General features: G+C 39.4%; 1 long non-coding RNA gene across 1 annotated transcript; it reads right to left on the reverse strand.

Moving 5' to 3' along the window:
- Nucleotides 1-10,392: 10,392 nt before the first annotated feature.
- On the reverse strand, nt 10,393-50,429 carry LOC130541437 (uncharacterized). Its single transcript, XR_008955495.2, has 6 exons — nt 50,283-50,429; nt 49,169-49,299; nt 48,850-48,973; nt 41,517-41,659; nt 12,006-12,153; nt 10,393-10,738 (listed from the first exon to the last, which is right to left on the reverse strand). It is a non-coding gene; the product is annotated as an uncharacterized LOC130541437 (long non-coding RNA).
- Between the last annotated feature and the right edge of the window lie 21,660 nt (nt 50,430-72,089).

The raw sequence follows: 72,089 nt of genomic DNA on the forward strand, positions 1-72,089 counted from the left end.
TTGTCACTAAAGACTTAGAGGATTGAAGAGATGGAGAGTTAAAGGAAATAAATTAGTGATGAATCTCACAAGTGTTCTGCCTGCCAACTATTAATAAAGTATATGGAAATCCATCCTTATAAAGTTGTTTTCCTTGAGAAGATTGTTGATGTGATTCAAATATTGAAAATCAATGTTATACATGTCCATACTTTCAAAATATTTGATTCACTAGTTCATTAGCACATTTAGTACAAGATGCTTGGCAGAATGATTGCTCATTTGGAGTACACATGAATAAATAAAATTACAATAAAAAATAAGCCTTTAAACTTGCTGATAATTTTACTTTTTTGAATTCTTAAAATATTATTGTCATAGTCTCTAAGAAAAAGCCTACAGCTAACAGTGATCTGGGCTCTGACATGTAACTATCCTTTTGCTCTATAAAGAACTTCAAGAAGCTTCTAGAATAAGGCTGTGATATCAGAGAAGAGGTAAAGAAAATTTCAAGGACAGACAATTTTATGGACAAGATTTCCATGTTACAAAGGCACCCAGAAAATTGTAGAAAGCTCAATTCTAGTTCTCTCCACCCAATTCCTTGTTGGGCGTGTTATGTAGAGGAGGCACCATCCATCCCAGAGGGATAAATTTCCCCCACTAGGGCTTCTTGAGAACATTCAAGTAACCAGAAAATAGGGAAATGCTTGAAAGAATAAAGCCCAATCCCTAAAAGCTATTAGCTTCTCATATTAGCCATCTCTAAAAATTATCCCTTATCAGCACTATAAAGAGGGACATAAGCAATTCAAAATTGTTTCTAGCTAATAAAACATTTCCCCTTGCTCAGTATTCATCTCCCAATTAATGAAGTGGATAAAGGAAAAATTTATCATTACAACAAACACAACCCCACCTCTTTAGCCTCATCTCCCTGGAGGATGACGGGTGTATTACTAAATGTGCTAATCAACTGAGATGGGAATACTCTGAAAAGTATGGACACATAACATTGAGGTGCAATATATGAACCATCTCAAAACCATATTCAAATAAAATTATGGTATAAAAATGGAATTCCATATTCCAAATCAGTCAGTCTATTTAGTCTCATTATAACCTCATTGGTAATGTTCCCCATCTAAAATATTCTCCACAGTGTTCTCCATGTATGGAATCCTATTCACTCACATCAAAGTCCAACTTAAAATGTTACTTTCTCTACAAAGTTTTTCTTTACCATCTGCACCATTTCCTTCCCAATTAATGAATCATTTGTAATGATCAATTACTCCTATAAAATTCAATTTGCTATTGATTCATTCAACAAACATTTAGTTTACACTGTCATGTACAGTCACTGTGCTAAGGGTGGGAAGTCGAAATATAAATTGTGACAGCCAGATCTCAAAGTTTTGAATTTTAAAAGATTCAAGCAGGTTCTTAATTCTTAATTGTACTATAATGAGCTGAATGGACTTACAGAGAGATGTACATGCTTGCAGAGCATATTATGTAACTCATAGGTGAGGTATAACTTGGCCTTGAAGGGTGGGGTCTAGAGACTTCATTTAACTTGTAGGCTCCCTCACTTTGCATTTACGCTGTAACTTCTTAGTTATGTTTTCATAAGGGATTTCATGTTATCCAACTAGACTGAAAGATTTTTGCAGACCAAAACATGCCTTTAATTTCTGTAAGTTCCCTTAAATATCCTAAATAATATTTGACACACACAAAATACCTCCAAACTATTGATAATAGATTGATTAGTTTACATATCTAATAACTAGAAGAAATTTTCTAGAATGTTTGAAACAAGAAGTTGCAAGCTAACGGAACTTCAGGCCAGTCTTGAAGAGTATTTTGTTCGTTTATTTGCCTGCATAGAGTTTTAAAATTTTAAATCTATGCTCATTATTTCAGATTGGATACACGTCACATAAAAACCTAGATTTATGCACTGGCATGGAAAATCAGACAACTGGGTACAATTTGTACAAATTCCCTCATAGCAACAAATGACTGGATTTGAGAAGGAGCTATCATCATATTAGGGCTTTCACTGTCCAGGTTCCTAGTGTCAACTGAGATGATTTTACTCATTTGCATTACCTGTGAGACCTCTGCATTGAGTTTGCAACCTATTTTAAGCATGGAGATCTTAGTAAAGGATTTGTCATCTCCAAATTCCCATGTACCCCAGTTTAGCAAATAATTTGCATTCTGCATGGCTTGCATTCTTTACTCCACATTTGAAGGCACTATCAAGGACTTAACCATTATTTATGGGAGAATAGAAAATAAGAGGGTGGCCTATAAAGACATGTGGTATAAACTGAGGGCACGCATAGCTTAGGAAGAAAAAATTGTTTCTTACTTTATTCTCCAACTGAGAGCTGGTCTACCTATACTATGTTCTCAAAAAAATTAAAAAGGTAGGGGAAGAAGAAGAAAGAAAAACATGCTTACTACAGCCAGTGCTGCTATTACACTGAATGCATGAGTTCATTCTGGGGCTCAAATATTTTGTAGAATTTGCTGGGGTTTCTCGTGGGAGGAAAACAAAGTACATTAACTTAGCCTTTTGTTATTAACAAAAAGGGTATGAATAAATCAGACTCATCCTTGAATCCTCAAAGAATAATGTCACCCATTAGACTACATTAACAGCAAGATTTTTCTCTAATAAAGTCATGGAAATCTAATTCATCATCATCAACCACAAAAATAATCATCTTGCTGGATACCTGAACAGATAACAAATTGGCAGCTGAGAGATCCAGGAAGACACTCATTTTTTTCTGGGTTTCAACTTCTTGATCCATCAAATGAAAGGGATTAGATGATTTCTGAGATTCCTTTAGCCCTAAAACTTAATGATTTATTCAAGGTACTTCCGGGATGCTAAAGATTTGAAGAAATATAGACAATTATCTATTCTTTAGGAGTTTTGTAGAGGAAAGGGGGTTCCTAGAGAAACACAACAAATAGTTTTTCAAGCTGGTTGTACTAAATGCCCAATAAGAGAACAGACAAAAAATAGAATTTCTGGCAAGGTGGCTGAATAGAAACAGCTCTGGTCTGCAGCTCCCAGCGAGATCAATGCAGAAGGCAGATGATTTCTGCATTTCCAAGTAAGGTACCTGGTTCATCTCATTGGAACTGGTTGGACAGGGGGTGCAGCCCACGGAGGGCAAGCCAAAGCAGGGTGGGCTGTCACCTCATCTGGGAAGAGCAAGGGGTCAGGGAATTTTCTCCCCTACCCAAGGGAAGCTGTGAGGGACTGAACCTGAGGAACCATGTGCACTCCGGCCCAGATACTGAGCTTGTCCCATGACCTTCATAACCCACAGACCAGGAGATTCCCTCTGGTGCCTACCCTACCAGGGCCCTGGGTTTCAAGCACAAAACTGGGCAGCCATTTGGGCAGACACTGAGCTAGCTGCAGGAGTTTTTGTTGTTGTTGTTGTTTGTTTTTCCATACCCCTATGGCGCCTGGATCACCAGCAAGACAGAACCATCCACTTCCCTGGAAAGGGGTGCTGAAGCCAGAGAGCCAAGTGATCTGGCTCAGCGACTCCCACCCCCACAGAGCCCAGCAGACTAAGATCCACTGGCTTGAAATTCTCGCTGCCAGCACAGCAGCAGTCTGAGATCAACCCCGACACTGGAGCTTGTTGGGGAGGGGCATCCATCATTGCTGAAACTTGAGTAGGTGGTTTTACACTCACAGTATAAACAAAGCAGCCAGGAAGCTCGAACTCGGCAAAGCTCCCTGAAGTTCAGCAAGGCTGCTATAGCCAGACTGCCAGATTTCTCCTCTCTGGGCTGGGCATCTCTGACAAAAAGGCAGCAGTCCCAGTCAGGGACTTATAGATAAAACTCCCATCTCCCTGGAACAGAGCACCTGGGGGAAGGGGCAGCTGTGGGTGCAGCTTCAGCAGACTTAAACGCCCCTGCCTGACCGCTCTGAAGAGAGCAGCGGACCTCCCAGCACAGCGTTCGAGCTCTGCTTAGGGTCAGACCGCCTCCTCAAGTGGGTCCCTGACCCCCATGTATCCTGACTGGGAGACACCTCCCATTAGGGGCCAATAGACACCTCATACAGGAGGGCTCTGGCTGGCATCTGGCAGGTGTCCCTCTGGGACGAAGCTTCCAGAGGAAAGAACAGGCAGCAGTCTTTGCTATCCTGCAGCCTCCACTGGTGATCTCCAGGCAATCAGCATCTGGAGTGGACCTCCAGCAAACTCCAGCAGACCTGCAGCAGAGGGGCCTGACTGTTAGAAGGAAAACTAACAAACAGAAAAGATAGCATGTCCACTCAAAGACCCCATCTGAAGGTCACCAACATCAAAGACCAAAGGTAGATAAATCCACAAAGATGGGGAGAAACCAGCGCAAAAAGCCTGAAAATTCCAAAAACAAGAATGCCTCTTCTCCTCCAAAAGATCACAACTCCTCGCCAGCATGGGAACAAAACTGAATGGAGAATGAGTCTGACGAATAGACTGAGGTGGGCTTCAGAAGGTGGGTAATAACAAACTCCTCCGAGCTAAAGGAGCGTGTTCTAACCCAAGGCAAGGAAGTTAAGAACTCTGAAATAAGGTTATTCAAATTGCTCACTAGAACAACCAATGTAGAAAAGAACATAAATGACCTGATGGAAATAAAAAACACAGCACAAGAACTTCGTGAAGCATACACAAGTATCAATAGCCAAATCGATCAAGCAGAAGAAAGGCTATCAGTGATTGAAGATCAACTTAATGAAAGAAAATGTGACACATATACACCATGGAATACTATGCAGCCATAAAAAATGATGAGTTCATGTCCTTTGTAGGGACATGGATGAAGATGGAAACCATCATTCTCAGCAAACTATTGCAAGGGCAAAAAACCAAACACCGCATGTTCTCACTCATAGGTGGGAATTGAACAATGAGAACATTTGGACACAGGAAGGGGAACATCACACACCGAGGCCTGTTGTGGGGTGGGGAGAGTGGGGAGGGATAGCATTAGGAGAAATACTTAATGTAAATGACGAGTTAATGGGTGCAGCAAACCAACATCGCACGTGTATACATATGTAACAAACCTGCACATTGTGCACATGTACCCTATAACTTAAAGTATAATAAAAAATATATAAAGGAACAATAAGAAAAAAAAAAGAAGACAAACTTAATGAAATAAAGCAAGAAGACAAGATTAGAGAAAAAAGAATAAAAAGGAACGAACAAAGCCTCCAAGAAATATGGAACTATGTGAAAAGACCAAACCTATGTTTGATTGGTGTACCTGAAAGTGATGGGGAGAATGAAACCAAGTTGTAAAACACTCTTCAGGTTATTATCCTGGAGAACTTCCCCAACCTAGCAAGACAGGCCAACATTCAAATTCAGGAAATACAGAGAACACCATAAAGATACTCCTTGAGAAGAGCAACCCCAAGACACATAATCGTTAGATTCACCAAGGTTGAAATGAAGGAAAAAATGTTAAGGGCAGCCAGAGAGAAAGGTCGGGATACCCTATCAGACTAACAGCAGATCTCTCTGCAGAAACCCTACAAGCTAGAAGAGAGTCGGGGCCAATATTCAACATTCTTAAGGAAAAGAATTTTCAAACCAGAATTTCATATCCAGCCAAACTAAGCAAAGGAGAAATAAAATCCTTTACAGACAAGCAAATGCTGAGAGATTTTATAACCACCAAGCCTGCCTTAGAAGAGCTCCTGAAGGAGGCACTAAACATGGAAAGGAACAACCGGTACCAGCCACTGCAAATACCTACCAAATTGTAAAGAACATCGGCACTATGAAGAAACTGAATCAACTAATGGGCAAAACAACCAGCTAGCATGTTAATGAAAGGATCAAATTCACACATAACAATATTAACCTTAAATGTAAATGGACTAAATGCCCCAAACAAATTCAAAACCTAGCAAAAGACAAGAAATAACTAACCTCAGAGTGGAACTGAAGGCAATAGAGACACGAAAAGCCCTTCAAAAAATCAATGAATCAAGGAGCTAGTTTGTTGAAAAGATCAACAAAATAAATAGACTGCTAGCCAGACTAATAAAGAAGAAAAGAGAGAAGAATCAAATAAATGCAATAAAAAATGACATAGGGGATATCACCACTGATCCCACAGAAATACAAACTACCATCAGAGAATGCTATAAACACCTCTATGCAAATAAACTAGAAAACCTACAAGAAATGGATAAATGCCTGGACACGTACATCCTCCCAAGTCTAAACCAGAAAGAAGTCAAATCCCTGAATAGACCAAAAACAAGTTCTAAAATCGAGGCAGTAATTAGTAGCCTACCAACCAAAAAAAGTCCAGGACCAGACAGATTAAGAGCTGAATTCTACCAGAGGTACAAAGAGGAGCTGGTACCATTTCTTATGAAACTATTCCAAACAATAGAAAAAGAGGAATCCTCCCTAACTCATTTTATGAGACCAGCATCATCCTGATACCAAAACCTGGCAGAGACACAACAAAAAACGAAAATTTCAGGCCAGTATCCCTGATGAACATCAATGCAAAAGTGCTCAGTAAAATACTGCCAAACCGAATCAAGCAGCACATCAATAAGCTTATCCACTGTGATCAAGTCAGCTTCGTACCTGAGATGCAAGAATGGTTCAACATATGCAAATCAATAAATGTAATCCATCACATAAACAGAACCAACGACAAAAACCACATGATTATCTCAATAGATGCAGAAAAGGCCTTCGACAAAACTCAACACCCCTTCATGCTAAAAACTCTCAATAAACTAGGAATCAATGGAACATATCTCAAAATAATAAGAGCTATTTATGACAAACCCACAGGCAATTTCATACTGAATGGGCAAAAAATGGAAGCATTCCCTTTGAAAACTGGAACAAGACAAGGATGCCCTCTGTCACCACTCCTATTCAACATAGTGTTGGAAGTTCTGGCCAGGGCAATCAGGCAAGAGAACGAAATAAAGCCTATTCAAATAGGAGGAGAGGAAGTCAAATTGTCTCTGTTTACAGATGACATGATTGTATATTTAGAAAATGCCATCATCTCAGCCCAAAATCTCATTAAGCTAATAAGCAAATTCAGCAAAGTCTCAGGATACAAAATCAATATGCAAAAATCACAAGCATTCCTATACACCAATAACAGACAGAGAGCCAAATCATGAGTGAACTCCCATTCACAATTGCTACTAAGAGAATAAAATACCTAGAAATACACCTTACAAGGGATATGAAGGACCTCTTCAAGGAAAACTACAAACCACTGTTCAAGGAAATAAGAGAGGACACAAACAAATGGAAAAACATTCCATGCTCATAGATAAGAAGAATCAATATCATGAAAATGGCCATACTGCCCAAAATAATTTATAGATTCAATGCTATCCCCATCAAGCTACCACTGACTAGGTCACAGAATTGAAGAAAACTGCTTTAAACTTTATATGGAACCAAAAAAGATCTCACACAGCAAAGTCAATCCTAAGCAAAAAGTACAAAGCTGGAGGCATCACAGTACCTGACTTCAAACTATACTACAAGGCTACAGTAACCAAAACAGCATGGTACTGGTATCAAAACAGATATATAGACCTATGGAACAGAACAGAGACCTCAGAAATAACACTATACATCTACAACCATCTGATCTTTGACAAACCTGACACAAACAAGCAATGGGGAAAGATTCCCTATTTAATAAATGGTGTTCGGAAAACTGGCTAGCCATATGCAGAAAACTGAAACTGGACCTCTTCCTTACACCTTATACAAATATCAACTCAAGATGGATTAAAGACTTACATATAAGACCTAAAACCATAAAAATTCTCGAAGAAAACCTGGGCAATACCATTCAGTACATAGGCATGGCAAAGACTTCATGTCTAAAACACTGAAAGCAATGGAAACAAAAGTCAAAATTGACAAATAGGATCTAATTGAACTAAAGAGCTTCTGCACAGCAAAAGAAACTATCATCAGAATGAACAGGCAGCCTACAGAATGGGAGAAAATTTTGCAATCTATCCATCTGACAAAGGGCTAATATCCAGAATTTACAAAAAGCTTAAACAAATTTACAAGAAAAAAACGAACAACCCGATCAAAAAGTGGGTGAAGGATATACACAGACACTTCCTAAAAGAAGACATTTATGCAGCCAACAAACATGAAAAAATGCTCATCATCACTGGTCATTAGAGAAATGCAAATCAAAACCACAATGAGATACCATCTCACACCAGTTAGAATGGCAATCACTAAAAAGTCTGGAAACAACAGGTGCTGGAGAGGATGTGGAGAAATAGGAATGCTTTTACACTGTTGGTGGGAGTGTAAATTAGTTCAACCATTGTGGAAGACAGTGTGGCAATTCCTCAAGGATCTAGAACTAGAAACACCATTTGACCCAGCAATCCCATTATTGGGTATATACCCAAAGGTTTATAAATCATCCTACTATAAAGACACATGTACACGTATGTTTATTGTGGCACTATTCTCAATAGCAAAGACTTGGAACTAATCCAAAAGTCCATCAATAATAGACTGGATAAAGAAAATGTGGCACATATACACGATGGAATACAATGCAGCCATAAAAAAGGGATGAGTTCATGTCCTTTGCAGGGACATGGATGAAGCTGGAAACCATCATTCTCAGCAAACTATCACAAGAACAGAAAACCAAACACCACATGTTCTCACTCACAAGTGGGAGTTGAACAAGGAGAACACATGGACACAGGGAGGGGAACATCATACACCAGGGCCTGATGTGGGGTGGGGGGCTAGGGGTGGGATAGCATTAGGAGAAATACCTAATGTGGGTGACGGGTTGATGGGTGCAGCAAACCACCATGGCGCATGTATACCTGTGTAATAAAACATGCACATTCTGCACATGTACACCAGAACTTAAAGTATAATAAAAAAAATTGTGATGTGTATACACCATGAAATGCTACTCAGCCATAAAAAGGAATTAAATATTGGCATTCGCAGCAAACTGGATGGAATTGGAGACCATCATTCTTTTTTTTTTTTTTTTTTTGAGATGGAGTCTCGCTCTGTTGCCCTGGAGATGGTCATTCTAAGTGAAGTAATACAGGAATGGAAAACCAAATATCATATGTTCTCACATATAAGTGGGAGACAAGCTATGAGGAAGCAAAGGCATAAGAATCATATAATGGGCAGGGCACAGTGGCTCTACTCCTGTAATCTCAGCACTTTGTGGTGGGGCCGAGGCGGGTGGATCACTTGAGGTTAGGAGTTCAAGACCGGCCTGGCCAACATGGTGAAACCCCGTCGCCACTAAAAATACAAAAAAAAATAGCTGGGCATGGTGGCACATGCCTGTAATCCCAGCTACTTGGGAGGCTGTGGCAAGAGAATTGCCTGAGCCTGGGTAGCGAAAGTTGCAGTGAGCGGAGATCATGCCACTGCACTCCTGCCTGGGCGACAAAGTGAGACTGTCTCAAAAAAAAAAAAAAAAGAATGATATAATGGACTTTAGGGACTCTGAGAAAAGGGTAAGAGGTGGGTGAGGAATTAAAAAAAAAAAAAAAAGAATTTCAAATGAAGACGCAAATTCTGAGAGTGAAGGTCCGCCAAGGGAGTGGTACTTAGGATGGGCATTGAAATACGGGTGGATACCACCCAGCACAAATTCGAAGAGGCTCACGGGCAGCCTTTCCGTCAGAGAGAAGCATGTGTAGATCTGTGACTGCTTCCACAGAAGAGATAAAGCTTCTTATGAAAGTCCTGCTCTCTTGTCCATTCCCTCAAATCCAATTTCCCTACCACTGAGTCTTATAAAAGATAATAATATCATCCGACTTTCCTGTTTAACCCTTCAACAACGTTTATCTACCAGATATAGTCTAAACTCCCCAAAACGGCACATCAGAGCATCTGGGATCAGACCGCTGCCGGTCCCTCCAGGCTCATGTCCTGAACCTACTGACTTGTTCTCATACTCCAACAAGACACAGACACCAAAGCCCCTGAAGGGATCACACATATGTTTACTGAATACATTCTACATAAATTTACTTGCTGGAGCTGCCCTTACCTCTTCAAATGCCCTCTCTACGCTCTTTGCCTGACTAATTTCCACCCAGCCCTTAAGGCTCAGCCACTCTCTCTTGCTTTGCAAACTCTTCATTTATTATCCCTGTAACTAATTGTTCAGTGTCTATTTTCTGCACTAGATGGTAAAGAGAGGAAATAGGTCTATCCTATTTGCCCCTGTAACTCCAACACTTACTAAAATATCTAGCATATGGCCACCTCTCAAGAAATATTTGTTCAATGAATGAATGAATGAATGAGTTAGGAAAAAACAAAAGGAACAAGGAGACAGTAGTTCAGGGAGCACACATGGTACCCTACCTCGGCTTTCAAGATAAATGTGACCATCTTACACTGGTATTACCCAGCTTTAAAAAGTATGTTGGCATAAGGCAGCTATAAATATCTTCATTGATAGCCTGAGACACAGAAGTCAGGCAGGATCAAATGCTGCACAGTATCACACAGCGTGCTTGTGCTTCCATGGTATCAGAAATGCAGGGCTTGGACATTTGAGCATGAATGCTGTCAGATTCAAACTTCACTGTGAAGTTCAACCATGTTGCTATAGAAAAACAAGATCCACTTTTGCTCCCACCATGTAGAATTTGAATCCCCTGTTATAATGTTTTTAGCTATAATGGAAAACAGACTTAGATGAGTAACTCATAATTATGGCAAGAGCACTGAAGATGAACTAAGAATGCAGTACTTTGAATGCCAATGCATCTTTTATCCTATCGTAAATTATTGTCAATTCTGCTTTTAAGGAAAAATGAGAGTACATTGCAGGTGATGGCCACTTACTGAGAGAATGCAGATGGCGTTAAATATTTCAGACTCACTGGCTTAAAATGTTATTCACTTTTGTTTGCTCCTTCCCTTGGTGGAATTGGAATGCAGGCTTAAAATTCCCTCTAATGCCAAACAGCTGTTACTTTGCTTTGTTTTATTTAAAATTGAATGTAGCTGCCCCAGATGCCCTGCCCGTGTGGATCTGCACAAGATGTCACTGAGCATCACCAACAAGCCCTGAAAAATTATATTATGCCTGTATACTAATGAGCTGTGGAGTATTTGTGGAAGAATAGGGAGAAGACGGCGTATTCATGGTTTATTATACTACAGCACCAATATATGGCTATCAGCACATTAAATTTTTACTCATATGGCTTGGGGTCAAATATTTAGAGTTAAGGCATCTTAGAAATTATCTGGTCAGATCCCCCTTCATGATTAGAAAACTCAGCCCAGAGAATTTTAGTGATTTGCCAAAGTCACATATCTGATGTGTGCCAAGGCCTCACCCTTCTCCCTTGGCAATGCACCCAGCATTCAGTAGCATGAAAGTACTTTCTTAACATTTGGGTTTTCACTCAGCTGTCACCACCTTAGCACACAGTCAATACCTAGTGAACTCCCACTTGCTCTCTCTCCCTTTCTCTAAATCACTTTTTTCTCTCAGCCAGAAATTCTACTTTGATCTTGGTAACTGTTCTTTATATCATCCCAAACAGACAGAAGCAACCTCAATGGTAATTTTCACTCATATGAGTAATATGGACAGTTCTGTACCAGGCACAAAGGGAAACAATCTCAAAGAACTTGAGAAGAAGTTTTAACATTATGAAGTACTATCAGCTGAGAAAATGTGGCTATGAAATATATTAACTATTCTTTGAAGCCTCTTTCTGCCTTTCCTCAATCTCAATTTCTTCATGAAACCCAGTAGACATCCTGTTACTGACAAAGGCAGAATATTTGAATAGATAAAACTTAAAGGCACTCCCTAGTCTATGGTAATAGAGTACACATAATAGTTAGGTCAAGCTAACTGTTGGAACAAAAAAGCCCCAAAATATATATTTTGTCTAATATAAAAGAGGTTTATTTCTTACTCACCTAATAGTACTGGGCAATGAAGGAGTTACTAAGCTGTCCCTTTTCTAAGTAGTTATTTGGAGATTAAATTGATGGAGATGACAGAGGCTTTTCCATCTTCTACATATAGCTTCCAAGATGTCCCTGAGGTCATGGGCACTCAGTCCAGCTAGAAGCAAAAAAGGAGCATGGAGAAGCACATACAAGTTTCAATTAGCCAGGCAAGCAGAATGGTGGAGCATAACATTTTCATTCACAATCCACTGGCTAGAATTCAGTCACATGGCCTCAACTAACTGCAAAGGGATGCTGGGAGGCAAAATCTGGCTGAATTTCCAGGAAAAACAGGACATACCACTTGAGTGGTACAGAATCTATCTTAGCCTCTATGATATACCTAAATTATGTTTTTAAAAATCCCAGGATTCAAATAATAAATAATAGCTTTGATGAAATCTTATTTATATACTCAAATTCTTCCATGATTAGACAATTAGAAAATCAGAGAGACACATCGCTCCTCTCAAGCCAACTAAGGACTTCTAAGATTAAAGATGTAGCTAATGTCATAATTTAATAAATAATAAATCCAAGCAATAAATCGAGTATTTGCAGTGAGCATTACAACCCATCAAGGCAAATATTGGTTTTGGCTGATTTTTTTTTTCATTAAAACTACATACCCACATATATCCAATCAGATTTCTAATCAAACTTTCCAGGAAGTTCAGCCTTAAAACTAAATATATTCAATTAGTCATTGGAACAATCTTATATGATTGGATTGACCATTTCCTTAGAAACTTCTACTTACTGAGCATTTGCTCTTCATCAGACACAGACTTATGGGGCATGATACTATTACGTCACCCATATTGCAAAGGGGAAAACAGAAAGATGAATAATTTGTTCTAGGTAAGATTCAAACCCAGGCCCATCTAATTCCAAAGTACTGTGGTTTCCCCTGTGGTACGCTTTTCCCAGTTGGTCATTTCAAATGTTTGGATAAGTTGCATGCTTCAGTTAAGACTCCATCTGAGTATTTGGATATTCTCTATATGAGCTCAAAAAGGTTTGCAGAGACTTAGAATTAATAGCACTACCAAGACTTGACAGGGCAAATCACCTGCCTCCATGTCCATCCACCACTTACCAACAAAGGGAAGTACTACAGCACGAGAGAATCTTGATGTGTGACTCCTAACAGTCTACTTTTTAATCCAGTGTTATGCCTTTCCAGCCTCTGCTTTGGGAAATGCAGACTGGAAAGGAAGGATCAAGCCTACTCAGAAACACAAGCCGAGGTATTATCCTAGCAACTCCCTAAAGCAATTGTACAACATTGTTTGCCTAAGCCTTAAGTGCTGATGCCTGGCAGTGAACAATGCAAAGTTCAAAGGTTTGCTCATTACCATAATGGGATATAAGCCTTTACTGTTGGCTGTGGAATAATGAAGATAATTCTTTTGGATTGTTCCTTCAATCTGTGTTTATTTTGGTTAAATAAGCTTTTTTTCTTTTTTCTCTCTCTCTTTTTTAAACATTTCTTGAAGTTTTTTCTATGATTACTTTTCAGATAATATTCTACAGATTTTTCATAAGGAGCAGAAGGTTATTAATTGAGGTCCCCCCCAACCCAGCACAAAACATCTAATCCTTCACTTTTCCATGGTCAACAAATAGCACATTACCTTAGTATTTCTGTATTTGCCAATAATGAGAAACTTGTTAGCCTGACAAAGCCAGATTTAATTAAAACACACAGACACACACATACACACACACAACAAATATGTTCATAATAGTGAAAAACATTGGCAGCAAACAAATGAGAACATATTGGAAAAAACAGAACATTTCTTTACCCTGCATGAGAACTTGAGCTACAGCAGTGGTAATAAACTCACACGGCAAAACAAAATAAGGGTTTTCATCAATGCAGTTTTAAGGTTAATTTTTAAGATAAATTTTCTTACCTCTTCTTGACATGCCCTTATACAGTCAGACTTTAAGCCAAAACCCTGTAAAGAAATTAATTTTTTAAATCATTTTTGCCACATACTCATTCTAGAGGTGCACATTCCAAAAGTGCTAATGCCTCCAGTTTGGGACCACTGACCTAAAGAGAGAAATTGGGGGATATAATCACGCTGTTCCTTGTGCCTTTGGAACGTTTGGAGCCACTGTCAGCTCATAGGTCCTTCCTGTGCTGACAGCAAGGAGTTGGTCCAGAAACTGTTACCCACAAGTCTACAATGAAATAAGGAATTTGAGCACTAATCTAAAAGACTTCTTCTAATAATCCCCAGAGTTGGGAGTTGAGGAATAAAAGGAGCAAAGATACAGTCTGTCTTTCACCTTGCTCCTGGAGGCTCCTGCAAGATGCTTGGGAAGCATTATAGTGGCCACACCTTCCTGAGTACCTTTATTCTAACCTGCCCAGGTTTATCTGATTCAATCTTTATGTAATGGCCAAATAACTCTTAAAAGAGGGATGGTCCAGAAGGAACAGTGGTTGTAACTTTCCTTTAGATTCACCTTTGCTTTGTGCCCTGAGGAAGAGGGCTTGCAGTCCCTGACTTTTGACAAAAGATTATAAATTAACATACAGGAATATTTACCATCTCTTAGCTACTTTTTCATCTCAAGTAGTCCCTCCCTTCATCAAGCTAGGTTGGTGATCTTACTCCTTCCCATGGTGCCATGGTTTGAATGTTTGTTCCCTCCAAAACTCATGGCGAAACTTAATCCCCAATGGAACAGAGTTGGATGCAGTCTAATGAGTGGTGTTTAGGTCATGAGGACTCCATCCTAATGGATGGGTTTAATGTCACTATAAGGAGGACTTCTAAGAGTGAGTTTGCTCTCTTCTGTTCCTCTGCCATGTGAGGAAAAACATTCCTTTTCTCCAGAGGATGCAGCATTCAAGGCACCATCTTGAAAGTGGAAACCAAGCCCTCACCAGACACCAAATATGCTGGCACCTTGATCTTGTACCTCTCATCCTCCAGAACCATAAGAAATAAATTTCTATTTTAATGTTTATAAATTATCCAGTCTTTGGTATTCTGTTATAGCAGCACAAAATGAACTAACACACTTGGGAAACTGCACTACCCCACTGGAAAAAGGAGAATTCTTGGTAGCTTCTCCTGAGGCTTCAACACTAAAGTCCCCAGGCTTTATTGAGGTGTTAATTGAGGTGCTCAACTGCAAACACAGGAAAGGAGGGAGAAGGGAAAGGGTGAGATCTGGTGTCAAGAGCAAAAGCAAAGATATTTCCACAATTCTGTTTCCTCCACCCTGTCAGGGTGAACTGCAACTGGTTTTCTCATTACTTTATCTCATAAACAAACACATGCCAAGGTAACCAAGAATTTTTCCCGGAGGATAATCAAATCTAATCATTTGTGAAGAAAAGACATTTCTTCTATCAACCTGACTTGAGGTGCTGTCCTTTATGAAACAAGAATCTTGATATTTCAGGACTAGATGTTTTTGGCCCTTCCCTGAGCCACCATAGTAATTGAGACTAGCTCTTTCTTTGCTATCTAGGAGAGATATTATCAATTCTAATAAGATCTTTTTTATTACAAATTTTTCTCACCAGTACCTCAGTATAAACATGAGGGAGGGTATTTCTTCCTGCCACTAATGCAAAATGTCCTGCTCGATTATGCAGATAAAGACAAAGAAGAAAAAGACTCCAACTTATAAGCCATTTGCTGTCTAGTAGTACTATATTGGCTATCTATTGATTCATAATAAATTGCTCCAAAATGTAGTCATATAGTACAATAAATATTTATCATAATTGTATAATTTCTGTGGGTCAGAATCTGGTTACATATTAGCTGAGTGCCTCTGTATCAAGGCTTCTCATGAGGTAGCAGTCAAGCTGTCAACTAGGGCTGAAGTCTCATCTGAAAGCTCAATTAGGGGGAATCTACTTCCTCACTCACTCACTCACTCACTCACCATGATCCCTTGCCACATGGACCTCTCTACATAACAAGTTCCTTTCTCCAGAGCAAAAAATCCAAAAGAAAGTGAAAGTGAGAGCTCAACACAGGAGTCACAACCTTTTTGTTAGCTAATGTCAGAAGTGACATCCCAAAACTTCTGTTATATACTGTCCTTTAGACTAGATCAATAAATCCAGCCCACATTCAAGGAGAGAGGATTACAATAAGTACACTAGGTATAACAATAGAAGATGGAGATCATTGAGGGATGTCCTTGAGATTACCTACTACAAAGACACAATAAGAAGTGCAAAAACAACTAAGCAAATTATCTTGCATGATAAATACAAGTTTTAAGGAGGGAGAAATCATTCCTGCTGGAAAAATGAGAGTAGGTTTCAGCCTCGTGAAAGAGATAGGTTTTAAACTGAGTCTTCATAAACCGGCAGCACTGTAATAAATGGTGGAAACTGGAGGGCGTTTTAAGCTTAGGAAAAGACATGAGCAAAGATAAAGAGACAAGAGAACACAGAATGCTTAGGGAATGACACTTAGTTTGACTAACTTGTGGGTCTAAGGAAATAAATGGTGGTCTTGATTTGTTAATTCTGTTTTTATAGGTATAAGATGAGCTCCTTGCAATAAAAAGCAACAACATGATGGAAGAAAGTTGAGCTCAGAACTCAGTGACATCCGAGCTCAAATACCACCTTCTCCACTTAATTACTTTTGTCTCCATAGACAGATTATACAAATTTCCTGACCTTCCTTATCTGAGAAATTGTGAGAGTCCTGCCTTGCAGGGCGGGTGTGAGAATTAAAAGCATGGGACATACCTAGCATAGCCCTTGACACATAGTGAACATTCATTTGTCACCTCCCTCTTAAAGGAAATAACTATCTTTTATTCTCTGTATCCCTTCTATTATCTCCCACACAATAGTACCTCAATAAACATTTGTTAAATAAATAAATAAATAGCTCCACTTCTCAGCCAAGTGGTGAGTTTCATCACTATATTGTTCTTCTTTGGGCATCCATTTCCTGCTAAAATAACAATGCATATTTTATCTACCTGACCAAGAAGGAGTGGGGGTTAATTAGATAAATGAGTGATATTCAAATAAGTGACCTGTATAAATTTGTGCTATCATTTGCTCATGCTGAAAAATGATAGATAGTAATTTTTTTAATTTAACTTTATTTTATTTTAAGTTCCAGGGTACATGTGCAGGATGTGCAGGTTTGTTACATAGGTAAATGTGTGTCATAGTGGTTTGCTGCACCTATCAACCCATCACCTAAGTATTAAGCCCAGCATGCATTAGCTATTTTTCCTGATGCTCTCCATCCTCCCACCACCCTCCCAGCAGGCCCCAATGAATGTTGTTCCCCTCCCTGTGTGTATTTGTTCTCATTGTTCAGCTCCCACTTATGAGTAAGAACATGTGGTGTTTGGTTTTCTGTTCCTGCATTAGTTTGCTGAGGATAACAGCTTCCAGCTGCACCCAAGTCCCTGCAAAGGATTTGATCTCATCTTTTTGTATGGTTGCATAGTATTCTATAATGTATACGTACCACATTTTCTGTAACCAGTTTATCATTGGTGGCATTTGGGTTGATTCCACGTCTTTGCTATTGTGAATAGTGCTGCAATAAACACATGCATGCATTTATCTTTATAATAGAATGATTTATATTCCTTTGGGGATATACCTAGTAATGGGATTGCTGGGTCAAATGGTATTTCTGTGTTTAGGTTTTTAAGGAATCACCACACTGTCTTCCACAATGATTGAACTAATTTACAATCCCACCAGCAGTGTGAAAGTATTCCTTTTTTTCTGCAGCCTTGCCAGCGTCTGTTGCTTCTTGAGTTTTTAATCATTGTCATTCTGACTGGTGTGAGATAGTATCTCATTGTGGTTTTGATTTGTGTATCTCTAATGATCAGTGATGCTGATATAGTTTGGCTGTGTCCCTGCCCAAATCTCAACTCAAATTGTATCTCCCAAAATTTCCATGTGTTGTGGGAGGTACCCAGGGGGAGGTAATTGAACCATAAGGGCCGGTCTTTCCCATGCTATTTTCATGATAGTGAACAAGTCTCACAGGATCTGATGGGTTTATCAGGGGTTTCCACCTTTGCTTCCTCCTCATTCTCTCTTGCCACCACCAATGTAAGAAGTGCCCTTTGCCCTCCACCAGTATTCTGAAACCTCCCCAGCCGTGTGGAACTGTAAGTCCAATTAAACCTCTTTTTCTTCCCAGTCTCGGGTATGTCTTTATCAGCAGCATGAATACAGACCAATACACATGCTGAGCTTCTTTTCATATGCTTCTTGGACATATAAATATCTTCTTCTGAGAAGTGTCTGTTCATTTCCTTTGCCTAATTTTTAATGGAGTTGTTTGTTATTTTCTTGTAAATTTGTTTAAATTCCTCATAGATTCCAGATATTAGAACTTTGCCAGATAAATAGGTGGCAAAAATATTCTCCCATTCTGTAGGTTGTCTGTTCTCCCTGATGTTAGTTTCTTTTGCTGTGCAGAAGCTCTTTAGTTTAATTAGATCCCATTTGTCAATTTTTGCTTTCATTGCAATTGCTTTTGATGTCTTGGTCATGAAATTTTTGCCCATGCCTATGTCCTGAATGGTACATGTATTTCTATTTTATTTTTGTCAGGTTTATCAAAAATCAGGTGGTAGTAGATGTGCAGTCTTAGTTCTGTGTTTTCTATTCTGTTCGATTGTTCTATGTGTCTGTTTTCGTATCAGTACCATGCTGTTTTCGTTACTGTAGCCTTGTAGTATAATTTGAAGTCAGGTAGCGTGATGTCTCCAGGTTTGTTCTTTTTGCTTAGGATTATCTTGGCTATATGAGCTCTTTTTTGTTTCCACGTAAATTTTAAAATAGTTTTTCTAATTCTGTAAAGAATGTCAATGGTGTTTTGATGGGAAAAGCATTGAATCTGTAAATTACTTCAGGCAGTGTGGCCATTCTCACGATATTGATTCTTCCTATCCATAACCATGGAATGTTTTTCCATTTGTTTGTGTGCTCTCTGATTTCCTCGAACAGTGGTTTGTAGCTCTACTTGAAGAGGTCCTTCATTCCCCTTGTTGGTTTTATTTCTAGGTATTTTGTTCTCTTTGTAGGAATTATGAATGGGAGTTCATTAATGATTTGGCTCTCTGCTTGTCTGTTTTTAGTGTATAGGAATGCTTATGATATGATTTTTGCACATTGATTTTGTATCGTGAGACTTTGCTGAAGTTGTTTATCAGCTTAAGAAGCTTTGGGGCTGAGACAATGGGATATTCTAGATATCGAATCAGGTCATCTGCAAACAAAGTCAATTTGAATTCCATTGTTCCTATGTGAATACTCTTTGTTTCTTTCTCTTGCCTGATTGCCCTGGTCAGAACTTCCAATACAATGTTGAATAGGAGTGGTGAGAGAAGACATCCTTGTCTTGTGCCAGTTTTCAAGGGGAATGCTTTCAGCTTTTGCCTGTTCAGTATGATATTGGCTATGGGTTTGTCATAAAAGGCTCTTATTATTTTGAGGCCTGTTCCTTCAATGGGCAGGTAGTAATTAAGTAGATTCCTAGAGCAACTCATTTACTATTTATGTATATATTAATACCCTCACTTCAGTCATCAGGTAGATTACAAAAATAAAAGTAATCCTTCAAGACTTCCCAAATGATATATAAGCCAGGGGTAAGCAAAAAGGAATATCAATAAAGGTAGGGAGAGTTAGTGCACAAAAATACAGCACATAGGATCCTGCATTATTAGGAACATTTCGGTTATTGAAATGTCTTGTATTGTCCCTAATTTTTATCCCTTCTCTGTTCTCTTCCTCTTACATCGTTCATTGTTTTTTCTTCCATTTTCTGACTTTTCTTCCTCTTCTTTTTCACTTTGCTTACACATTGTTTTCTTCTTTCTCAAAGCTCCTCCTGATATGGTTTGGCTCTGTGTCCCCACCCAAATCTCATCATGAATTATACTCCCATAATTACCACGTGTTGTGGGAGGCACCCAGTGGGAGATAATTTGAATCATGGGGGTAATTCCTCCCACACTGTTCTTGTGGCAGTGGATAAGTCTCACAAGTTCTGATGGTTTTATCAGGGGTTTCCACTGTTGCATCTTCCTCATTTTCTCTTGCCACCACCATGTAAGAAGTACCTTTCACCTCCTGCCATGATTCTGAGGCCTCCCCAGCCATGTGGAACTATAAGTTCAATTAAACCTCCTTTTCTTCCCAGTCTCAGGTATGTCTTTATGAACATCATGAAAACGAACTAATACACCTCCCTTTCTCATAAAAGTCTGTTGCTTCTATTCTGCTTACACTCAGCCTAATATTATCCTTGTTATCAGCAGAAGGGACAAAAAGGCATTATTTTTTCAAATCAATTAAAGACAATAAGGATATTGGCTAACCTAGATCTAACATTTACTGCAAGGCCAATCCAAGACAGGTAAATTTTTACCTGCTATACTTACTGCCTACTAATAAAAGAATAAAGAATGACAAAGCCTGGGTACTCTCCCCAAATATCCACCAATCTCTTGGCTTCTGGGACCACTTTGAATGAGGAACTGTCTGAGACTTTTCCTTGTACTCAGGAAAAGTCCACTTTGTCAAAGTAAACAGGAACTCTGTAAAAATCATCTGAGATGCTGAGAGTTATCTGAAGCAGGAGGCACCATTATCTATAATTATCAAGTTTTAAAAATTGTCTTGGGTCCTGAGAAAGCAAAAGAGTCAGACTATTAATAATGAGAATTTTGCTCTGGCACTACCACTTGAAGAGTGTTTCTGCGAAAGCACTTGGTTATAGATGGAGAAGATGTGGTGGGGATTTTATCTATTAACCAAAATACTTTGTCTTTTTCCAGAACACAGCTGAACTAAATTTCTCACCTTCTATTGAAAACATTACTTTTTGGGGGAAAAAACAGCTTCTTTGAGGTATATTTAACATACAAAAATATTTAATTGTACAATTTGATGAGCTTGGACACATGAATACATTCATGAAACCACCACCCCAATCAAGTTAATAGATACATCCATCACTCCCAAATTTTCTTTATGTTCCTTTGTGGTTTGAATGTTTTTGTTGTTTTTTGTTTGTATTTTGTGTTTTTATATAGTAAGAACACTTAATGTGAGATGTATTCTCTCAATAAATGTCAGTCAACAGATAATGGATACAATAATGTGATATACACATATAGTGCCATATTATTCAATCTTTAAAAAGAAAGACCATCCTGCCATTGGTGACAACATGGATAATATTGCAGTAAGTGAAATAAACCAGTCAAATATGAGCAAACATAGTTTGATTCCACTTATATGAGGTACCTAAGTAATCAAACACATAAAAGCAAAGAATAGAACTATGGTTACCAGGGATTGAGATGAGGGAGAAAAGGGGACTTATTGTTCAATTCCTATAAAGTTACAGTTACGCAAGATGACTTAGTTCTAGAGATCTGCCATGTAGCATATTGCCTCTATTCAACAATATTGTAGTACGCACTTGAAGATTAATTTTGGTTGACTGAACTGTAGCTAACACCACTGCTGGGATGATGTCATTGGAATGTGGGAGATATATATATTTATTAGGAGAAATTTCCTTAAACAATTATGAAAACCGAGTAGTCCTATGATTTGCTGTTTGCAAGCTGGGAAGCCAGGAAAGGCAGTAATAGAGTTCAGTCTTAGTCTGAGGCCTGAAAACCAGGGGAGCCAATGGTATAAATCTCAGTTCAAGGGCAGGAAAAGATGAGATGAGACATCCCAACTCAATCACTGAGGTAGAAAAATAAAGGGAAGAATTCCTCCTTTATCCACCTTTTATTCTATTCAGTTCCTCCATGAATTGGACAATGTTCACCCACACTGGGGATAGCAATCTACATCACTGAGTCCACAGAATCAAATGCTGATCTCACCCAGAAAAACCCTCACATAAACATGCACAAATAGTGTTTAATGTGGGTACCCTGTGATTCAGTCAAGTTGACACATAAAATTCATTATCAGAGAGAGCGGTGGAGCAAGATAACAGAGTAGGACTCTCTAGGAGTCATCCCCCAACCAAAACTTACATTTCAACAACTATCCATGCAAAAAAAATACCTTTACAAGAACAGAGGAAACCAGGTGAAAGATCCTACTACCTGGTTGTAGCACCATAAAAAAAAGATACAACGAAGAGAGTAGGAAAGACAGTTTTATATTACCCATGTCGTTTCTCCCCCAGTCTCAGGCAGCACACAGCAGAAAGAGAGATATCATCCATTTAGGGGAAAGAAAATGAAGTGAGCATAAGACTTTGCCTTAAACCCCAACATTGGGCCTGCCACAAATAACCCAGCATAGGAAAGACCATAATGGCCTCATATTTCAGGCTGGTACCTATGGACTGAGCCTCTACCAGCCTACTGCCAGGTAGGACCACACAGCCTCAGGCTTCAGGCTTGCTTTACAATATCCTGCTTACACCACTGCCTGAATGATGTCGACAGTCCCAGGTTCTGACAGCCCTCACTAGCAGGCAGGCTTCAGTGGCCTCAGGCTTCTGGCACACCACTGTCCTGCACCTGCCATAATTGGTCCAGGTTTCTGGCAACACCACACTGGCCACAGCTGCCCCAGGCTTCTAGTTGGTCAGCACTACACCTGCCACAGAGCTTTCCCAGTCAAAGCCAGTCTGTGAAAACTGAAATAAGTACCTACTTCTTCAAATGCACAGATATCAATGCATAACCACAAGGATCAAGAACAATCAGAGTAGAATGACATCACCAAATGAATGAAATATGTGCTAGTGACTGACAATAAAGAAATAAAGATGTATAGACTGCTTAACAAAAAATTCAAAATAACTTTATAAGGAAGCTCAGTGAATTTCAAGAAAATACAGAGAAACAATTCGATGATGTGAGGAAAACAATAAGTGACTTATATTTTAATGGAGATATTTAAATATTTTTCAAAAAATCAAACTGAAAATACAGAACTGAAAATACAATTAATGAAATAAACAATGCAACAGAGAACATCAACCACAGAACTGATCAGACAGAAGAAAAATCTGTGACCTGAAAGACATTTATTTTAAAATATACAATCTTAGGAGAAAAAAGGAATGAAAAGAAATGAAGGAATCTTATGAGATTTATGAGTCAGTATCAAAAGAGCAAATTTCTAAGTCATGGGAATTTAAGAAAGGGAAGAAACAAATAAAGGGTTAGAAAGCTTATTTATAGAAATAGTAGCAGAAAACTTTTAAAACTTAGAGAAAGAAGTAAATATCCAGGTACAGGTAGGTCAAAGGTCTTTAATTAGATTCAATCAATACACCAAGACATATTGTAATCAAACTCTCAAAAATTAAAGATAAAGAGAGGATACTGAAAGCAGCAAAACAAAAGAAGCAAATAGCTTATAAGAACTTCTAATACAGCTTGCAGCAAGCTTCTTAGCAGAAACCTTAAAGGCCAGGATAAACTGTGAAGATATATTCAAAATTATGAAGGATTTGAAAAAAACTGGCAACCAAGAACACTGTATTTTAAGGCTCTTCTTTAGAAATAAAAGAGAGATAAAGACTTTCCCAGACAAACAAAAGCTGAGGGAGTTCATTATCATCTAACCTGTCTTGCAAGAAATGCTCAAGAGAGTTCTTCAAGCTGAAAGAAAAGGATACTAATGAGTAATACAAAAAGATCTGAAAGTATAAACTCACTGGTAAAAGTAAACACTCAGTCAAATGCCAAAAAACACCTAAAACTGTAATGGTGGTATGTAAATTCCTGGTATCTTTAGTTTGAAAATTAAAAAACAAAGCCATAATAATACCTACAAGAATTTCTTAAGGGTTATTCAATATAAAAGGAGGTAAATTTTTAAAATGTGGGTGGGAAGTGGTGTCAAAGTATAGAGCTTTTTTGTGTGATCAAAGTTATGTTGGTGTCAGCTTAAAATAACCTATTATATCTATAAGATGGTTCTTGTAAGCCTCATGATAACCAAAAACAAAAACATAATAGATAGGCAAAAACATTAAAATCAAGGAAACAAAACATACCACTAGAGAAAATCACTTAGCCAAAAAAATAATACAGTCAAAGAGGAAGAAAGAAGCAAAGATCTACTAAACAATTAGAACACAATTGACGAAATGGCAGTGGTAAGTTCTACTTATTAAGAATTAGTTTGAACGTAAATAGATTAAAACGTCCAACTAAAAACATAGAATAGCTGATGAGTTGAAAAAAAGGCACAATTATATGCTGCTTACAAGAGACAAGAGACTTACCTTGGCCTGTAAGAACACATAAAAACTGACAGTGAAGAGATGGAAAAAGATATTCCATGTATATGAGAACCAAAAGAGAGCAAAAGTAGCTACACTTACATGAGATAAAATAAACTTTAAGTCAAAACTGTAAAAAGGTCATTATATAATGATAAGAAGAGTCAATTTGGCAAGAGGATATAACAATTATAAATATATATGCACCTGACATGAGGGCTTCTAAACACACAATGCAAATATTTATAGATCTAAAAGAAAAAGATAGACTGCAATACAACAATAGTAAAAAACTTCAACTCCCAACTTTCAGCAATGTACAGATCATTCAGACAGAAAATCCATAAGAAAACTTGGAATAAACTGCATTCTAGATCAAATGGACCTAACATACATACACAGAATATTCCATCCAACAGCAGCAGAATACATATTCTTCTCAAGAGCATACAGAACATTCTCCAGGATAGATTATACATTAAGCCAAAAAAACCTTAACAAATTTAAGAAGATTGAATTTATATCAAGTATTTTTTCAGAACACAATAATATAAAACTAAAATTAAATAACAGGAGGAACTTCAGAAAATTCTCAAATACATGGAAATTAAACAGCACGCCCTCTAAACAACCAATGGGTCAATAAAAAAATTAAAAGAGAAAGAAAAAACTTATTGAGACAGACAAAAATGGAAACACAATGTACCAAAACCTATGAGATACAACAACAATAGTACTAAGCTGAAAGTTTATAGCCATAAATGCCTACATCATAAAGAAGAAAAATCTCAAATAAATAACTTAATATTGTACTTCAAGGAGCTAGGAAAACAAAAACAAACTAAACCCAAACTTAAGGAGGAAGAAAAATAATAAAGATTAGAGTGACAATAAATAAAATTGAAACTAGAAAAACAATTTTTAAAATCAACAAAACTAAAAATTGTTTTTTCAAAAAGAAACACAATCAACAAACCTTTTAGCTAGGCTGAGAAATAAAGAGAGAAAACTCAAATAAATAAAATCGTAAATAAAAAGTAGACATTACAATTGACACAATAGAAATACAAAGTATCATAAGAGACTATTATGAAACATTATATATCAACAAATGAGATAACTTACAAGAAATAGATATATTTTGATGCATACAAACTACCAAGACTGAATTATGAAAAAGTAAAAAACCTTAACACACCAATAACAAGTAAAGCTATTAAATCAGTAATCAAAACTCTCCCATCAAAGAAAAGCCCAGGACCTGGTGGCTTCACCAATGAATTCTATCAAATTTAATGAAGAACTGATACTAATTATTCTCCAACTCTTCCAAAAAACTGAAGAGGAAAAAGTATGTCCATATTTATTTTACAAGAACAGCACAACGCTGATACTAAAGTCAAAGACACTACAAAAAAAGACTACAGACCAATATCCCTGATGAACATAGCTGCAATAATCCTCAATAAAGTTCTAGTAAACCAAATTTCACATAATATTAAAAATATCATTTACCATCATCAATTGAGATTCATCCCAGGGATGCAAGGATGGCTCAACACATGTAAATCAATAGATGTGATACATTATATTAACAGAATGAAGGATAATACCAAATGAATATCTCAATACCTGCAGAAAAAGCATTTGACAAAATTCTGGCCAGGCACAGTGGCTCACACCTGTAATCCCAGCACTTTGGGAGGCCGAGGCAGGTGGATTACCTGAGGTCAGGAATTCAAGACCAGCCTGGCCAACACGGTGAAACCGCATCTCTACTAAAAATACAAAAAATTAGCTGGGCATGGTGGTGGGCACCTGTAATCCCAGCTACCCAAGAGACTGAGGCAGAATCACTTGAACCCGACAGGTGGAGGTTGCAGTGAGCTGAGATCATGCCACTGCACTCCAGCCTGGCAACAGAGCAAGACTCCATCTTAAAAAAAAAAATTGACAAAATTCAACTTTCTTTCATGATTAAAAATCTCTCAGAAAATTAGGTATAGAAGTAATGTACCTCAACAGAATAAAGGTCATATATGACAAACCCACAGCTAATATCATACTCAATGGAGAAGAGTTGGAAGCTTTTTCTCTAAGATCTGGTACAAGACAAAGATGCCCATTCTTGTCACTAGTATCCAAAGCATAGTACTAGAGGTCCTAGCCAATGCAATTAGGCAAGGGAAAAAAATAAAAGCCATCCAAATTGAAAACACAGAAATTAAATTGTCTCTGTTTGTAGATGGCATATTCTTATGTAAAGAAAACCTTAAAGACTTTAGAACTAATAAATAAATTCAGTAAAGTTTCAGGATACAAAATTAACATACAAAAATCAGTGGCATTTCTGTACATTAATAGCAAGCTATCTGAAAAAGAAATCAAGAAAAGATCTCATTTATAATAGTTAAAAAAATTAGAAATAAACTTATCCAATAAGGTGAAAGATCTGTACACTGAAAATTACAAAACATTAATGAAAAAATTGAGGAAGACACAAATAAATGGAAAGGTGTCCTGTGTTCACGGATTGAAAAAAATAATATTAATATTGTTAATGTTCATTCTACCCAAGCAGTGGGGCAGAGAGTGAGGATGATTAATGAATACAAAAATGTAGTTAGACTAAATAAGATCTAGTATTTGATAGCACAACAGGGCAACTACAGTCAACAATAATTTACTGCACATTTTAAAGTAATTAAAAGAGTATAATCGGATTGTTTGAAACACAAAGAAAAGATAAATGCTTGAGGTGATGGATAACCCATTTACCCTGATGTGCTTATTATACATTGTATGCCTGTATCAAACTATCTCATATATCCTATAAATATATACACCTACTATGCATATACAAAAATTAATAAAGAAGTTTTTAAATTAAAAAAAAGCTCGTACTACCCAAAGTGATCTGCAGATTCAACGCAATCCTTATAGAAATACCAATGATGTTCATCACATAAATAGAAAAAACAATCCTAAAATTCCTGTGGGATAACAAAAGATCCAAAATAGCCAAAGCAATCTTGAGAAAAAGAACAAAGCTGGAGGCATCACACAATCTGACTTCAAAATACGCCATAAACTGTATTAACCATAAAGCATAGTACTGGCATAAAAACAGATGCATTGATCAATGGAACCAAGAGCCCAGAAATAAATTCATGCATTTATAGCCAATTGATTGTGATTATTCACAAAAGCTAAGATACGGAATCAGTCTAAATGTTCATCAATAAATGAACTGATAAAGAAAATGTGGTGTATATATACCCAATGGAAATCTATTCAGCCTTTAAAAAGAAGAAAATCCTGTTATTTGCAACAACATGGATGAATCTGGAGGACATTATGTAAAGTGAAATAAGCTAGACACAGGAAGACAAGTACCACATGTTCTCATTCGCGTGTGGGAGCTAAAAAAGTTGATCTCATATAAAGAGAGAGTAGACTGGTGGTTACAAGCTGTGGTGGTTATGAGTTGAAGGAGGAATTGAAAATATGTTTTGTCAAAGGATCCAACTTTCAGTTAAACAGGAAGAATATGTTCAAGAGATCTACTGTACAACATGGTGACTGTAGTTAACAAGATATTGTATTCTTGAAAAATGCTAAGAGTGGCTGTAAAGTATTCTTTCGACAAAAATTACTGTGTGAGATAATGCATATGTTAATTACCTAGAGTTAGTCTTTCTACAATGTATGTATACTTCAAAACATCATGTTGTACATAGTAAATACATACAATTTTATCTGTCAATGTAAAAAAAAAACTACATTTTTTTAAAACTTAGAAAAAAAAATTTACCATCAGAATCAGCCCTCATTGAACTCACAGTTCACTGGATCTAAACAATGAAATCTTTTTGCCTACACTCTGTCCAAGTCACCTTGATATCTTTAAGAGCTACAATAATTTAACTGCAAATTCCCATCAATCTCTATTACCTTCCAAAATCATCAGTAGTATCCCCTTCTCTCACAGATCTCTTACCCATTCCAGCACTGGTACAGCCCTCTCCATTGCTGCCCCAGGAAACTGGTGAGGAAGGCACCTGTGAGGCTGAGCGTTCTTGGCCTCTGCCGGTCATACCCAGCAACTCCCTGAAAACTATAGCATCCTGGAAGCGCTACAGCCTCCTTACCTCATCCCATTAGCCCTTCAGGGTCCTCTACTGCCCCAAAAGAAGACTGATATTTTGCAGAGTATAATTAACTTTGCAAAGTATGGACAGACTCTGGAAACACTGTGGCATACTCTTGCTCTTCACAGTCCTGCATCCTTTTCCCATTTTCTCTCTTACACATTTCCCTCCTGTTACTCTTTCTTTCATCTTTAATTACTTCAGTTTTTGCATATTCCTGTCTATGTCTTGGGCTTCCTGTTGAAGTTTCTGTCAGCATTGCTTAAAGACACAAATCCAGTTTTATCTATGAGTAGAGTGAGCCACTGCCTAAGGCATGTGATTTCAAGGGTTCCAGGAAACAAGACACCTAAATTCTACATTCCTCTATTACCAAAATTTTTTTCCATAATATCCATAATGACTTACAATGCTTTACTTTATTCAATAAAGATGTACTGAGCCTCTACCATGTGACAGGCACAGTTCTAGGCATTGGGGATAGAACAGCAAACAAAACATTAAAATATGGGACAAATATTTTTATTCCACAATTAGGGTTCCCTTTGAATGCAATATTGCTGAGCGGTAACACACAGATTTACATAAATGCTGAATTATTCATGCACATCATCAATTTTTTTGTGAAAGTCATGCATCAGTAGGCAGACAGGGGGAACGATTTAAGGAGCAGCTCTAGCCCTTTTGGTTCTCCTGTGGTCAAATCACAAAAGTTATTATGACAACATAATTTTTTAGAAAGAACACACACATTGCAGCTACAAACACGGGGTTTAAAGATAACTCCATTTACTTGCAAGCTCTGTGATCCAGAGTAAGATAACTAACTTCTCCGAATCTCTGTGCTTTCATCTGGAGAAATAGAGAAATCAACATCAATTTATCAGGATTATAGAGCAAGATTGCACGTGTAAGCCCCTAAAGCAGGATTGTGCCCAGTCAGCCCTCAGTAAACATGAGCTTTCTTGCCATTCCCAAAGCATCCTGGTTTATGGCCAGAGACCAGTGAGCTAGAGTAACTCTAATAACACCTGCAGGCTAAAATTGCTTTAATAAGGGATACAGACTTTGACGTCACAACTAGAGGTGTTTCCATAATTAGCAAAATTGCCACCCCTAGTTTGCGATCTGATTATACCTACTTCTTTTGCATGCCCAGCCTGCCCTGGCAACCCATGAGACAAAACACAGGAGGTGAGGCTCCCTCTGAGCCCTAGAAACCGTTCAGGGTATTGGTCCTTTCTTGAATGAAGGAAGGCCAGGCCAAGGAGTGCATGAGGGCAAGCGTTGTCAGACCTCACACAATACAGAGAGGGAGAAAGCAGGCATTAAGGGGAAGAAGACAAACACTTACTTAGTGTCATTTCTCCCCCTTTGATGTCATTTTGTGTCACTTTATTTACTGCCTCTAGGGAATCAATTAAAACAGTGCTAATTTATGGGTCTTAATGAACAAGGTATTATGCAAACTGTAAGCATGGCAGGCTTCTTGAATTGGAGAACACTCAAAAGCACAATCACCTGATGTGACATTCTCCCTTCCAGATTCCAAAACAGCATAGGAATAAACATGATGAATACAATTGTGTGTGTGTGTGTGTGTGTGCACGTGTAGGATGCATGCTGCATGTATAATAGTCTACACTTTTTCTCACACCTACTTCTCTCCTTTCTAAGAACCCAGGCAGAACGTTTACTAAAAAATACAAAGTTTATCTTCATAATACACAGTGATGTTTTGTTTTACATGTCACTTCTTGGACTAACAGAGAAATGTATCCCTTAATTGTCCACTCGTGTAATTGGTACTTTCAAATCCCTACGATTAGACAGACACCACCTCAGGCTCCAGAAATGTTAAGGTGAATAAAGTACAGTCTGCAACTTTAGAATCACAGGCAATTGGAGGAGGAAGACACCTAAATGACTGCAGCACCTTATTATACCACAGAGGAAAGATACTCTGGGGAGTAGGGAATGCAGTAAAAGTCAGGACAAGCTTCACTGAATCACTTAGAAAGAAAATATCCCCTCCCTCTCCTGTGTTGATCAGCCTGTGGTTTCCCTAGAGCCCTCCCTCTTCACTCCAGCACTGTGTAACTCTGGACTGAATTCCATTTCCTGCCTGGACAGAGAGCCCTGGCAGGATTTGTGCATGAGGACTTTTTGTCAGTGGACTCTTCTGTCCTGAAAAGGGGGAGTTATCCTCAACTGACATGCTCATGGCCAGTGGACCTGGTCACAGCCAAGTCCCATTCACCAGGATCCAAGCCTCCTGCCTGCCACCCAAACAGTTGGCCATCTGTGGCACTCAGTTGAATTTGAAACTGAACCTTCCAACAGCAGGCTAAATCATAGCCACTGCCCAGATAGAAAAACGAAGCCAGCCCTACTGAGCATAACCATTTCATGGTTTCAGTTGACTTTCAGCCAAGCATCCTCATATTTACCTGTGCTTGTCTCACTGCTGTCACTGTCATAATATGCAGCTTGCAAAGTTCATCTTTACTTGCAGAGGCAGTGTGCTGGATGGTTATTAGCCCAGGATCTGTAAACAGACGGCCGGGTTTGAATCCTAGTTCCACCACTTGGGTATTATGTTCCCTAAGAAAAGTCATCCACTCTGTGCTTCACTTTGCTTATCTATGAAGTGGACATAATAATAGTTCATTCCTGATAGGCTTCAGTGTAAACGGTAGAACAATATGCATTTAGGCAGCAGCAAGGGTGGATGTGGCGCCCTGGAGTGTTTCCCGTCACAGCCCCAGCCAGCCCTGCCTGTTCTGCTCCTCTTTTCTGGCATTTTAGCTCTCATGGCTTCTGCTTCTCTTCCATCATCATCACTTTCACCTCCATGTTCACATCCAATGATGTCATCTTCTTTCTTCTCTTCTTTCTTGGTGGCATATGTGAGCTATGATGGGAAAACAAGAGGAACATTCCTCGAAATGTCAGGATTCCAAACCAAGGGACCGATATGTATTTACAAGGTTAACCTGATCAAACTTGAGCATAGCAGTCTTGTTCCCTGGAGATGTTTGCTGGTGGTATTGATAAACGAGCAGTGGAAAATGCTTTTGAAATTAAAGCTTCGTCCAGCCAGTTCATATATGGGTCACAACTTCCTCTCCTTGCTGTTGGAAGTTTATAATGAGGTATAGTTTAGTACATCTCAGGCCAGCTTCCTTGGCATAGATGGCAATTTCTCCAGTCCAGAACTTACAGTTCTATTTACTAAGATTCTGGGTCACATCCAACTTGCAAGAACTTTGCATCCATCTCCTTGAACCCAGCCTTGGGGTGCAAAGAGACAAACTCCTGGTCACCTTACTCCTTACTTATCTGTCTCCTGCTCCAAACCATGTGAAGCCAGATGGCAAAACCTTGTCTTATGAATATCCATATCCCCAGAACCAAGCCTAGTGCTGGCATGTAGTAGACACACTATCAGTATTTGTTTAATAAATTGATTTAAAGATAAGTCCCTTGTTCTTGGAAGCATTTCAGCAGTCCCCACAGGAAGATGAGGATGGGCAGTTTTGTTTTTGATGAGGAACCAACAGCACAATGTGCATGGTGACAGATGGCACACAAGTCAATGGCACACAGCTAGCAAATCAGGGTGGTCCTGCTGGAAGGGGAGGTTAATAACGCCAATGGTTACTGCCATCTGTTGTATTTAATCCATTTCCCCTCTCAAGACAGAACATCTTGGAGAAACTAATGCAGCACAACATTCTCATACTTTCTTAAGGTAAACTTTCCTCTCTGCTTATAGAAAGGGAGCTCACTGCTGACTGTGGGGATAACAGAACATGGTGCTTAGAGACAGGGAGGAGAGCCAGACTTCCTGCGTTCCAAGCTCAGCCCAGCTCTGCCAATCACTAGTTACATGACCTGGAGCAAATTGTTTAACCTCTCTGTGTCTCAGTTTCTTGATCTTAAAAAACAAGGCTTATAATATTACCTCCCTCAAAGGAGTGTTGAGAGGTGAGAATTGAATAAGGTAACATGAGTACAACATGTAGGGCATGCTTGGCTTGGGATGTGCTGTGTCGGTGTTTATTTAGTAACAGTATTATCCAAGTGTGATGTTGGATGGAAGTCCTGTAGGATGAGAATAAGGGGAAATGCCAAGAGGGAAAACCAGCTAATGAAGAATGTCCCTGTATTTCTGGCCACCGTGGGCCAGGCCTGGCGGGGAGCAGTAATTATTGTAATTAAAAGCAAGTTTCAGTGTCTCAGAGACCCAAGTAGGATGGAGCCACTTGTCATAGGTTTTGTCTTGTGAGAAGGCAACGCTGTAATAGGCCATAAAATTGTTCTAACCTTCCGTTCCTAAGTTGTCACATGCTGCCAGATCGATGCCTCCCTGGCACCTGCTATTGCCAGCAATTTTGGCGCGCTTTCAACAGTACCTCTCTGCTGCTGCACCCATGCCAAGAACAGCTCAAGGGGCTGATAAAGAGACCTAAGTGCTAGGGCCACACAACCCAGGCTGACAAGAGGGCAGGGGGAAGAGAGGCTGGGGGCAGGGGGGAAAGGGAAGTGAGAGAGATGGAAGCAAGGAAGCCAGTGGCTGCGGGAGTGCCCAATCTTGTTTTAATATCCTTCTGACCCCAGAAAGAGAAATGACAGTGGAAAGCTTGTTAATAGCAACAGGACACAGAGCCAATCCTTTCTTTTCTCTACTTTCCAGGAGGCCCAGGTGACACAATCGCCTGATTTGTGTTCTCTGTGCTCCCTGGTATTTGGCCTACAGGTCTCTGCATTTTCTCTCCAACCTTTTAAAGCATAATAACTGACCGTGCCTTTCTGAAGCATGTGTTGGAGATAAAGAACACAGGAATATGTCATTTTCTATAAAGGCCAGAAAGGGTGTTGTGACCAGCGAAGTGCTAAAATGACATTTGCACTTAGGTGACAAACAAGCCCATTCCATTCCAGGTAAAGACCAGAGCTTTTTCCAGCAACAGTAAAACACAAGAAAGTAAAGGCTGCCCTCGTCAGGGTGCTCTGGGGATGACAACTGCTGCTTCAGAAGGCAGCAAGTTGCACTCTGGAGACAGACCTTGGATGAAAGATCAGGAATGAGAAGCCACATCTGCTTTCAGGTGGACGCTGCCTAAGGTCTTGTCCTTGAGCAATATTCTCCCAGGCACCAGTACATTAGGAAAGAAGCAACAAACCAGGAGAGAGTCTTGTTTAAGCTGCCTGCTCACATAAGCAAAGTCTTTGAAATATGACTTTAAATAAACTGAACTTGAGAAACAAGATTTCTAATACTACAAGAATCTGTGAATAGGTGCATTAGACTGATACAAACTGTTAGCTGAATCCCATGCGTTTTTGGATGAGGGAGACAAGCAGCCATTCTCCACACAGCTAAAGAAGAAAAAATATGAAAGTGGCAGTTGAGAGGCATAGGAACAGGAACACTCCTGGCTCCATCACAAGATTTGCTGCCTGAAATTGGGCAAGGTACTCTCCTGCTGTTGGACTCAGTTTCTTCATCCGTAAAATGAGGTGCCTGGCTGAAGGATGCCTGAGATTCCTTCCAGCCAAGACATGTTATGATCCATGACCTTCATTTTGTACTCTCAGCCAGCAGTATAAGTGCTCCAAAAGAAATAAATGGAGCAAAGAAAAGAATAAAATAAAATAAGAACGTCACGCCAGCCCATCCGTTTTCTACAACCTGTGGGCTCACCCCAGTTGAGGGTCCTTGGAGTTAGGGCAAAAGGGTCTACAGTCCTGCCTCACACTTCTAATTGCTGGTATGGTTCTTCTTTAATTCGACATACTGAAGTCATGGAATCTTTTTGCATTTTCTTACTTAACAGATAACAGAAACGTGATTGTTAGCAGAAGACAAGTTTTTATATTTTAAGAAAGATCCTCTACTAAAAGGGTTTAAAATCTTATAGTTCAAGGCTTAATCACAAAATTCCCTAGAAATAAAGCTCTCACATGAAAGCTTTGTACACACACACAGACACACACACCTACTCCATCTGAAATTCAGTACTAAAAGCAATCAGCAATTAAACATAGAACAAAGAGCCCCTACAATGAGCTGCAGTCAGTGACAAGCCAGCTGAATCTTTGGGACGTTTCTAATTGGTGAGGAGGAAAATCCATAAGTGCAATAAGCCACTATCGGTGAATAAGCTCATGAGCTACTGAAGGCTGATTTAGGAGTTGTCCTTTTGAAGTCTATTTCCTTACCTGGGCCCCACACAATGCCCTCCTCTCCCTCACACATCTCTAACGTGCGTGAAATATGTATTTTTAAAAAGCCAAGTTTTCTTATTTTAATCTGCCAGCCCATAATATGGTTCAGTCAACCCTAAGGCTCTTTTCTTGGCTTTTGCTCTGAGGAGTTGCCAGGAAGGAGAATCACAGCTCCAGACTACTTCTCCTTTATGAAAAAATTGAGGCAGTGGCTGGGCACGGTGGCTTATGCCTGTAATCCCAGCACTTTGGGAGCCGAAGCAGGTTGATCACCTGAGGTCAGGAGTTCTAGACCAGCCTGGCCAACATGGCAAAACCCTGTCTCTACTAAAAATACGAATTTTAGCCGGGTGTGGTGGTGGGCACCCGTAATCCCAGCTACTCAGGAGGCAGAAGAATTGCTTGAACCCGGGAGGCAGAGGTTGTAGTGGGACAAGATCGCCCATTGCACTCCAGCCTGGGCAACAAGAGCAAAACCCCATCTCAAAAAAAAAAAAAAATTGAGGCAGCAACCTGGATTCTGGGCAATTAAAATACCGGGTTAAGTGATTTTTATGAGTCAGATCTGCCTGCTGTGTAAAACCAACATTCTCCTGCCCTTAGAAAGGTGGATGGCAGCAGGAAATGTTCGACAGCAGCTTGCCCCTGGGGCCCAGCTCAGCCTCAGACCTCTCTTGCTTCCCTGCACCAGCCGGCTGCAGGAGGACCACAGGAACGGTCCCACCCAGCTCTGGAGGCATGTTCACCAAGATGGAGCACACTGTGAACCACAAGCTGGGCATTGTGCCACTCAGAGTGGCAGCGTGAAGCCCCTCACAAGTCTTTGCCAGTTCTTCTCTTTACTCTTCTCTTGGAGACACGACAGAAAAATAAAGCCTGAAAGTATAGTAATCGGAAACATTGGGTGTTAGAGTTTAAGGGAGCACTTTAGAAGAGTTTTACTCTCTTACAGAGTACATGACACTCAACACCCTCCAAACTGAAGCTAGACCCCACATTTCCCTGGCTGTACAAAAAATTTCACGGTATAAAAAAGATTTTCTTACGTAGTACGACAAAGCTGTTAGAGCTGAAACTGATGCTCTTTCTGTTAGGAAAAAATAAAAAAGGTAGAAGGAGGAAGGAGAGGGAAAGAGGGTGGTTTGTGTGAAGATGAGGTGTTACGTGGTCCAGGAAAGTTGGTGTTTGGAGGCACAGAGGTGCTTTGCTGGGGACACACAGGAGGGGAGGCCAGCACGCAGAGGTGGACAGCGACAATGCACAGGTCTGCAAGAGCAGAGGGTAGGTCAGAATGAACACACCCGGCTCAAGATCATCAGCACCAATGCTCAGGAAGTCTGAAAAAAAGTCACACATTCAACCTCAAAAGTTAGTTGGTGAAGGGTCTGTTCAAATCTATTGGCCATTTTTTACTGGGTTGTCTTTTTCTTTTTTTTTTTTTTTTTTTTTTTTTTTTTAGATGGAGTCTCGCTCTGTCCCCAGGCTGGAGTGCAGTGGTGCAATCTCAGCTCATTGCAACCTCTGCCTCCCGGGTTCAAGTGATTCTTCTGCCTCAGCCTCCCGAGTAGTTGGGACTACAGGCGCCTGCCACCATGCCTGGCTAATTTTTTGCATTTTTAGTAGAGACAGGGTTTCACCATGTTGGCCGGGTTCGTCTCGATCTCTTGACCTCATGATCCACGAGCCTCGGTCTCCCAAAGTGCTGGGATTACAGTCATAAGCCACCGTGCCCGGCTTCTTATTGACTTTTGAGAGTGCTTTATGTATTCTACATGTAAGTCCTAGTAAGATATGTATTTCACAAATATATTTTCCCAGCCTGTGGTTTGTCTTTTCATTTTCTTAATAGTGTCTTTCAAAGGGTGAGAGTTCCTAAGTTTGTGGAAGTCTAATTCACCAATCTTTCTTGTTTATGGTCCATGCTGCTTATGTCCTATCTACGAATGCTTTGTTTAACCCACCATTACAAACATGTTCTCTTGGGTTTTCTTCTCCAATTTGTACAGTTTTAGGTTTTACCTTTTGGTCTATAAAACATTTTGGGATAATTTTTTGTATATGGTGTTAGGTATAAGTCTGGGTTCATTCTTTTACACCAATGTCCGATGCTCTCCACAACACTTGTTGAGAAAACTATCCTTTCTTTATTGAATTACTATGGTACCTTGTAGGAAATCAATTGCCCATATATGAGTAGACTATTTCTGGACTCTCTTCTGTTCCATTAATCTATATGCCTATTTTTTCACCAATGCCACAGATGCCTCAAACACAGAAAAAAAATGTGAATGGCAAATAAGCACATGAAAATATGCCCAACATAATTTCTCATTAGGGAAATACAAATTAAATCCACAACGAGATGCCACTACACACCTGTTAGCATGGATAACATAAAAAATGTCAAGGCAAGGCACGGTGGCTGATGCCTATAATCCCAGCACTTTGGGAGGCAGAGGCGGGTGGATCACGAGGTCAGAAGATCGAGATCATCTGGCTAACGCAGTGAAACCCCGCCTTTACTAAAAATACAAAAAAAAATAGCCAGGCATGGTGGTGGGCACCTGTAGTCCCAGCTACTCGGGAGGCTGAGGCAGGAGAATGCCGTCAACCCAGTAGATGGAGTTTGCAGTGAGCTGAGATGGAGCCACAGCACTCCAGCCTGGGTGACAGAGTGAGACTCCATCTCAAAAAAAAAAAAAAATTGAAAATATAAAGCGATGGAGAAAACGAGGAACAAGTGGAACTCTTATACATTGCTAGTACAAGTGCAAAATGGTGAAGCCTCTTTCAAAAAGAATTGGAAAATTCTTATTAAATTATGCATACCCTTTTCCATATGACCGACTTCTAGGTCATCAAGAGAATTTGACACATATATACACATGAAAGCCTGTAGGTGAATTTTTAGAACAACTTTAATCCTAATCACCAGATACTGGAAACAACCCAAATGTTTATCAAATGGTAAGTGAATAAACAAATTCAATCACATTATGTTGTACAATGGGAAACTACTTAGCAATAAAAAGAAACAAAACGATCCATTCCACAACATGAATGAATCCAAAAAGCAGATTATGCCTAGTGGAAGAAACCACAATCAAAAGGCTACATATGGCATGCTTTCATTCATATGACATTAAGGAAAAGGCAAAACTATGCTGACAGGAATCAGTTGCTTCCGGGAGCTGACGGGAGTGGAGGGGATTGACTGTAAAAGAACACGAGGGGCTTTTTGGATAATGGAAATAGTCTCTGTCCTTACTATGGTGATCACACAACTCTATATTTGTCAACATTCTTGGAACTATACTCCTAAACAAGGGAATTTTATTAGATGTAAATTATACCTCAATAACTCTGGCTTTAAAAAAACTGCTAGCTGGCAGACACTCACAAGATCAGCAATTTGGTGGTGTGAAAGAAGGGAGCGCTCTCCAGCCTCAGGTGCCAGCCACTGAATTAATGTTGTTTTATGTTAATTAAATTTATTAATATAACTCTGCGATAAGAATACCTGTCTTCTAGTTCCAATATTCCCAAAAGTGATGGGAGCAGGGGAGATGTGCCAACCTGGCAATATTCTGTGAAACTAATTACCTCAGGAATTTGTGTAAGAATGAACCAACACAGGTGCTACACTCAAATAACAAATTAAATACACCCGTCCTCAGAGAGATTTTGCAATATACCCGCAAGAGTTTGTTGCTTTGTGTGAACCTCATACATAAAACAGGGTTTATGGTTATTTTGAGGTTTTGCCACCTCTATTCTCTATCCAGTATGGGCATTGGAGGGCTTGTTGTTGACCACATGTCTTTTTACTGAGTCTTCCTCTGTTTCCTTTGATCCTCCAGCCAATGGCGGCTGTCCATGGTCCCTGAGTGGCAACTCACATGCGTCTTCCGGGCAAATTTGATAACGCATAGGAGATCCAGTCAGTCCAAGGCAATGGAGCCCATCAAAACAGTCACACAAGCAACACAAACCTGGGGCTACTTGTTCTACACTGCAGGCCCCAGAACAAGAATCACAGGCTCTGAATCTTTACATTTGGCCCTAGTCACAGAGATACCAGCATCTCCCAAGTCTAGGCAGTGTCAGATGAAGTGGGTTGTGCTGGCCTTCTTTCCAAATCCCCCCGGACAAAGAGTTTTTTGTTTTGTTTTATTTCGTTTTGTTTTCTGAGATGGAGTCTTGCTCTGTCACCCAGGCTGGAGTGCAATGGCACGATCTCAGCTCAGTGCAACCTCTGCCTCCCAGGTTCAAGTGATTCTCTTGCCTCAACCTCCTGAGTAGCTGGGATTACAGGTACATGCCATAACACCCGGCTAATTTTTGTATTTTTAGTAGAGACAAGGTTTCATCATGTTGGTCAGCCTGGTCTCAAACCCCTGACCTCCTGATCCACCCTCTTCGGCCTCCCAAAGTGCTGGTATTATAGGCATGAGACACCATGCCCGGCCAAACAGTTGTTTTTAAATCACAAGCCATTTGAGTCCCTCTATTCCTCAGCCCCAATCATTCTTTCTAACATTATTTCCTGGCCACACCTCCCCTACCCCACCTTATACCCATCCTAAACTCCAGGTACATCAGACTGTTGGGCTGACTGTAAGCCTAGTGGCACTGATTCATTTATATTCCTTTGTCCATATTTCTTCAGCTCAAATGCCCTTCCTGTGAAAAATCTCCCCCTCTGTAAATCATAGTCTTTCTTCAAGGCCCAGCTCAAAGGTCTCCTCCTCTGTGAAGCCCTCCTGACTTCCTCAATCAGAATTATTCTCCATGACTTCTGTTTCCTCAGGGTGCTCCCCTCCACCCCTCATGCCCTGTGGATCTCAGTGCCTATCAAGTGCCCACACTTAATGGGGCACTGTCAACATTTGTCAAATTAGACTGTACTTATCTCTATCACAAGACATCCCTTGTTTAAACACTCCCTTGAATATTTCCAAATAAAAGAATGTCTTGTATCTGGCTCTTTATTGGATTATGTATTGTTTCTGCGTGAAAATTTTCACTCTTATATTGAGGCTATGAACATAGACTCCAAAATAAAAAGCAAAGGAAATTCAATCAATCCAAATATTAAGTCTTATTGAGCAATAGAATAATTGCCTTGCTGAATTCAACTGCTTTTTTAAGAAAGCTATATTCAGTCATGTTGATCTGGGTGTAGACATAGACTAATGTTCCCATTAGGTATTCCAAGGCATGTTTTTTCATCTTTAATCCATCACATCAATTTTGAGATTATTTCTTACAGCGTATTTCTATGTTTCCTGGAAAACCAACAGGATATGAAAATGTTAAGAGACATTTTTACCAGAGAAAATGTAGTGCCTTTATTTTGTCTATAATCTTGTCTTTCTCTGAACTTCCACCTGCTGGTTAGAGAAAAATAAATTAACTAAATGTCTAACCTGGTTTAAATTTAGCTTGATCCAATAATTTAAACAGCCGCTTTAGGGAATACCCAGTCTCTCTTGAATAAAATTGCTCTTTCGAACAGACTTCCTCTTACCCTGCTTCTCTCACGATGATGGCAGTGAGTGTGGGGGTGTGTGGAGGGGGAAGGGGGCTTAGGTGTCCCGCAGCTGCCACATCAGACCTGTTGGTTTTTGACTAGGCATCCCCATTAAGAGGAAACCAGAGACCCTCAGTGTGCCAACTAGATTCTCTTCTTCAACCAACTGCTCTCCCTTCTTAACTATGTGGGCCTATCCCATGATGGTTAGTGTTGGCCCCTCCCAGAATCTCAAAACAAAAACCCATTATCCTCACTGGATATCTTACATGTCTTCCTACTGCCTACCCTCAGGCAAAAAAACAGAAAAAGAAAAATACACTCTGACCACCTCACTTCTTTCTGTCTTCTGTCCTACCTCTTCTCACTCTTTTTTGGAACAGAAAGCTCAACTGAAGTGCCAAACCAGCCCCCATCTTTAGCCCCCTCCCCAGCCAACAGTGCCTTTACTAAATGATTCTTTATCCTATCAATATATAAGCCATCTTGTGATCCTGTGAAAATTCTCTGATGAAAAATATTATTCTTTCAATTATCTAATTAAAAGCAGCTCTTCCTTTTAAATAAAACTATGCCTGCCTTGTTTTATTTGCCATTGGTTCAGGCTGATGGTAGGTAAACACCTCTGTCGTGTCTCCTAAATATGAATGCATCATGCCACAATGGAATTGCAATGCCTAGTGACAAGCTGTCAATTTTCTTAAGAGAAGCATCAGAGTTATACGGATGCTTTGTCAAAAGGCATTTAGTCAAATGCACATCTGACCTTTCCTCTTCTGTCTATCACAAATTCAACCATAACCATTCCCAGTCTGAGGTTTCCCACATCGCCTGGCTTTACCTGAGCTCAATTCTTCTCTGCCTTCACCTTTACCCTCAGCACTAGAGTACTTGTAACACTAGCTTTTTTAAAAAATCCTCTTCTATAATTCTTTTTTCTCCAAAAAATGGAAATTTGCTTACACAACTTTGAGACCATCTTCAACATCAATGCAGTTTCCAAACTCAGAAGCTCATCTCATCCTTCCCTTCTTTATTCCTCGGTGTCACCTCTCAGATCAGCCAGGAAGACCTTCTTCAGGACCATCTGCTCTCCTGGAACCTGGGAGGCCCATTTAGATGCAATTTTGCAACTGCTTGTGACATTACATTTTGCAACTCAGAAAGGGGACTCTCACCTGGCCTCAACTTTCCTAGGTCTCAGTATCAGAACCTCTGTCTACTGCAGTCTCTATTCAAATACAATTCTTGAAATGAATTCATACTTTTTTCTTTCAACTTTTAAAATTTTTACCTGGCTTGTTCAACTCTGACACATGCACAGGGACTGCTCCTTGGACGAAAAGTCAAGAAATCTGGAAACTTCTGACTCCAGCACAAATGAGCCATGTGACCTTGAATGTGTCATCTCACCCTTCTGAACCTCAGAAGACTCATCTGTAAATTAAGAAGGTTTGAAGTAAGTGATGGCAGAACTCATTTCTACTCTAATACCATTTGTTTCAATAAATTTCTATCCTTTTTAAACACGACTGTTTGTATTCAGTTGAGGCAAACAATAATGAGAACTTCCCTTTCCTCTTTGTACACCTGCTGTACCATCAAATTAGGATGAATTAAAAGCAAAGCTTCTAACAATGTAGCTTTCTTTCTTTCCTTTCCAAATTTTAATTGACTCTTTAACAGGCGTGCTTTAACCTGCTCTCCACTCCAACATTTTAAAGAATAATATTTTTCATCACATTAGCCAGAGCGTGCCAGCATTATTAAAAATAAAGCAATCAAATTTAACAGAGATAAATGAACACAAGAAGCTATTTTTGTCCAGAGTGTTCAATTATATCAGGGCAGTGTGTACATCTATATATCAGCCAAGAACACACATTTTTTCTTAACTCTTTCTTTTACTTCCCACACCTGTCTCCCAATTTTGACACTGGCCATTCTAGCTCTCAGAATGTGCTTCAAAATTCCTAATTTGCTCATTCATTGCATTGTTTTCTGAAACCTCTTTCAGTCTTTGCAGGGGTTTTGTTTTATTTTTGTCTCATTATTGTTGCTCGTTTTCCTTTGTCTCTATAATATGCCTACTCTGTGGTCACTTTATTCAGGTTTGTTTCAGTGCCTTGTCTGAAGATTTTGAAATCAAATGAGAAAAGATCCTTTGCATTACTTGTCACTATTTTAAAAGAACTATGTCCCTCTGAACAAAATTAAATTTTTATTCTACAAGGTAGCCAAAGTATGGAATAATTCTAATTTTCTTACACAGGTACTGCATATATATGTTGATTCCTTGCTTATGTGTATCTTCAGGGATGGGAAAAAGTTAGTATAAAAATGTTTTGCTACATTCACAGAAGGTCTGCACTCTGGTTGGATCAAACAATTGGTTAATTTGACAAAGTTGCCAAAAAATAGCAATCAATTCAGTGAAAAGAAAATCAATCACAGAGGTAGTTTGGTTGCTTTGTAGACAAAACAGTCAGCGGAGTGATTGAATTTTTCACTTTTCAATGAGTTGTTTTGGCCTTGTGTGGATGCAGCCATTAACTCATTAATCACCCAGAACTCCTCAGTGGCTGAGAGAGGGAAATCATTACTTTCTAAGTATAGATCGCATATTAACAATATGCAAAAGGCCTGCCAGGGTGAATGTGCCCAATGACCCCATTTGAGAAAAATGAGTTTCACAAATATTTTATAGCATATGGAGGTAAACTGTACCTGATTTATCATTTCACTTTCCAATTGTGAAACTCTATGTCTGCTAGTATAAGTTTGCAGAGAATTTAATGCACATAAAATATATTCATTTAATCCTTAAATTAGAATGAATTTTAATTCATAGAGTGCTAAAAAGTAATTCTTGCAACATATTGGGCTTCCCCGCATTGATTTTATGCAATATCAAAATGGAGGAGTTTTGCACACATCACAATTAGCTCCCACCCGTGCATTATACATATATGCTATTCTGATAAATATGTATATTTTCCCATATGGTGTTGAATGTTAGCGTCTAATTTACCTCTTAATTTTTAATTACATTCTAAATGAAGCCGACAGGAGTCTAATTTGCAGGCTTATTTGCATATCTATAAACACACTGTTTGCATTGTTTATCTAGTCCCTGTCCCCATGACATACAGAGGTTTTTCTCACCCCATGTGGCGAATTGAGACCGCCAAAGCATCAAGGTGCCCTCTAAGACTTGCAGACATTATTCTAATCTAGAACAGATGATGCTGGCTCTCTTTTCTCCGCAATGGCCACAGAGGATTCTGAAAGGCCAAGGTCAATGATAGCAGTTAAGCCTCCTGCTTTCTCAGAGGAATAGCAGTGACTGTGATTCATCTTTAGAAAATAAAACTGTATACTTTTGCACACTGTGGATTTTTTTTTAAATGTACAATGACCTAAATGACTGAAATAATAACACCAAATCAGAAAAACAAAGTCACGTTATATTATCTTCTGGATTGATAAGTTCCTAACCGAGTCAGAAGAAGGCAGCACAGAGCAAAGGCATTTTCCTCTGCGACAAGCAATGGATTATTTTCCTTGTCCAAATAGGCTGTCCTCTGGCAGCACTAATGGCAGCTGTGGCCCGTTGGTACCTTGCCTTTTGATGACAACGCACCCTACATGCAACTTCAGTCAATCAATATACAAGCCACCTCAAAGACCCTTTCGAGGCTGACAAGCAGTTCAGGATTCAAGGAGATTTGTTGTCTTCCTGTACACGAACTGCACCAGCAGACAGGGCTACAGAGGTACTTTTTCTCCCTGAAAGTACTGTAATTCCCCTCTTTGTTCATAGCTTCAATAAGCAAAGATATTGTAGCAAATGATTTTGTTTTGCTATTAGGCAAGTACTATACTGCATGTTAATAGGAGCTTGCTGATCCTGTTTGAGGCCATACCTATCCAATTTCTAATCCCAACTTTTCTGTGACCTTGGGCACCTTCCTTAATCTCACCGAAGCTTTACTATCTCTATATTATTGACTAAAATATTAGAAATGATTATCTTTTAAGGTTGTAATAAAGACTAAGCAAGATGGAAATCTCCGGGAACATTTTCCTGTATTTTTCTTTCCTCTCCAGTGGAAATAGATACCAAGTCCCAAGCCTGGCAGATGTTAAATGTGGTATCTCACGGCACATAAAGAGAACAGAGTAGACCTGGGGGAATTGTATGCTGTTGTCTTGATCTTTACTCCAATAGTACCACCTGCTTTCTTGTTGTAAAAAACTTCCATGGCTTCCCTATCAAAAGTAGACTTTCCCTTTCAGCTCTTTGTTTTCAAAATCAAGCCAGCCCTCAGTGGACCAAAAGTAATATTAAATGTGTCAAAATGATGGTCTTTACAGCTGGATTGTCATCATACAATCAATCAATCAACCACAAGAACAATAACACTTCCCCTACAAAGAGCAGAAAAAATATTCTTCCTTCCAAAATAGCCAGGAAACATTTACATCAAACATTGACTTGTGCACAATTTCTTGTACCTAGTCATTCCATACGGTGAATGAGAACTGCACACAAGAGCCTACCTGATACCTCTCGGAGGGGATGTAACTCCAAACGCACTCACTCCACTCTACTTTCAAGGATTTGAATCAACCAGCAAGAATGAATGCAGTTATGTATAAAAACGTAAATAGGTCAAAGAAATCACAGCAAAGATAAAAGAAAGGTAAGTGAGACCAAATGGAAAATCAGCTCACTGAAACGTATGCCAAGAGATTGCACACAGTTATAAAAATAGGAATCTTAATGTGGTTCTGAGTTTCTATGCATCCAAGAAAGTATTATTTAATCTATTATAGGAGACACATTATCTGTAAAATAAAATAATACCTGTTTCCCAAGAAAGCAATGCTTCCAGGCACTAAACTCTTAGAGACATGTCTCCTGCTGACACCCGTAAAGGGAAATCTATGAGTTTGAAACATGTACCTACAAACTTATCCCATAACTCTGTGCTTTTTAAATAGATAAAAGACTCAAAATTAATCTTTCAGTCCTCTCTGCTCCTACATTTTTTGCTCTCCATAATGGCAGCTTTACAGACTGACTGATTTCAGGCAAAGGATCACATCTTGGTGTGCTCTAGGGTTGCTGTGTACAGCTGTGCAGGCTATACACTGCATTTAACTAGACTATGGTCAGTGGGGCCCCTCTGGGGCTTAGCAAGGCAGCTTGCAGCACGCCACATACTGTCTTCCTTGTAGAAAGCATTCAGTCAATATTTGCTTTATTACCTAAACATACCCGTGCAGCAAATGCAGGGGTTATGCATGCATGTCCCTGCCTGGATATGAATTCTAGCTCTGCCACTAGCCAACTGTGTGACCTTGGAAAAGTTATGTAACCTTTTGGCACCTGTATTCCTCATCTATAAAACGAAGATAGTAAAGGTGCACACCTAATAGGATTAAGTACTTTATGTATGTAAAGAACTCAGAACAGTCCCTGGTACAAACATTCTGCATTAGTATTATTCTGGTTTATTCCAGTGTAGAAAATATCCAGGTGGTTTTCTATTTTAATGTTCTTAATGGACTATTCAAATAATTATGCTCTTCCTTAAAAGTACCTTTTAGATAGGAATGCTGCTACGGTACAATGCATTAAGGAAGTCTACAATTCCATGAGAACACAATAAGGAAGGGGAAGGAGATTAACCCTTTTGATCACCTACCGTATGCCAGGCACTGATCAAACACTTCATACATGCGGTCTTATTCAGTCCTCACAACTATCTGATAAGGTAGAAGTATTATTTGTGCCCTAAAACAAGCTTAACTAGCCTGTGAGTGCAAATTGCATCACATCCTCAGTAATCATCCCACCATCATCAGTTAATACAGAACCCACCCCGACAAAATCTCTCCATCTTTGCCTCTGGGTCTCCAAGGCTATCTCCATGCCTCTTGGAGGGGACGTAACTCCAAACTCACTCACTCCACTTCCAAGGATTTGAATCAACCAGCAAGAATGAATGCAGTTATATATAAAAATGTAAATAAATCAAAGAAATCACAGCAAAGATAAAAGAAAGGTATGTGAGACCAAATGGAAAATCAGCTCACTGAAACATATGCCAAGAGATTGCACATGCACAAAGCCTGTTGGTCAGAGGCCTCTTGTATCTGCCAGATATCACTGTCCCTTCTGCTAGGCATGGATCCTGAAAAGACGGCTGCCAGGTCTGCTGGCAGCTTCTGTATCTGCCCAGTACTGCCACCTTTGCTGCGCACTAGACTTTCATTGTGTGCCGCCACATAGGCTGGGCATCATCACTGTTGGTAGTCTCCCTTGCATTTCCTCCTGGCCTCTAGTTGCTCTTCAGCTAGTGTGCTGCTCCCCCTGCATTTTTGCATTATTGAAGTACTGGTTGAGATTGTAGAAGGAAAGTCACTCTCTCCACTTGGGGCAATTGTACTTTTTCAACAGGTCATCAAAACAGGAATGCTTGTGCCTTGGTGTCTCTCATTTCTTAAGAAAACATCAGGCCAGGCACGGTGGCTCACTCCTGTAATCCCAGCACTTTAGGAGGCTGAGGAGAGTGAATCACGAGGTCAGGAGTTTGAGACCAACCTGGCCAACATGGTGAAACCCCATCTCTACTAAAAAAATATAAAAATTAGCCTGGTGTGGTGGCATGTGCCTGTAGTCCCAGCTACTCAGGAGGCTGAGGCAAGAGAATAGCTTGAACCCAGGCAGCGGAGGTTGCAGTGAGCCGAGGTCATGGCACTGCACTCCAGTCTGGGCAACAGAGCAAGGCTCTGTCAAAAAAAAAAAAAAGAAAGAGAAAAAGAGAGAGAGAGAGAAAGAAAGAAAGAAAGAAAGAAAGAAAGAAAGAAAGAAAGAAAGAAAGAAAGAAAGAAAAGAAAGAGAAAGAAAGAAAGAACATCAATTTGGCCAAGTGTGGTGGCTCATGCCTATAATCTCAGCACTTTGGGAGGCCGAGGCAGGTGGATCACCTGAGGTCAGGAGTTCGAGACCAGCCTGGCCAACATGGTGAAACCATGTCTCTACTAAAAAATACCAAAAAAAAATCAACCCGGCATGGTTGTGGACGCCTGCAATCCCAGCAACTCAGGAGGCTGAGGCAGGAGAATCGCTTGAATGTGGGAGGCAGAGGTTGCAGTGAACCGAGGTTGTGCCATTGCACTCCAGCCTGGGCAATAAGAGCAAAACTCAGTCTCGAAAAAATAAACAAATGAACAAATAAACAAATAAATAAATAAATTTGGATTTGTTTTACATTCAGTCTTCTCTGTTTCCAGAACGTAGATGAAATGAGGGTGACATCAGGGATCTATCTGAAGCTTTACACTGCATGAAACTTCCTTCTGGACCCTACGGGCTTGCCACTAGACCAGCCTACAAGCTATTGTACAGTTTGAAAGATTTTCTGAGAGCAACATAGTTGCTTTATTAATTTTTTAAAAAGAGCTTTTTTTCTGATATGTCTGTGTCTAGAGTCAGGATAGAAAATATGCAGATATATTCTACATTTATCTAATGTCACTATATTCCATGCTATAAACATTAATAACGTCTTCAGAGTCAGGGGAAAATGTAAGGAGAGTGTGATAAAGACAGAGCCTAGAACAAAAGAAAAAGTATCAACTCTGAGACCAAAGAGATGTGGGTTTTATCCCAGCTCCATGTACCTTCTGATCAATTACTTCACCTTAACTTTCTTATTTATAAAACTGAAATGATAATAGCACACTTGGAAATCCAAGAAATAGAGTTATTGTGCATGAAATGCCTGGTGTATAGTATGTGCTCAATAAATGATCATTGTTCTTTGTTTTTCATTATCGTCACTTTGTAATTTTCTTTGGATATGGACTTTAGGGGCTCTAAGTCATGAAAAGTGGCAGGCAGCTGAAAGAACAGTGTGGTTCCATAATTATTTATTGAGTGTCTCCTATATTTAACTTTGCATTAGCTCAAAGGGATACTTTGGAGAACAAGAGCAACAAAGTTCCCACTCTTAGAGCCTACACTCTAGGTGAGAAGATATAAAATAAATAAGCAAGTAATAGTGTTACAAATGCCATTAGTACTCTGAAATGAGTGTATAAAAGATGTTAGGAATAAAGAATGTGCAATCTATGAAGAGTTTTAGGGAGAAGAGTGAAATGACATAATTTATATTTCTAACAGATCACAGTGACAGTTTGTGGAAAATGAAAGGTTGCAAGTGTGAAAGTGAGCAAGTGAAACTCATTCTCTGCTGCAGGAGAGCGACATAAGCTGGCCTTGCTTGACTTCAAAATAGTTTTCAGTGTGATCAATTCACCATTTCCATGTGGAGGAGGTCTGTTGTTCAGACTCTTTGGGGGCTAAAAAAGCTTCTTTATGATGAGAGCTGGTAAGTCAATGAAACAGATCCCAACTCCAAGTTGGATCATGGGGTGATGCAGCAGAAGACTCCAAAAGTCACAGATGAAAGAAGTTTGTGCCAAATTTAGAATAAAGAGATTTAGAAGGCTGCTGGTCGGTTTGAGGCACAGATTTCAGATGGCACAGAAGGAGATAGCAAGCAGTGTTGGACAGGTCTTCATGTAAGGAAGGAGCCAGGACCTGCTCTTACCAGAAACCTGAGCTCTGCCATTTGATTTCTACTAGTGCCATGTTAAGTCTCTCCATCCCCGAGGTAATTTGACACGGTCTGGGAAGGCTCCTGCTCTCTAGGAGCTGGGCTTTTGCAAGAGATGCTGCAGAGAGAAAAACTATGTTAGACCTGTGCACATGTTTATATCTGTGTGTGTATATACATACATACATATATATGACCATTTTAATTTATTTAATTTATGAATCATTTTTCTATAATACAAATTTCTTGCAAAAAATAGTGTTATAGCCTACGAGTTCCTACAAAGTCACAAACAAGAACTAGCGACATGTACTTGACATAACGTGAAGTCCTGTGCTCTGTGCTCTCTGCAGGGAGAGATGAGGTGATTCTTCAGAAGCTGATCAAAATTCCCTGCCTCCCTCAGGATAGCTGAGCCTCAGAACAGCGGGAGCACTGCGCCATCTGGTGGGCAGATGCATTGCATCAACGTTCATTAGCAGAGGTTTTTATACACACACACACACACACACACACACACACACACACACACACACACACACAAATGCTTTTCAAGGAAGACTCGACAACAAATCCCGAAGCTGAGTGACAACTACAAAATACCATCAATTAAAGATATTATCTGGTAAGTTTCACAACAGATTAATTTATAAATGAACAGGATTGAAATGTGGTACCACTGTAAATCTTTAATTTTTCAGTTGTATATATAATATCTGATAGTTAATGGGTGTGTACCCTGTGCCAGGTAGGTGCTAGTCTATGTACTTTACATGCATTAACATATGTCATCCTCACAACAATCCTATAAGATAGGCACTATTTCCATCCCGTTTTACAGGTGAAGAAACCGAAACAGAGAGGTTCAGTAACTTGCCCAAAGTTACACAAGTTGGTACGTGGCAAAGCAAGAATTTAACAATGTTCTTAAGCTCTTAGGCACTAGGCTAGGCTGCTTCTCTGATATACACAATGTAGCACCGTGAGATTGGGTGTCATTAAGCAAGAGGTCAGAAAACAGGATTTTGAAAAGCATGTTCTGAAAGTGTAAGATTCCTTTTTCAAATTGCTTCCCCAAGCAAAAGAATGCAAAACTCTGAGCTTCCTATAAGTCAGAATCTTTACAAAAAGCAAGTTTTTGAAAACTGCTTTACAAAAAAAAGCACCCTTATTAGAATCACCGAATTTGGAAGTAAAGGGCAAGATCCCTTGATGATCATAATTGTGGTAGTTAATTTGATGTGTTGACTTACTGGGCCACAAAATTCTCAGATACTTGGTCAAACATAATTCTAAGTGTGTCTATAAGGGTGTTTCTCGATGAAATTAATATTTGAATTGAGAGACTGAGTGAAGCAGATTGCATTCCTAAATGTGGCAGGCCTCATCCAATAGGTCAAAAGACTGAGTAGAACACAACGACTCACCCTTCCTTGAGTGAGAACAAGAGGGAACTCCCTCTGCCTGACTGCTTTGAGATGGGACATCAGTCTTTTCCTGCCTTCAGACTCAAACTGAAATATTGGCTCTTCTTGGGTCTCCAGCTTGCCAACTGCATATCTTAGGACATTCTATTGGCTCTGTTTCTCTAGAAAACCCTTACTAATGTGATGGCTCATTATGTCATCATCACATTGTCATCATCACTGTGGTCACCCTCAACATCACCATCATCATCTTCTCTACCACACACTGAGTGTCCTCCCTTTCAGGCACAGTGTTCAGTGGTCTGAGACTGTGTGAGTAAAAGTGCTTATTTTACAGATGAGTAAACGGAGGTTCAGTGAACTTGGAACATGTACCCAACACCTCACCAACAGTCAATGATACAGGTGAGACCATGGTTATGAACAGCCCAGTGCATTTTTCTCTATGCCAAGTGACATCTCCCACTAGATGGAACAGTCATCAACAACTAACATTTGGAAGGATGATGGCATGTTTTCCATCTTCAGATATCTTATTAACTCTAATTTTCTTGAAAAGTGCTTTCTCATTCCTTTGAAAGCCATTATTTTCCTTCTTTTCCAGGGTGACATGTTGTCATTTTAGCTTGGTTACTTTTGAGGCAGTTTAATCTGATTTTGCTAGGAACCAATTATTCTTCTTACATCTGTTTGACCATTCATCAACTAACAGGCATTTTCCACAACTGCAGATACAAAAGAGACAAGAAAAAGTGCAGCTCACCTTAAATACCTTGATTCATCTGAGCTGGGCATGATTCAGCTACTCAAGATATTGAATTTGGGAAATATGTGTGTCTTCAGACTTTTTCCTCTCTCTGTATGGGAGAGGGCTGGCAAGTCAGGCACCAGAGGGATCAACTCATGCACAAGGCTGCTGCAGCCTGCATAAAAGTGTGCAAGTAGACCTGGTTGCAAAGGACAAGAGGGGGTGGGGCATCAGCCCAGCACATGCTCCCATGACAACTTCCAAAGGAAAAATAGACTATAATTATCAGAAACCCAATTGCCCCATTAAAATACATGAAATAACTACATAAATTGTGAAATTGAAGTCATGGGGGTTTTTTAATAACAGTAAAAAATATTTGTATCCAGAAAGAAAATTTAAACCTAGCAAGATATATCTAAGTAAACTGTGCCCTTCCCACCCCTAAGCCCCAACATGTTAATCAGATGTGCAGTCCCAGAGGCAGGACCTCTTGGCCCATGGTGAGTTCACCTTGGACAGACTCCTTTGAAGAGATAAGCTATCTAGGATAAGAAGAGAATTTGCTGGAAATAGCCAGATAAATAACAGTAGATTGTAGCCTATCTGCCAGGAAGCACACTTTTTCCCCAGCCATTTGCAGGAAGAGAAGTAGGTTGCTATGCCATTACAAGTCATTTTCTCTCCCGAGTTAAGCCAGCCTATGCTCCTTTTTCATTCCAATTGCTGCATTTCTAGAGGATCATACTGCCATTTTTCTCTTCTCTGTCTAACACCAATCGCACTTCTGGGCTGTTGCCCCCACTGCTGATGGTGTTAATCTCCATGGGAACCAATGTGACTCACAGGGTCAATGTGTGCTTGGCAAGTCCTGTTATGATCATTGCCAGCGTGTTACCAGCAATGGCAGCATAATCCTCAGTGATCACATTTTTGTTTTGTGAATTTTGCCGGTGAGTCATGCAGCTTAAAGGCAATAGTCTCAAAGGAAATCTTAGCTTAGCACTTTGGAGTAAATCCTATCACAGCCACCTTCTATGCAAGCTGCATTCCAGCATCCCCCTTTTCAGAAGTCAAGGAGTCCACTATTTGCTCAGGAATTATGTTTTCTTGGACTTTTTCTGTATCTATTATCCTGGTTTGGAATCATGCATTCTGTCTATAGACAATAGGAACTATTTAATGGGAATAGCAATGCCCGTGGAAATAATGACTCTCCTTTTCAATAAGATAGTCTCATTTTTCTATTGTTGTTGTGATGGTAGTGGTGGTGGTTTTCGTTATAACATGAAATCTACCCTGTGGCCTCTTATAGGATGAATCCAGTGAAAGGAAGCTATTTGGTCAACTGAAAGTTGTCTTACAAATTTGAGTTTCTAAAGATAAGCTAGAGATCACCGAATCCAACTCCCACCTGGCGCAGATTCTAATAAATGCATCCAGCATCTTTTTGATTAGTGGAAAGCAAAGATAGTCTCCCACTTATTTCCAAGAGATGTGCCCTCTAATGCTGGATTACTTAAATTATTAGAGAATCCTTTCTTACAATGAATAAAAATCTGCCCACCTGTAGATTTGATCCATCTATTAGCGCTCTGCTCTCTAAGGAATAAAAAAAAACTTTCTCTCCTGTATTCCCATTTTATCTCTACTGGGGTCATCTAGTACCCAATCCTTCCTGCCTCATCACATGAGACTCATCACTTGTTTTTCATGTGTCTGTCTCCTTCACCAAATGGAGCTTCTGGAAGACAAAACACATGTCCCATTCTTTGAATCATGAGTGCTTATGTTTAATGACACACCTTCAAATACTCCGTGCTGCTTTGTCTTTCTCCCTTGCTCATTGTATTAGTCTGTTCTCACACTGCTATGAAGAAATGGCCAAGACTGGATAATTTGTAAAGGAAAGGGAAGAAGCGGGCACCTTCTTCACAGGGAAGCAGGACAGAGTGAGTACAAGCAGGGTAAATGCCAGATGCTTATAAAACCAACAGATCTTGTGAGACTCACTCACTGTCATGAGAACAGCATGGGGAAAACTGCCCTCATGATTTGATTACTTTCATCTGGTCCAGCCCTTGACACAAGGAGATTATGGGGATTACAACTCAAGACGAGATTTTGGGTGGGGACACAGAGCCAAACCATGTCATTCCACCCCAGCCCCTCTCAAATCTCATGTCCTCACATTTCAAAACACAGTCATGCCTTTCCAATAGTCCCCCAAAGTTTTAACTCATTCTAGCATTAACCCAAAAGTCCAAGTCCAAAATCTCTGAGACAAAGCATGTCCTTCTGCCTATGAGCCTATAAAATCAAAAGCAAGTTAGTTACTTCCTAGATACAAGGAAGATACCGGCATTGGGTAAATACACCCATTCCAAATGGGAGAAAATGGCCAAAACTAAGGGGCTACAGGCCCCATTCAAGTCCAAAATCCAATAAGGCAGGCATTAAACCTTAAAGTTCCAGAATGATCTCTTTTGACTTCATTTCTCACATCCAGGTCACACTGATGCAAGCAAGAGGTGAGCTCCCATGGCCTTGGGCAGCTCCGCCCCTGTGGCTTTGCAGGGTACAGCCCCTCTCCTGGCTGCTTTTACAGGCTGGCGTTGAATGTCTGTGGCTTTTGCAGGCACATGGTGCGAGCTGTCAGTGGATCTACCATTCTGAAGTCTGGAGGACAGTGGCCCTCTTCTCACACCTCCACTAAGCAGTTCCCCAGTGGAGACTCTGTGTGGGGGCTCCTACATTTCCCTCCTGCACTGCTCTAGCAGAGGTTCTCCATGACAGCTCGGCCCCTGCAGCAAACTTCTGCCTGGACATCCAGGCATTTCCATACACCCTCTGAAATCTAGGCAGAGTTTCCCAAACCTCAGTTGTTGACTTCTGTGCACCCACAGGCTCAACAAAATATGGAAGCTGCCAAGGCTTGGGACTTGCACCCTCTGAAGCAATGGCTTGAGCTCTATCTTGGCCCCTTTTAGCCACAGCTAGAGCTGAAGCAGCTGGGATGCAGGGCATCATGTCCCAAGGCTGCACAGAGCAGAGGGGCCCTGGGCCCAGAAAACCATTTTTTCCTCCTAGGCCTCTGGGCCTGAGACAGGAGGGGCTGCCCCAAGGTCTCTGACATGCCCTGGAGACATTTTCCCCATTGTCTTGGTGATTAACACTCGGTTCCTCGTTACTTTTGCAAATTTCTGGAGCGGGCTTGAATTTCTCACCAGAAAATAGGATTTTCTTTTCTACTGCATTATCAGGCTGCAAATTTTCCAAACTTTTATGCTCTGCTTCCTTTTGAATGCTTTGCTGCTTAGAAATTTCTTCCACCAGATACCCTAAATCATCTCTCTCAAGTTCAAAGTTCCACAAATCTCTAGGGCAGGGACAAATTGCTACCAGTCTCTTTGCTAAAGCAAAGCAAGAGTGATCAACAAGTTCCTCATCTCCATCTGAGACCAGCCTGGACTTCATTGTCCATATCACTATTAGCATTTTGGTCAAAGCCATTCAACAAGTCTCTAGGAAGTTCCAAACTTTCCCACATTTTTTTGAGCCTCCCAAACTGTTGCAGTCCCTGTGTGTTACCCAGTTGCAAAGTTGTTTCCACATTTTCAGATATCTTTATGCTGCACCTCATTACCTTGGTACCAATTTACTGTATTAGTTTGTTCTTACACTGCTGTGAAGAAATACCTAAGACTGGGTAATTTATAAAAGAAAAATATTTCATTGACTCACAGTTCTGCATTGCTGGGGAGGCCTCAGGAAACTTATAATCATGGTAGAAGGCAAAGGAGAAGCAGGCACCTTCTTCACAAGGTGGCAGGATGGACTGAGTGCAAGCAGGAGAAATGCCAGACACTTATAAAACCATCAGATCTCATGAGATTCACTCACTATCATGAGAACAGCATAAGGGAGACCCCCCATCATGATTCAATTACCTCTACCTGGTCCCACCCTTGACACATGGGGATTATGGGGATTACAACTCAAGATGAGATTTTGGGTGCAGACACAGCCAAATCATTTCAGTCATGCTAGTTCAGGCTAAGAATTTCTAATTCCTTCAACTATTTGTCAAATCACCAAGCAGATACTGGCCTCTTTTCACCTCCTTCTCCAACAAGAGTACAAACAAGGTGAAAGAAAATGTCTCTGTGACAAAAACTATACTTTCAAATATCACACTATGTGGTGAGGGTAATGAAGTAGTTCAGAAAGTCTATATAGGATGCTCTAGGTCCTTTAAACAGTCTTGAAATTCTACACTAAATGAGATTTTTACAACAGGAAGAGACTGTAGACCCCACCTCACCCAATCAGTACTAAGAGGAATATGGGGACCTAAGATTCAGAGTGAATTGCCCAAGGTCACAGAGCCAGTTACTGGACGAGCTAAAACTAGAAACAGTCACTTCTTTTTCTCTCTCTCGTGTTCTTTACAACACACCACACTAACTCAAAGCGAATATTATGCCCAGGAACTTATATGCTCCTGAATAGGTTAACTGGTGATTTCAAACATGGAAAGCATGTTCTTATATCTTCAGACCTAAATTTTAGCACTCTCTCTCCCACTGATAACATTTATATGGTACTAAACATTCCAACAGGGTTTTAAGGCTTACAACTACTGTCCCTGGCAATCTTGGTTTTGATCTCAGAAGAAAGAGATGCTAATATAAAATCTTCAGAGTTTTAAAAGACTGAAGGAGTCTTTCTTATTCATGTTTATCTTCCACAGCACTTAGCACAGTGCCTGGCATATGATAGTCATTTAAAAAATGTTTGCTGACAGGTTAATAGTTTTGTAATTATTCACTGATGAATTATCCATGACAAAATTTCAAATCAGGCTAAATTTCCCTATCTCTTGGCCTATTTCCAATGTCAAGGCCACATCCTCAATAATCAGTTGATTATTGTTCAAAGAACTTCAACAAATACTAATGTTTATCCAAGCAACATATACTTTGAAACTCAAATATGCTAAAAATACACATACAAGATAATTCCAACTTGCAAATAGATGACATTCTGACAGAACATATACAAACTAAGAACTAGAACTTGAAAGATACATTCTGGAGGAGAAAAAGTAACAAGAGGAGGAAGAGGAGGAGTAAAAAGAAAGAGAAAAGTAGCTGGTGTAAAATTCCTTTTGTGCTGGTGAAGCACATTGTAAAGAACATGACATAGTAAAAGAACCTGCTTCCATCTCTGCTTCTCTCTATAGCAGTCTCTATGACCTTGAGATAAATAGATTCCCAGGCCTGGGAAATAAGATCTATTTAAGATATTGTTTATTTAGGAAACATGAGTCCCCCTTCACCAGGAACACAAATCCCAGCTTCTAAAGTTATAAAGCCACTGTCAGGTTAGAAATAAATTTATTCCACACTCATTGTAATTGAAAGAAAACTTATTATCCCTAAAGACAGCACTTGTTAGCCTTTCTACACAATCTTTTTTAGCAATGCGCAATAAAAAAACTTTCTTTTTCAATACAATTGAAAAAATTAAGTATAAAATTTGGTTCAAGTAAAAAACTATTAAAAATGCATATCTTAAATATTTTATTTAAATGTCAAATATGTAAGTATACATTCATGTATCCATCTCTGATATATAATGGAGCAGCCACTAACTAAATTTCCTCAAAGTTTATTTTGTATAAACCACTCCCAAAATGCCTCCTTTACAATTGGCGGTTTCAATTTTTTTAATATGCAAAACATTAGGGCACTTTAAACGCAATCTGACTGCAAAAACTTTCTTAATTTTTACAATTTTTAAATCAAACTCCAATCTTTGCAAAATATTTTGTTATTTTGCAAAGAAATAACTCTTCTGCCATACTCATACTTTACTCATTAAATATGTATTATAATAATATTGCAAAATTACAAGTACAATTGACAAAAACAGATTTGGGAACAAACACAATTGATTCTTGGTAAGCACACAGCTCAACTCCTGAAAGTAGTATTTGGGCAAACCACAGAGTAATCTACCAGCACGAAGTGTTCAGTCAAGCGTGGGTATCCATCAGTATCCTGTACAGAGGGCATTAAGAGTATCAGTTCATCTGGTAAACCAGTTTAAATTGTTCCTACTTTATTTGCAACAACAGAGCCATCATGAGTTTCGTGGGACAGTGTTACTGCCCACTCCCCAAACCTCCATTGACTATACTTTGATAAAAACCTCCTGTATTAGTTTCCAAGAATTTTCATAACAATTTATCACAAACTAGGTGTTTAAAACAGCAAATTCTTTTTTCTCCCACAGTTCTGGAGGTCAGAAGTCCAAAATCAAGGTGTCATTAGGGCTATGTTCCCGCCGAAGGCTCTGGGAAAGAATCTTCCCCTGCCTCCTTTAACTTCTGGGTTCCCAACCATTATATCTGCAAATACCCTGTTTCCAAATAAGCTCACATTCTTAGGTTCATGGTAGACATGAATTTTTGACAGACACTATTCAACTGATCTACCACACTTTGACAAACCCTCACCTCTACATGCTTAAATAGCCTAAAACATGCTATTTCCTATTCTAGAAAACCCCCTACTCCATTCTTTAACATGGTAAATTCTCATATGCTTCCTTGCTCATATTCTTTTGGCTGTTCTCCCAGAAGAAGGTCCTTGCCTCCTTAATATAATTCATTTTCCTATTCTGACCTTGTCTGCTTTTCTTATCTATTTTCACTGTCACACCCACTTTTTCAACTATTTATTGAGCACCTGCTAAATGCCCACATTGTGCTAGGGGCTGAAGATATATTTCATAGTAATGACTAAGACCAAGTTTCCTACCTTTTGAAGGGTAGAAAGCTTCAAGTCTTTAAAAGGAAGGAGCATAAATTTGTTTTTGATTCCTCAAAGCCTGTCGTGCTACTAGTCATACAGTAAGCACTCAATACACATTTGTTGAGTAAACAATTTCAGAGGACAAAGCAAATAATGGGTAGAGTGGGACAGTTGGAGGTCTGAGGATATAGATTTTTGCCTGGAATGAAAACTTTCATGTAATTCAAGCTATGACCAGGAAATGCACTGCCTCTGTTTTACTAAAAATGCTCAAACAGAAATCTGTCAATGGAAGATCAGCCTACATGGTTTCCAAGGCTCCTTTAAACTCTATTTCTTTTCATTCCCTGATAGATTAAATGATGGAGAGAGGACATTTCTCAATTTTGCCTTTTTTCCTATGCAAATTCAAAAAATTGTATTTAGTACTAACAATGTACTAGACATGATGCTAAACATTTAATTCCTATTAAGTGTTAACTAAATTCTCACCACACATCACACAAAGCAGGTAAAATAGTAAAAGAAACCACCGGCTGTTCACCAAAGAATACATCTTCTCTTTTTCCTGAAACACAACTAGATTACATTTCTCAATGTTCCTTGCATTTAGGGATGACCATGTGACTGAATTCTAGACAATTGAGTACAAACAGAAGTGATACGGGCTACTTCCAGGCCTGGCCTATTAAAATCTCCCAGATGTACTCCTTCACTCTCTTTTCCCTTTCTAGATGCTAGCACAGAGGTAACTTACAATACATACATTCTCCGTGTGGGTAATATGGCTCCCAATAAGTGAACATTGTTGCTTGGGGGAGCAAAAAAATCTTTGATATTGCAATGGTTTGTGGCCTTCCAAAGGTCGTATCTACCTGGTAAGATCTTATTTCTTAGCATTTAATTTCTCTCATTAGGGAGAAGTTAAATGAAATTTAATTAATTAATTTAAATTAATTGGGTTTAATTAATTTAATTTTTCTCCTTAGTGGAGAAATAATGAGAAAATATTTGAGAACTACTGCTCTAAAGCAACCCTGAAAGCTACATATTAAAGGTAGTAAAACCTCTTTCAGCCTGAGTCTCTGAATGACTAACTGGAGAAGAAACATTTTGGTCACTACCAAGTACTATTAATGAAAAATCTCATTTCCATTGTGTCTGAACCTTTACATACTTATGAGTCTGATATGGCAGTTAGCCCGTCCTATGTATTATAACTATTCTCTTATCCATTTTACACACAGGGAAAACTGAGCTCAGAGAGCATAATCCTAAGATCAAGCCTGCTGGTAAATAGTAGAGCAGAGATTTAAAACTTGTCTGATTCAAAAACCTGAGCTATGGATCCTTATGCTCCATTGCTTCTCCAGCTGTCAGAAGCTACATGTTTCCACTGTATGAGACCATTTCCAGTCTGAATTACTGGAGGATGCTGAATGTGATCTCTAGTTTGGGGATTAAAGTTATACTATTTTTAGTTATACTATTTTTTATGCATTCAAAGTTGAGAAATCCTTCCAGGAATCATAACTTTAATTCACACTTACAAAGTTGTGCTGCCGCAAATCTCTTGTAATCAAATATGCACAGTAATAAGCAGTGAAATGGAATATGTGGAAATAAATTATTTTTTGTTTTTTGATAGACACAAAAACGAGATGTATCAGGTCTGGGTGAAACCTATATAAAACTCAAGTAAGTCAAAGGCCCATGGAATTTGGTTTCGTATGCACTCAAAAACATCCAAGTTTCCCCAGCAGAGAACACAAAGTCAGGCTGAAGATTTCGTGAGATCTAAGGAATTATGTCATTGCTCTTCAAAGCATCTTACTACATATGATGATATTACAGACAATGATGGGCTTTGTCCTAAAGTTGCAAATCTACAGTTTTCCCATAGAAATTGCATAGGATGTACTTATGTGGAAACTATTTAACTTGCATTGTCCCCAGAAAAGTATTATCAAAACACATAGATGTCTGAAAGAGCTTTTCATTGTTCTCCATGTAGGTGTATGCATGCTTAACGCAGCGTAAGTCTCAGAGCTGCTGAATAAAAAGAAGACAGTAACTTTTAAAAATGTTGACTAACAAAGTCAACTGTGTTGATAGATGGGAAGAGCATTGCTCAAATCTTTAATTCTCTATACAAGTTTTACTGTGTGCCTTTTTCTGGTGATCTTTGGATACACAATTGAATGATGCTCCTCAGAGAATTTCCCTCTTTTTGCTTCACTTTATTCCATTGCTACTTAAATAAGGTAATGTACTGCTCTGAGACTTAAATGCATCACATTCCAACCCGAAATACGGGAGATGTGAACAAAAAAATGGAACTATTGAAAGCCAGAGAGAGATTATAGGATGTTTTAGGTAAAGGTTGAAGGAGGAATTATTTGTTTTTTATTCTTATGTATTTAAAAGAGTGCTATAGCTTTGGAACATATTTCCAGATGCAAAATTAATATTATAGAGAATCACCAGGTTCACAGCTTTTGAATCAAATGCCATCTCTTCTGTATGCTGTGAGTAGCTCTACCTTTTAACATTTAAGAGATAAAGCTCTATGTCAAATTTTCCAATTATTACCTGTCTGGTACAGTTGCAACAGGACCATATCAAGTATTTGAGTTTTACTAGGGAAATGTAATTACAGTTTGAAAAATAGTAGAAAATGCATTCCTATCACATCCTTAGTGGCAGTTTATATGCTAAAAAGAAAAATGCTTAGGGTCTAATTCATAAGAGCTTTATGCTTCATTTACATTTTTCTGTGCAGTTTACTTGGAAAAGAGCATAATCCATGTTTTTCAAGTAAAATATGCCTTTTAGGGATTCATTCAACTTGCTTTCCATTGTCCTCATTGAGGGCCAAGCGTTCTTTTCTACAATCCTAAAGGGCACTAGTAAATGGGGTGGGTGGAAAGCCCTCACTATTAACTAAAAGGAATGCCTAAAACCATTGTACAGATTATTTAGGAAATTTACAGCAGTCTCTAGCAGTCAAATCTTGAAAAGTCTGTTGTACGTTTACTATGCAGGCTGTTTCCCAAGCCCTTTGTATAGGATATTGAACAAATTACCTGACAATATGAATATTTTTGAGGTCTGCTCAGAATTTACAAGATTCTGACCATTTCCCAACCCATCCATGTTCTTTTCTTTAGTTCAGTGTTTCTCAAAACGTGGTCTGTGGGCTAGCAAACATCAGAGTCAACTGAAATTCCTGTTAAAAACATGATTTCCTAAGTTCCACAACACTGATCCAAAATTGTTGAGAGTAGAGACCTGGAATTTGAATTTTACAAGCTACAATGATGAGCACCAAATTTAAAACCCCATCCCTGTGTTTTGGACTAAGGCAATCAAGAGGGAGTTCACTCCTAGGTAGAGCAAACACACTCTCTTTTAGTAACCAGTAATTTTTTTTTAAACCAAGTTTACTAGCCCATGTAAGATCAACCTGGAGGAGGCCAAAATCACATTTGCAAGAGATGGCAATTTGGTCTCAAGCACAAAGTTATAACCCTCAACGATATGATCTACAACATTCGGCCTTTCTGTCTTCTTCCTAATCCCTGTAACTGCTTTCTACAGTTGCTGAAAGAAAATAATGTAACTAAAACGCACTTCTCACAGTGTTCACTGATGCACTGGAAAATGAATATTGCAGAAATCAGCTCACTATTTATTCTACACACTATCAAAACTGCCAGGCCAATTTTCTTCTCCCCCTGAATTCACTGAACATATTCAGTGGCTTTGGCATCCTATTGAGATCACTATAGCCCTATATCAGGGAAAATTTGAGGCCAAACATAATTGTTCTAAAAACACATCACCTCGGCCATTACAGAGTAACACTTGTAATACTTTTAGTGGATGACGGCCATAGGCCTTGACTGGTTTGGCTAAGTTTACTCTGGGTTAAAGCCAAAACTTAATATGTCTTTGTTGATCTATAAAAGAAAAAAACTCATGTAGTAGAAATCCCTATGTCACCCACATCTGGTTTTCCTCTCCTTCCTGGCACATATGAAGATTACAGTTTCATGTCCAGGTGGGCAGAAGTGAGTGATATGTGTCACTCCCAGGGCAAAGCATTTAACTGCTGGAATGAACACCCTAACACAGTCCATCCTTGAGCAATGACCAAGGAGCTGCAGGTTCCCAGTGGAGAAATTACAGAGCATTCATTATCGCCAAAACTTCACTTGGACTTACTCAACTTTGTAATCAAGAAACAAACCTTTCTTCTGTGATGCCACTGAGATATGGGGGTTGTTTGTCACTACAGCATAACTTATCCAATCCTGATTAACATAACAACGCAGTATCACACTTCAATGTATTGACATATATTCAACATCTTTTAGCAAACGGAATACCCTAGACCAATACCTGGCAGAAAGGTCATGATGAGCAAACCGCTTCTTCCCAAAGACTGTTTCATCTCAGTGTGCTGGGTGGTATCAGCCTCCACCTGGTAATAAAGTGTTTTGAAGCCTTTTCTGCATCTGAGAAGGCTTTTGGGATCCAATTCAGAAGAGAATATTTTGAGGAAGAAATGAGATAACGTATGCCAAAGTGTTCTGTTTAACACACAGAGCTACACAAATAGGAATTAGGCTCGACAAAAAGCCGACTTAGATTGTACTTAATTTCACACAAATTTTAAAGTTATTACTCCATCTTCTCGTTTTCAGTTGGAGGAGTTTTATTTTGATATTTTAAAAAGAATAAAATGTGTTGGATTAAAGGACATCCACATCTTATAAAATGAAAGTACATTTCCTATTTTGCCATTGTCGTCTACATTTATAGTCATGCCCTTGCTGAAAGTACTATAGGAAGTGCTGTGAGAGATAGAAAAGTCGACAACATATTTTTTAAACAGGCCTTCATTTTCGTCATCTGTGTAATACAATTAACAGCCGCCAATCTCTCTTATGTTTCTACCCAGAAATACTATGAAGAAAAGTGCTATCATTTCTGCTGTTATCTTTGAAAAAATATTTTGGTAACAATGGAATTTGGTTGGTACCTTTAAAATTCAATTTTTATTCTTGTAAAGTTCTTTGAATAAGGTTGTTTTTCTTTGGAGAGCTGGTAGGATTGATTAAGCAATACTATCTGAATAAGAAAAGGTTAACAAAAATATTAAAATCCTTAACTCACTACTACATGTTTTTAAAAAAGAAAGAAAGACTTTTTTTTCAGTCTTTTCTAGGAGAGAGAAACCATGATGCTGTTTTCTTCTATGTCAGTTTGCCCAGAGGGATGCTGTTTCCTGAGCTTAATAAGGGCCCTATTTCTTCTCAGCCCTTACAGTCTATTAATTACTGCAGTGAGTGCTTAGAGATGTCGAAGCAATCATTTGTAAGATGATAGGAGCCCTCATCATTCTGAGATGTGGGTTTTAGCCATCTAAAATTACCCAAATGAAACAGATGTTGCAAATGTGAGTCCTTATTAGAATGTTTTCTTTTCATTACCCAGCAGAAAGCTGTGTTCCTCACACTCTGGTCTCACATAGCAGGACTGCCTAAGAAATCTTGGGCTGGGCATGCCGTGTTCTATAGGACCTGTGGGTGCCCAAGGAGTTCTGGTTTGAGTTACCGACACAACACAAAAAACCAGACCAGAAGCAGCCCACCAAGATCCAAGAATGGGACTGTCAGGTAGGCTCAGTACCCAGCCCCTCCTGCGCATTATTCAAAGTAAATTTCATGGCTTCCTTTTGCACCTAGGAGGCTAGAGCTGCACAAAGCTGCTTAATGAGGAACTGGGGGAAATTGGCCCTGTAAGCATGTGGCTAGAACTACACAGTTCATTTTTGTATAGTGGAACTTTCTTCTGTTTATGGTGAGTAGATCTTTGTAACACAGAAGAGAGAAAAAGAAGAAAGTTAAGTGGTGACATATCTTGATAAATGGTAAATGCCATACCAAATGCAAACTATATGCTGGGCATTATTCTGGTTACTGAGGAAACAGCAATGAAATAGACAAAGTTCCAGCTCCCATGGAGCTAACACTCTAGTGAGAGACAGACTTCAAAGAAATAGATATATAGCATAATATTGGGTATATACATGTTTAGAAGAAAACACAGAGCAGAAAGAAAGAACATGAAAATGGCTCCGACTTTCAATAGGATAGCTAGGAAAAGCCTCACTAAAGAGGTGATCTGAAAGAGACAAAGAAGTGAAGTAAGGGAAAGACCCATGGGAAAATGTGGGATGAGAGTTCCAGGCAGCGAGAACAGCATGTGCACTGCCCTTAAGGTGGAGGCAAGCTTGGTGCGATGGAGGCATGGCACAGGTAGGAAGGTGACTGGAGCTGCAGGATGTGGGGGGAGCTACATGAAACGAAGCCAGAGAGTCTAGTAGGCCACTTGAAGGACTTTGGATTTTGTTCTATCCAAAGCTATTGACGGGAAACTATTGGAGGATTAGAGCGAGTGAATATACAATCTGATTTTTTAAAGATCACTCTGGCTGCTATTTGGAGAATAGTCTCAGAGGGCAAAGTAGGAGCAAGGAGACTAATTGAGGATGGGGAAAGAAATCAAGTTCTCTTTTGGATGATGTATGGGGTCACACCCCCTGTATACCAGCTCAGATCCCCATCACTGCCTATTTCTTTTTCTCTACTTTGGAACCCACCTATGCCAGGTCCACTTTAGAACTTAGGTAAAATTCAACACCAAGGGTAATAAAATCTATTTTCCCAAATGGCATGACTGAGGCTGTAGGACAACCCAGAAGCGCTGGGGAAGTTAGCTCTCCATGGGTGAAACTTGACCAATAAGAAATGCAAGATGGGAGGGAAACACACATAAAGTTCCCTCCCTTTCTCTTTCTTTAAGACTACCCTAAAGGGCAGCTCTTCCTTACTATCCTATAGGAAATCTATGTGCCAAGTAAACAAGCCTGAGGGCCACCTGCTGTGTTTCTTCATAGCTTGGTTTACCGCTAGGACCAAGCAGAAATGCATCTCATGGCCAACCCTGCATCTTCCTATCTTCCTTGTTTCACTTCCTTTGCATCTTTGACTCTACAACCTGGACTTGCACATTTAAAATAAAGCAGTAGCGTCTTATGCTGGCTTCAAGCTCTACTTTCTAGAGGGCCACCTTAAGATATGCATGTTAAATTGAAGGCACATATTAGACAACTGAAGGAAGATGGGTACACAAGCCAGAATTTCAGGGAAAATATTAAGGCTAGAGATATTCATTTTGGACTTATGTATAAATGATATTTACATATCGTTTATCCTGTTCAGTCAGGATCACTAAGGGAGAGTAGAGAGAGGGGAGATCTGAGGCTTTATTGAAGGACACTCTCGCACTTAGGGGTAAAAATTTGAAGAAGCCATTAAAGGAGTTTTAGAATGAGATCGAAGGAAAAGGAGGAAAGGGGGGCATCTTGAAAACAAACTGGAAAAGGTGCTTCAAAGGGGGAATGTCAGCAGTTGCTGGTACATGAGAAAAATGAAGAGTGAGAACCAATAGCTGGGTTTGGCAACATGGAAGTTGTTGATGACTCAACAAGAGCAGCTCTGCTGAGTGGTGAGGGTAAAAGCTTGATGACAGAGGGTTAAGAGAGATTTGGCAGGAGAGAATGGGCAGACAACTCCCAAGAGGAATTGCGCTATGAAAGGAAGCAAAGGAATTGGAGAAGTATGTTTGTCTAGGTCTTTCACAAAGCAGACTCAAAGCCTGGATTAAACATGTAACGATTTTATTATGGGCAAATGCCTATGTTAAAAGAGGTTGGGGAGCTGTCGGACGCTAATGCAAATCTGAGGCTGAGTGGGCTTAGTGGAGAAGAAAGGAAGACAGGAATGAGTGGAAGCAGGCTAGACTGCCATGCAGTTCATGGAAAGTTTGACAAAGCTATTAGTTCTCAAGCCAGAGTTGGCCAACAAAGGAGTCCTGTGTCTCCCAAGAAGGGCTCTGTCTTAGTATTACTGCCTAACTCAGTCATTGGCAGGGAGTAGTCTGTGGAAAACATTGCCTCGGTACAAAGGGAGAATAGATTCCAAAGCACAGCAGCTGGAGCCCTGGGTAAAGAATGCTCCCTTTAGTAGGATGTTTCCCTTAGTAGGAAGGCCACTGCAACATGTTAATGGAGAAAATGAAAGGTCAAGGGAGAATATTTTTTCTTAGGATGACAGATGACACAGCCTGTCTGTGGAATGTTGGGGTGACCTAGAGAGAGGATCATAATATGAAGCTGTAAAGAGGGCTCATGGCAGAAGCAGAGTCTTTAAAAAGATGAAAGAGGGGCAGAATCAGCTACAAGAGTGAAGGATTTTGCCTTCAATGGGACAGGGGTTCAGGACAGCAAACAAAGTCCTCAGTACACACTCAGTGGATTGGTAAATTACTTGGTGAAAGATTGAAGTCGTCCTTTGCTGTTGCCTTAAACTTTCTCAGGAAAGTAGAAAGCAAGACCATCAGCCATGAGTGAGAACTATGGAGGGAGTAACGAAAATATGAAGAGAAAGAAAATGTTGTAAAGTAATCACCAGCAACAGTGGGAGAGTAAATCAACTAAAGCAATGTGGTAGAATTGTGAGGTTCACTGTATATGAACAAGAGAACATGAGTGAGCTTATTATAATGTAAATAAAATAATTGCAGACACTAGCTTACAGGTGGCGAATGACAAAAATCACTGTAGCAAGAGCTTTCAGACTAATTTCGATAGGCTGTAGTGCAGGGCTGCTCAGGCTTGATTTCCCACACCTGTCATGTATGACTACCTATTAATTCCCATGTTTCCCACTTATCCTACTGCCTGGTGGCCTGAATATTTCATGCACCTCACAGTTCACAACATAACGGTAGTCCACCTGGCTGGTACCACAGTGGCAGGGAGGGCAGCTGCACTGAAGACTTCTCCCACCACCACTGGATCCAAGAGAGTGATCTGACCCCATTCATTTACATCCAAACTCCCTTTGATATATCAACAAGTTCTTTCATCGACATGCTTGAAAGGAGATATTAGCCGCATGTGTCTGGAAAGATTTTGGAAAGTTATTACTGGTCATTGTTCAGATTAAAGTGAAAATTCTGTGCACAGAATGGAGGTGTGGAGGTGAGACTCAAGCGTCAGTATTTTTTTCAACTTCCTAGTGATACTATGTGCATCCAAGATAGAGAACCACTGTGCTAAAAGAGTGAAGAAAAGAAAACAATTCAATTCAAGTACAAAAATGGATCTTATTTTTTGTGTACACTTGAGGTGGGTCATATAGTAAGATTTCAGTGGATAGAACGAGAAAACAGGGAATTCTAGGGCTAGAGGAAAAGCATTAAGATGAAAAAAACACTCCAAGAGAGAAACAAAAATGGTAAACTTAGCAAATGTCTCATGTTCCTCGAGGCTAAGATATCAAGTGCAAGAAGGAGGATGATAAAAAGTCAGTGCCCAAGAGTCAGATGACCAAGGGGAGGTTCAGTCTATCCCAGGCAATGGGAGCCATTGCAACCATTTAAGCATAGAATGACAAAGTTATAAGACCAAGTGAGCTTTCACACACTCACAAAATTAAACACCAATTAGAATTGTGATCCTATGAAATCCAGGGAAGTCTTCTTGTCTTGGTCATTTTTTACGTAATAAAAGTACATCTTATCTTGTTTTGCTGTCTCACTAATTCAGCAAGTGAAGAGATTTCTTAATAGCTTTTCAGTTTGAATCATTTTCCTAAGATAATTAATTAAATTGAAGTAACACATTGAGAGCAAATGGGGTCAATAATTCTGTATGCAAAGTGTCAGTGCAACAGACTTTATTAACTCTTGTTAAAATGTGCACTTCTAGCTAGGATACCAACTCACTTTAGGTCATTGAGGAAAGAAATTGGAAACAGCTCAATTTTAAATATATATTGATTGAATTGTGTCCTCCTGTTTTTCAGCACCATGGAACAGCAATCACGGTTTAGTTAATCCCAACCCCTGAAAATATGCTATTTGTGTATATACCCTTAGGAATTCATTTTAGTATTTGCATAGAATTTACCTTCCTGCTTATAATTTTTATTCAATTAATATTAAGATCAGTTTACATTTTCCTTGAATGTAAATCATAATGGCAGAGAGAATACAGAGTGTGGCAGCATCCCTATGGCAAATGGAGGGCAATCTTACATTTCCTGTTTGTCCCAGGAATATTCCCACAAAGTCACTATTTTCCAGGTTAAAATGGGAGCGGGTCACATGTGATGGAATTTGAGAACTGTGTTCTATCTCCACAATCCAGAATAAGAAAGAAAAGAATGAGCTCAAAATTCCTTGCAAAAGATTTAGATCAAAAGAATCAGTAGAATTTTTTTAAATACAGTTTAATGTGGAGTAGATTCCCCCTGGAGAGCATGTTACATCTCCACATCAGAGCTCTGAGTATAATGAAAAAACAGTTTCATTCTGAGTTCAGTTATTCATGGATGTTATGAAAATAAAAGCTCAGCTGATGAAGCCTTCCTCTTGTTAATGTCCTGCTGTGTGATGTGTCTAAAAGCATTATTATTTTTTCTTATTAATGTTTTTAATATTATTAATTAGCCAAGAAACATAGAGTCATGCAAAGACCTGTCTTTAAAACAGACTTGCAACCAGAATGAGCCAGCACCCCACACAGTAGGGAATGGAAATGCACTCGGCAGACACAGTGACAGCTCAGAATTGGGTGGACAGCAATAATGCCTGAAGGAAGAAAATCAGCTCCAGCTTTCATGCTTTATTTTAGTCCAGTGGGTTTTTAGGTTGACGCCGTCTGATATTGACAGAGCTCTCCTTCCTGCAGCCTCCCATGTTTACCCTCAAGTGTGCTCTGTGCAACTTCCCCTGGGTCTGAATCCAGCCTGACTAGTTGAGACCAGGGCCACCGGACAAGGAGTGTGACTAATTCTGCCTCAACACACACCCAGGATGGCACTTGCACCTCCATATGTGACGAAGCATTTGAATCCCCAGAGAAAGAGTGCCCAGGAAAGCAGACCTGTGAAAGCAACTGAGTAAACCATTTTTATCTCTTTCCCTAGCCTGTCCACGGTAGAAACCAGTGATTCTGCAAGGGTTGGAGCCACATCTAATATTTTCCATTGCTTACATTTCTTGAAAGTTAAATGTAGCCCTCTACTTCTACTTCTCTTTCATTATCCTCTCCCCAGGTAAGGTAGAGGTCAAACAGGTTTCCTTCTTCCTCTCTCCTTTTTTAAACATGGGAAGATGAACCCAACAGGGCTTACAGGTCCATTGAAATCTCCAGCAGCCTACGGAGTCAATAGCATACAAGTCAACTTTGATTTATACAAAGCCAGAGATGTTGCATTGGGAAAACAATGTACGTTTTCAGAATAAACACATTTACAAAAATATATACTGACTCATACATCTTAACCATCTTTACTGATGTCTGTGAAAAACACACCTGCCAAAAGAGATAGACAAATTAAAAAGAACAATCACATAAGAAGAGGTGCTTTCAGACCCCGGGAGGGTGATATGATTTGGCTCTGTGTCCCCACCCATAGCTTACCTTAATTGTAATAATCCCCACATGTCAAGGGCAGGACACTGGGGGAGGTAATTGAGTTATGGGGGTGGTTTCCCCTATGCTGTTCTCATGATAGTGAGTGAGTTCCCATGAGATCTGATGGTTTTATAAGCATCTGGCATTTTCCCTTTTGGCGCTCATTCTCTCTCCAGCTGCCCTGTGAAGAGGTACCTTCTCCATGATTGTAAGTTTCCTGAAGCCTCCCCAGCCATGGGGAATTGTGAGTCAATTAAACCTCTTTTCTTTTTAAACTACCCAGTCTTGGGTATTTCTTCACAGCAATATGACAACAGACATACAGAGGGATATAGGACATAGCAACCAAATATCATAATCTGGGCTTTATTACTATTTCCTTGATTAGAAGTTCTCATACTTAGATAAGTAAGTGCTTTGTCTTACCAGAATCTTTGTATTTTTGTTAATTCAAGACCATGTTTCCAAAGCTTTGAATCCTGGAATGTAAATTTATCTTAGAAATTACCAGCCCTCTGATTAGCCCTGATATGTTTTATATATCATAGGCCATCTAAGATGGCTTATTAGTTTTTCTGGATCCCCTGGAACAAAAAAGGATGGAAAATGATGGGGACACCAGGAGGGCATGCATTAAGTGCACTGGAGCATCATCAGCTTATAGTGCTCAGGAGACCTAAGAGAACACATTTGCCTACCAGAGATCCTACCTAATGACTCCCAGGGAGTAGCGTACTTACCCCAGGACTTATTTTAGAGGAATCCTACAGCTCAGTGCCTCTTCTGATGGACTCCTGGGAATCCTTGGATATGTTTTTGGTCATCTTTAGGTTTCATGATTATTTAGTGTCATGTTTTATTTCAATGATCTTTCAAAAACAATACAAGCACATTTGGGTAGTCTGGCTGAAGACTTACAACCAAGCACTGCCAAGTAGGAATGACATAAAGTGGTGGCAGGTAACTTTTAATGAGAACTCAGAAGAGTCCGAGGCTATCAGATAATGCCCCACGGAAATAAGAAAAGTTCTCAGGTATAGGGGCCACAGTTGTCATCCAAGGCTAAGGATTGAAGGACAGCATTTCTCTTCTTACTCTTCAATATCAATATGTTACACACTAATACATTTCCTCTTCAAAATATTTTTTCAAGGCCACTAATAATATCTCTTGTATTCTGTAACCAAAAATCAAGGGAACTGTTCATGAATTAATTAACCTCCATACTGTCTATTAAGACCAGAGCAACAGGCTTGGCACTTCCTTCCTGGTTCTTTGTTTTAGCTCCCATTTAAGGTGTGCTTTGTCATCTGTATTGACTTCTGGACTGGCATAGCCACATACATACTGTGTCTCAGGAGCTATTAAGAAATCCCCACTAGTGCCTGAAATGAACTCAGAAGAGCCCCAGGCTATCAGATAATGTCCCAGTAATGCGTACAGGTCATCATTATTCAGAGACTGTGGAATGAAATTCCAGTCAGAGCAAATTCCTTCTGACATATGAATTTTCTGGGACTCATTAAGATGAACCAACCTGGGAAGAAGTGAGTGGGAAAAAAAAGCTTCTAATATCCCCCCACCAGGAAAAAAAAAAAAAAGAAGTGTAAGCCAGCTGAAAACAGAGAGTTGATTTCCCAGACGATGTTGTGGATTGATTTAGATGCAGCTATCCCAAAACTCATACAGTCCTGATTAATACCCACTTTATCTCCCTCTGTTGCTCACTCTCACACAGATGAATTAAATAATGCCTACCTGTGCCACCCCAAGTCCTGCAGGAGCACAACCTGATTGCTCAGAAGTAGTCTATTATGGCGAGCATGGAAAGCAATCATAATAAATTACCACTTTTAACTCTATCCCACATGCATCCCAACACATCCTCCTCTTCCCACTGTGGCCTCACAGCAGCCCTTGTGCCTCAACAGGCCATTTAAGAAGCATGATATAAACATGCAGGTTGAAAATGAGCCATCTCTCTTCGGAGCTACCTGCAAATCAAACAAAGCTTTACTTTATTTGGAGTTGGGGGCAATTAATACCTGACGCCTTTCTGACCTTCAACACTGCAGGTAAAATCACTCTTTGCTGACCCTTCTCATTCCCTTTCTCCACTCTGCCAACACTTCCTGCATTAGCTGCTGCACATTCCCGCTAGTTATTCCTCTTTAACGAAATCAGTGCTTTGATGCATGTCTGTCTCATTGCTCTCTCTGTCTCTGACTTTCATGAGCCATTCAGAGGAAGCAGAAGCAGAGGCAAGGCTGCTTCCAAGAAAAGAAGACAAAGAAAAGGAGCGAAGGCATTGTCCTCTAATCACCAGCTCAATCAGGAATTTGGCAGCGTAGAAATGTCATGCATAAAATAAGGAGCAAGCAGTTTTCAAAGTGGATTATAGGGATTTTTTTCTGGTATAAAGCCAAGCAATTTTTCACTGATATAGCTAAATAAAGTAATTCTTTCTCTGGTCCTTCTCTGACGGTTATTTAATATTGTGTTTCGTTATGAGTTGTTTTTCTTCTGCATGGGCTTCTTTCCCCCATATTTACTTAATAGATACACATTCTTGAAATTTTTTCTGTAATATTTTTATACATTGTCCTGCCATTGTATGAAGGTGACAAAAAATAAATAAGAAAAGGCATCTGTTTTCTTTCATCAGCTTTTGTTTTGGTGAA

The sequence above is a fragment of the Pan paniscus genome, chromosome 3 (assembly GCF_029289425.2).
Source record: "Pan paniscus chromosome 3, NHGRI_mPanPan1-v2.0_pri, whole genome shotgun sequence".
Taxonomy (NCBI): domain Eukaryota; kingdom Metazoa; phylum Chordata; class Mammalia; order Primates; family Hominidae; genus Pan; species Pan paniscus.